Genomic DNA, 72,089 nt, shown 5'->3' with positions numbered 1-72,089 from the left:
AAACTAAAAATATTTGACATTTACTTTACTTAAACTAAGACCTCTTTAGTTGTGGGGAAAAAAAAAAAAAAAAAAAGTGTTATAAAAGTGACCTGATAGTACCTAAAGGAACTTGTTATAAATGAAGCAGACATGTCATAGAAAATCTAACCTCGCAGTAATCTGAACTGGTAACACCAACTTATTTGGATAACTCAGAAAAGCTTCAGTTCAGAAGTTTGGGGGTTTTCCACAATCAGAAAGATTTCAGCTTTATCTCTGTGCAATCTATTTACTGTCCTGGGCTATATATCTCTCCTCTCTGCTGGGATGTCACTGTGATGCCTTCTGAAAGGAAAGAGGTTCACATTATATTTAAATGTTTGAGTCAGACTTTCTCAACCCTTTACTTCACTTTGATTCCTGCAGGGTGTCTTTAATGTGTCTCACAACAGAAATTAAGTCTATTTAGCCTTCAGTTAGGCTGTAACTTGAGATATTTTCTGTCATCTTTCATACATTGGTTTCAATAAGCTGGTTTAAAAAATCCAAATTAACATAAGAACTAGGTCCCAAAAGCCAGGACAGGAGCAGAAGCTGCATTTGTTTTTTCAAAATATGACCCAAAATAGGTTATAAATGAAATTTAGGACGCTAAACCCCAATCTGTAATCCCGACACTTAAAATCCTGACATAAACCTGGTTGCATTGTTCCCATATTGATTGAAATAAGTTACTTGGGCTTTATATCTAAGTACCATTGTCATCTAAAAATTATATGCCCATCCCATGTGCCTATGTGCCCATCTCGCTGTTCTATATGTTTCCTGAATCTCATGCTGAAGGACCATTTTTTTGCTGTGCAGTCATCAGACATCCCACTGCCTAATTGGAGATCATGGATCCCATGATGAGAGTAAAGGACTAAAAAATAATTGGCTGTTGCAATGTTCAACTTTGAAGTCTCTAAATCCAACTTTGCTCTCACACTTAAGAACTGCACTGGACTTTTTTACCCACAGCAGGAATTTTTCTTTTTAAAGACTTATTTATTCAAATTTAATGATTTTTAAGGAGATTTGGAGAGGCTCAGGTTTTGTTAGTAAATACATGTCAGTCACTTGGACTAGTCTGTTGAATAGATCAGACCTTACGTATCCCTAGATGGAGAATGTGTATAGTTATATATTTATAGACCTGATTATTCATGTTCTTGCATCTGGTAACCTATATTAAAGTACGAGATATCATTAAATAACAATGGTACTACTGTAAAAGGCAATACAAAGCAGTGATGAGCAGAGGATCAAGCACATATGCTTCACAATTATTCTCAGTTTTATTCCTGATAATAATTTGTTCCAAAGACTTGTAGCTGTTACCAGATGGAAGAAAGATTTTTTTAAAGAAAGTTTCCAAAAAGATTAACATGTTTAATTCGTGAAAGTATCAATTTATAATGAGGTTCAGTATTGTTTTGTGTATGCCACGATAAATTTCCCTAAATCTTTTAATTTTTTTTAGGGGGTTACAGAGGGGTAAGTAGGAAATAAAACACTTGCTGAACAAGCAAGTGGGTTTCTTCTTTTAAATGATGAGGTGCTAGCTCTGGCTTTTTTTTTTTTTTTCTTTTTTCTTTTCATAAAGCATTTAAATGATGCTGTATATATTTATTCCACTGCTGTTATGAAATAAAAAAAGAAGTGGAAAATTAAGAAATCTTGCTACATAAAAGAAGGAAACAAAATATAATCTTTTACTTTGAATTTGTTTGGCAGTAGCTTATAAAATCTCTGGGTTATGTGAAGCTTTTAATCCATCACCGAGAGCCAAAGCTTCTCATTGAAAACACATTTTATTGAATTGCATTTAAATTATTTAGCCATTTTTATAGGCATAAGGTGATCAAATACATAATGTATTTTGATGCTCCCCAATATGTCCCTGATGTGTACTGGCTTTTGCTAATTAAATTCAGACCACTCCCAAAGGGGGAAGGAAAAATATATATATATCTTGTTCCTTTTTTTTTTTATGCTTAATTTATGATGCTTCATCTCTCTTCCTTCTTCTTCCTTTCTCTCCTTCTTTCTTTCTTTGGAAAAATAAAGGTCAGCTGTTAATTAGTATTTTTCTGAAAGTATCCATTAATATTACATAAATTACTGCCTCAAAATCCAATTAGAATCTTGGGCCATACTGAAACTAAATAGATCATTTAATTTTCAGGGCATAATATGAAATGAGGTCTGGGGCAGAAATCAATAGTGGTTCAGTAAGGAAATACCAAAAAATTCCTGTGTGTGTGTGTGTTTGTGCATACTCACATAATCTAGTAATGGAGGCCACATGTGAACCTGGTTATATCAGACAGATGTTTTTTAAACATGCAACAAGATGACTTTAAAAAAAAATAGAAAAATACCTATCTCTTTACTTGCCAGTCTCTTTTTTCATTCCTTCGATTCTCTTTTTTTCCCTCCCTCTCCACGCTGTTTCCCCCCGCCCCCAACTGTATTAATATTTTATTGCACTTTCAATGAGACTTTTGGTTAAAAGAACATGACCAGAAAAACAGTTTTGAAGAGGTAAACTATGAATCCTTATTTTACATGTAGAAAATATTTCTGTTATGTTTAATCTTGCTGTTACTTATTTACTCTTAGTGGAGGTTACGTAATTTGACCATGAACAGCTAAATGAAACACTTAGTGAATAGACCTCTTTCTATTTAACTGAGGACTGTGATTCATCCGTCTTTGAGCACTGCCAATATGTTGTTTTGTGAATATCTGTGAAAAGATGGAATTGATTCGTGTGCCTTAATGACTCATAAGCTTTACAGGGTTTTTGAAGAGCTTCTGTGAGGACTTTCTTTTAGCAAGAAATGTCCCCCTGCATACCATAATGAATAATAATTGATCAATGTGACACGGAAATGATATAATGTTTTGGTTATTATTACATTCTCTGGTGAGAGGATAAAAGGATTGCAAGTACTTCTACAAAGACCAGTAGGTAAATGGGTGGAAGCAACAATTTTAGATTGAATAAGCAACTCCAGAGTAGTTTCTAAGCAACAAAATTGGGTGGTAGGTGGTGTCACCCCGCACTTAAACAGCAAAAAGAAACTGGAAAGTAAAGTGTTTGTAAGGACTAGAATAACCAAACTGCATTAACAAGATCCACAGCTAGTGACAGCTGAGCAGGGAGGTGGAGGAGGGGGGCATAAGGACCAAGGGAAAAAGGTGGTGAGAATATTTGAATATAGACATTTCCAGTATTCCTGGGATGTGGAGTCTGTAGAGGATACCTCCCAAGATTTATCTGGTCAGTGGAAAAGAAGAGGTTTAGAACATAGCTTTGGATGACTGCCCCAGGCTTAAACATATTCAAAAGAGCCATTAGAGTTGTTTTGAAATATAAACATTCATAGAAGACTTGTAAGGCTAAAATGTTAAAATTCATGGATTTGAACCATTTAGAAAGGACTTAGTTAGCAAAAGGGAGTAAGCAGTGGAAATCTCTGTAAAACTATCTGTTCCTCAGTAAATTATGATTCAGAGGAAAAGATTATCAGAAAAAAAAAGAAAATAGTGTGAATTTTTTGACATAAATTTACAGTTTGATAAAATGTGGACAACACAGTGATTAGTATGGCACTCTTTTAGAAATTTTGTTGGCTTTTTTCTGGTGGAGTGGGTCTGGAGGGGAAGGAAAATCTATGAAGCTTGGGTAGGTCCTGTCATGGTGAAGGTTAGCAAATTGTCAGGGAAGCTATCTAGGTTAGGCAGGAAGCAGTGTATTAATGCAAAAGGGGAATGTGAAGAGCAAAGCACCCAGAAATTCCCTTCCATTTACTACAAAATCAAAATAGCTGAAAAGCTGAAAGATTAAGTCCCATCATGTTGTAATAATATGCTCTCTGTTCCCCTCAAATGACTAAGGAACATAATAAATCACTGACAGTGAGTTAGATATTTTTAAGACGACATACCTGATAATTTACATCAAATATTTTTAGAACTGGCTGAGAGCATCCCTGGGTTCTCAGTGGTATTTTTCACAAAATTTTGGAACACTCAAACACTTCAGGGAACTGGAAGGAAAAGTGACAATGCTTTCATAAGTGTAAACAGGAAATCTGAACAGCTTCGTATATTTAGGAAGAATTCACTCTTAATGAATTATGGAAAATAGATCCTATCCAGCTAAAGTGATGTGTTTGCCTTAGAAGAATATACATTAAATTAATAAATACAACAATGCTGGTACAAAATTTCTCATGTCTGTGGGGCATTTGCTTCTGGGCTGTGTAATATTTGATTAAGGAATTAAAAACATAAAGAATCAATACGTTAAATAGATTTAAAGGCACCAACTGATGCATTTTATTATTTTGTGTAGTCAGATCCTGTGTGATTTGTTTATTATGATTGACGTAGTTGAAGTCTTAATTGAGACTGATGATAACACAAAGACAGGTCAGTGCTATAGATCAGCTAAGCCAAAATAAACATATATGATTTAATATATGGTCAAAGCTGACATCCAAGGATGCATAAGGTAGTCTTTGCTTCCCAGTCTTGGAAACAAATAACTCTGAAAAAATATGAGGGCCGTGGTTACTAGTCAGCCAAGAATAAATCTCAGTAGAGTTGTAGGGACCAAAAGTAACTGGAAGAACTAACATAGCACCTAGCCCATAAAAACAGGAGCTCTTGAAAAGAAGTAGAGAAGTTAGAGGATCTTCCCATTTAGTGATGAGTAGGGATAAGAGCTTGAAGAAGAATGAGGGAGCTGTATCACATAAAAAGTTTCCCCTTACAGATGGGATCTTTGTTCTGGATTATGTCGTGCCTCGTTCCTTTGTTCTGCAGCCTCATAGGATGGCATATGGCCCTACATGTTTTATACCAGACATAGTCTATTTAATCTTTTCAGTAACAATTAAGTTTCTATCTTAGCTGGTTCACAGATTATTATATCAGGACTATTAAACTGGTGGGTTGTTTTTCTTCCCCCTCAGTTTAGCTATTTTTTTGTTGTTGTTGTTTAAAACAAACACTTGTCTCTGTGGTGCAGCACATACCAATATAGAGCAGAATTACAATGTACTTCCAGCCAAAATCAGTTTATTGTCTATTTCAGTAGTTTTCTTATGGTAGCAATTATTCTCTGTAAGCCTGCAAGCAAGCAGCAGAAATCTGAAATCATCAAAGAGTTTTTATCTGCAGCAATTTCAAAAATGGCAGGTAGCTGATAGTTTAAACTTAGTTCTCTGCAGTAGAGCAGTGTGTGAACTGTAGAATGCCATCTGCCTTCTCCAACTAGTTTTTAACGTTTAGGAATCAGGCTGGTGTTGCTGTTGTTCATATGCGCTAGTTAAATCAAGCTGCCCTGGCACAACCACAAATGACTTCCCCATAGCAAATAGCAGCGGGCGAACCCAACGCTCGGAGGGCTATGACTAGAGAGGTACCAAGGAGCACATTTTCACCTATGCACAGGAGGCCTTTATGTTGTTCTCACCGGATTCTGTGTTAAATCAGCTGAGGACTTATGGGAACAATACTTAATAGTCCCCATCATTAATATAACGTTTTTAATACATTCCCATAAGAAATACAGATTTTGAATGGGTATGCTAGGGAAATCTAGTGGGTAAAATGTGGTCCACAAAAAAAAAAAAAAAAAAAAAAAAAAAATCTCCCCAAAGCGTCTTCTGCTAAATTCCCAGACAGGCACTTAGACTTTTGAATACACATCAGCTTGGTGAATTTGGAGGGGTAACATGAAACTTTCTGATTTCCCACTGCACTATTTCTCTCATTGATGACTGATGCACTTCCATGAACGTGAGAAGAAAATCAAGTCCCAGTTCTACCGAAATGAACTGCAAATCTTCTAAAAGGAGAATCTTTTGGGTATTTCCACCTCTGACGAGAGAGGAAATCAGTGCTGTCTTCCTTGCTTTATCTTTTTTTTTTCTTTTGATACAGATTTGAAATTTAATGTGATATAAAAGTCGTGAACCTGTGCTGTGCAGTGTTGAATAGACCCCTTTACAACAGGACTTGCTCACATCCTCATCTTTGTGCCTCAAGTTTTGATTCATACCCCAGATCAAAGGAAACCCTGGGATTTTTGTTTGTTTGTTTTTTCTCCTCATTATGGCTGGTAAGATGATCATGTGGTTATATTCCCATATGTTTAAAGGCTTTCAGATATTTGTCACGCTTTTGGATTCTCCCACTGTTTACTCATACCACACAATTCAATTTTAAACTGTGATCTAAGTTAAGTCCTCAAGGTATCTGAATTAAATATCTGAATTAAAATTCCTGTGACAATTAGAGATTTTTTTTAAAAAAAAATGAGTAGTTTCTTCTGTTTTTTTTTTTTTAATAGCCTAACAGAACCTGCTCAGTTCATAAAAGTGCTCAGAAAGAAAGACCATCAACTATAGAGGATACATAGAAATGGAATAGAAAATATTATCTGGAATGATGTGTTTCATTCTGGCTGTCAGATTAGGAAAAATATTGCATAAACAATGTTTTCAGACAAAGGACCTCTTCTGAAAAGTTTTAGATGTCTAAAGAAAACTTTTTTTCCAGAATAATTGCAAAATAATTGGTATTTTCAAGATTATATTTAAATGAATGATGTGGAGAAATGAGTAAAGTGCTCTTATTTTGATTTCTTATAATGGAAACATATGGAATATTCAGTGAAATTCAAAGGCGACTCGTTCAAAACTGATTAAAAAATATGGAACTCATTTCCTCCAGATATAGTTCAATGTAAACATTTTTATAGGGATAATCTAAATATTCACAGTTATGTCAAAGAGTATCATATATAAGTTATCCTGCTTTTGAGAAAAATCCAAGTTCTAGCTATCTGAAATAAGAAAAACCTTTCCCCACATTGGCAAAGTTTTAGTATTTAAAAAAATCCATTTTTTTAACTTAATTTTACTTCAGAAGCAGAAACAATAGAAAAACTAAGTTCATGTTTCACCTTAATTTTATATATAAATGTATGGAGAGATACAAAGATCCAGCAAGCAAAATATTCACAAATTGTTACTAGCAATATTTTTATATAACTTCTTTTAACTTTTATTTCTTCATTTTGCAAGAGCAAAAATGGATATTGAGCTTTCTCATATAATTCCAGAGTCAGAAAAAGAGCTACACTATTAACACTATCTCCTGTGAAATCCTCTTTCAGAAGCAAACTACAGTAGGAAGTTCGGAAGAGGCTACCAGCAAGCAGAATAAAATAAAATAAAATAAAATAAAATAAAATAAAATAAAATAAAATAAAATAAAATAAAATAAAATAAAATAAAATAAAATAAAATAAAATAAAATAAAACATCCTAAGTTTTCTTAACTATCCTAATGTTTGAGTTCACTATTTGGAAAATGTTTTTAGGTCAGTGACTGTTTCCCACTCTTATTCCCATAGCTTGAAAAAAATGTGATTCCACTCTCTTCCAAAAAATATCTGAAACCCAACTCACTTTATGACTCACCCCAAACTTCCTTCATTACAATTCTGTTTCCTTTCTTTTTACAATACCTTTTATCATATGCTGGAGGGTGATGGCTTAAAAGTCGGTGCCTAAGGGTTGAATTACTTAGACTCCCTTGAGCCACTGGTTCAAATTCTGGCAGAGTTGACTCAATTCTACCTCCTTTCAAGGGAAAGAAATTGAATTCTGTGCAGGTTGTGCTGGGACAGTCTTTCAGGGAAACGCGAAATTGCAACTAATACCCAGCCTGCTTTCTGGAAACATTAGGGCTTTCTATCAGAAGGAAGTTTACCCCAGCGTTTTCCACTAATATTTCCTCTTCTTTCACTTCAGTGCTGCAGGTTTCACCCTCGTGGTTCCCCGAGCAATCTCACTCTGCCATCAGTTGCACAGATCTGGTGAGGCTGCACGGAGCAGGGCAACTTGCTTCCCTGGATTCCTGCTACCTTGTTTGATTTGCTGAAGTTCTCCTAACAATCCTAAAATGTTTTTAATGTGTGTGGAATTTTTTTTACATGTTTTTCTCAAGGCTCCTAATGATGAGAATATTCGATTCAATGAAAATGCTGCCTTTCACTTGCAGAAAACAAAAGGTTTCTTCCATTCACACTTGCAAAAATAAAAAAAAATATAAAATAAAATCTTGAAACCTCTCAGTGCACACACCTCAAGGGGTCAGCAGCAGAATGATAAATAAGAGCAGCCTCATGTTAAAGCTGAGTGGCTTTCAGCAGCCTCTCATGCTTTGCAAATGCGCTGCCCTGGCAGCCCTGCGGAGTGATGACATGGATGCAGGTGGCAGCAGAAGGTGGCCCACAGGTTGTGAAAGGTGTTGGATCCCTGCAGGAGGAGCAGCACGACAGAGCCAGGGAGCTCAGGGAGCAAAGTCTGTGCTTCAGCTCGATGCCATTTCCCGTTTCTAAATTCTTTTCAGGAGATTACAGTTACTGCCAATCCCCTAAAGTTCACTCAGGAATTTGTCAGGCTGGTAGCCTGTGTCAGGCTGCACGGAAAATACCACAATAAGTGGTCACCATCTCTGACTGGTACTATAGGATAATACAAGATTTTTCTCATTTGTAAACAGTATTCGTCTAAAAGTATTTACTTGAACTGTTTTGTGGGCTTTGCTTGTTAGAAAGGTCTGAAATTTTGCAAGCGGTCTTAGCATTTCTGTGAAAATGTGCCTGATTTTGCTTGATCCGTTAAAATACTTTGTTTTCTCAGAAGCACAGTAAAAACTTGCTAGAGCTTGCTAGCCATATTACCTGATGATTGACCAAAGTGTGTTTATTCCATTACAGAACATCCATTTTAAGGCATGCAGCTGCCTAAGCCCCCAGGGACACCCAATATTTTCTGTCTCAGGGCAACCGAGCTAAAGATTGGTTTTCTCTGGAACAGCTCCAAAAGCGTCACCAGAAGGGACAATACAGGATCTGCCTCCTGTACTTTCAGCTCCTGGATCCTGGGATGTTGCACAAGGAATTTATAGACTAATGCAAAGCAGCGGCACTCAGGGAGAGCTGAGGAAAGAAATGAATACGGAGTCTAACTGAGCAACCAGAAATATGTCTTTAACTAACTCCTGTCATTTATGGTAGGCAAACAATGTCTACCGCTCTGCAGGAAGGATGGCAGCCCCTTATGTGGTTTTTATACAGTCTACACAGTTTAATAGAGTCTAGTCCAGACATACCTAAGAGACCAAGCAAACTGTTTTTGAAGGGATTGCCCTGGTGGTGCCTGGAGCTGACTCCCCACCACCAACCTTCCACAGTGTTGTGTGTATTTCCATACAGCTTTGTGCTTTCCTGTCTAAAACCAAGGTGAAACCACCACAGAGAGCATCTTTTGCACCTTGGCAATATAAGATTACATTTCCAAAACAGACATAGTATGACATGTTATTAGTAAATCTGTAACTATCAATATTTTCTGCTATGTGTGCACATGTGCATTTGTCAGATGCAACATATTGGGTGAACACAAGGACTTAAACATACAGGTCAACATATTAAAAAGTTTTTTATGATCTGTTGTGACAATAGTGCCCATACGTGAATGCTTTTGGTACTTATTCAAATGCTTTAAAACTAACAGATGTCCTTTTTTAAGGTGTGTGCATAGGAAACATAGAAAATAAATAGACTGCTTAATATGATCTGATTCTATTTTAGAATACGATTAAATCAGAGGAAAAAATCCAGAATAAACATTTAAAGGGTTTGGTAATGGTATTCAGTAGGTTTGTTTGTTTGTTTGTTTTCTCTCAGATCACTCAGTGGCTTGTCTCTAGTCTAAGCCAAGGGGAAGCTGCAAGCGAGTATAGTTTCATGATTTGCAACCAAAAAGTGTAGCTGCATTCCAGGCACAAGGGGTACACATGCCCACGCTACACTAAACAACTAAAAGCATGGACACCAGAGAGCAAAGACCAAAGAGTCTTCCAGTTCTGAGTGATGGTGCCTTAAAGTCAAGGTTCAGCATATTTGCAGGTCTCCAGGGAAAGATCTAATTGTTCCTGTTTGCGGGTAGAAGATTTCAGCTTATGCAGCTGTTAGAGTAGTTTCTCTATTAGTTTAGAATTCCCCTACCTCTTGGAGGCCATAAGAAGCAAGATACAATTTATAGCAAGTGACCAAACAGAAGGGACTTCCAAAAAATGTGAGAACTGTACAACTGGCTTCAGACTATTATTCTGAACTGAACTGAATCAGCAGTCTCATTAATGACACCCAGGTTATAACTGATTGCTTGTCATTTTTTGCCCTGAAAATTTTAAATATGGAGAACTCAGTGAGCTGAAGCTGAGAGAAAACATTTTGGGTGAGGGGAAAGTGTGAGGCACTGGGATACATCAGAAGACTGAAATCTTCTGCAAGCACAAAGCTTCATATAATAGCCTTTTTTTTATCATTGTTTTATCATTCTGTTTGATTTTCAGTTGCAATAGGAAGACAAAAATGACCACTATGCTGCCATTAGCTTTTGATTCCTTTCGTGTGTACCAACCTTCAGTGCACGAATTGTGGGATGAGAGGCCAGGAAGGAATTTGAAGAAGTTGTATATTTAAGCTACCGATGCTGATAAATCCTCTTCCCGTAGACTTTTCTCATAGCTCCTTGTGCCAAACTTTGAAAGTCACTTTATCCTCCCTTTTATCCAAAACCAATAATTCTTCAGGCTTCCTAGCACTGTGGCCAAAAATGGCTGTCACTGAAAAGGAAGAGTAACCATGATCCACTGTTAGGAAGTCCTCTTATGTCGTTTTATTGCTATTTTCTACAGGACCATCCCAGGACTGAAAAGAGAAATGTAACAGAATATTTTCTCCCTCTACAGTTAGCCTCTACAAGGTCCCTCCAGCAGTATAGGTAAAAAGACAGAGGCTATGTATATATATGTTTTTTTCATAGTATTCTAATGAGAACTAAGAATATCTGTTCCCTCAGCCAGATTTTTATAGAGCAGCTATTGCAATATACCTACGAGGAGAAACTCCAAAAGACAGAGTGGCAACTCAAAGAGGGAAAGATGCATAGAAAATATCATCATCCAATTTCAGGCAAACAATTTAAAGATAACTAGCATCTAAGTAATTGGGGTTGTATTGCTTTTAACTGCAGCCACCTGTTTCCAAAAAAAGGAAGAATGAGTTCTTGGCTAAAGCTTGGCTAAAATATGATCTAACTAAAGTTAGATGTCTTGGCTCTGTTCCTGGAACCGCTATAGGCTTCCTGAATGACCTCATAGCATTTCTTACACTTCTTGAGACTCATTTCCATCATCTCTATCCACTTATGATGTGCCAGCACTTCACAAATAATGAGAGATTCTCCGATATAAGACTAGCATAAAAGTATCTTTTGATAGGATGCAAAGTGGTGGCAGACTTAGCACATCATTGAAGGCATCAGAACCGATTAAGCGAGAGTTTTATTTTATTTAGTTTTTAATAATAAAAACCACAACCTCCTGGCCTGGTGTTTCTTCTAGGTTTTTAAGTATGTCATGGTACTGCAGCTGTTTTCTAGCAGTAAACTGAGGCATAAGTATGTATTTGCAATCTTTAGAGGATATTTATATATACATATGCATATATACATGCATACATACATATATATGTGTGTTACTGAACAGCAACTCATCCACTAGACAAAAAATGATCAAGCTGTGACTCAGTTCTTATTTCTAGCATCTCTGGGGGAAAGTCACCTCCTTTGTGCTTCTCTTTCCTGGCTCTGCCTTTCCTCTCTGACAACTGCAAGTTCTCTGAGCCAGAGTTGCTCTCTTACTGTGACCTTTCACATTTTCTTTAGATTTGGACTTATTTCTACCTTGAGATACCTGTCAATATGAAGACATTGTACTGAATAACAGCTGCAGAGATGTTAGGTTCTTCTATCCTTGAAAAGATTAAGAAAATCCTTACCGGTTCCATAGGGGAAGGATGATGGAATGAATCATGATTTTATACACTTATTTATTCATTCTTTCATTCACTCACAGATATTACTGTCTAGTTTCAGTCTATACCCTGGAGTTCTAACACATGTTCTTAACAGATGTGTTATTATCTGATCTTTTGTTATATTCATCCTAACTACCACAACAGTCACACCTTTTATCTCCTTCTACCCTAAACTACATAAGAATATAAAAACTCTTCATATAGAGATTGTTGAGTCACTTGGACTCAGACACTCCCTCTAAGGGCAGTTATAATTGACTTTTAGTTTTAACAAAATCTACATCATGAGCTTAGTGATTTGAAATGCTATGTATTTGCATTTCCAAAGCCACAAATTTTAAGGAACACTGGGATTTCTGTTTCAGATTGCAATTGTCTCTAGCTTATCTTTCTGTTCCTAAAAGAGGAATAATAGCAGTAGCTTAGAAATGTATTTAGAGTTTTTAAAGTAGATAGTTACTGGATAATTGGTCTTCTTCAAAGATCTTACACAGATAGTACTCCACAGTTTCTCACATACAACCCATGTGTTGTCCTTGAGGAAAGCAATCCCCATTGGGTGCAGGCTACAAACGCTGTTTGTCCCTTGATCTCCTTGTCCCTGATTCTGTGCTCTCTGCAACCAGCTCTGTGTTAGCTGTTACCTGATGTGAGTTACCTGTGAGCAGGTAACTGATGTGAGCATGCACAGCACTCGCAGTAGCTGGAAATACAGCTATTAGTAGCTGTTTGGCAGGACTCAAACCACAGGACTTCATGTCCCTTTCAAGATGAATGCGTATAAAGCAGGGTGGTGTAGAAATTCAGTACCCACCTTTTCTTTAACTCAGAATAGTCCTATAGAGGCATCTACTTTACAGTGAAGTACCTTCGTTTATTCACCTAACTTTGAAAATGTTTGCCTAAATGATTTTTGCTGTATTGACATAAAAAGATAATGACAGTGGAGAAGCACAGTCCTTTGCTTTATGCATCAAAGTACAATCCCTTTTTCCTGTCTCAAGCTGTCTTTGGCAAGAGCAGACTTATTGCTAGTAGTCATATTTATAATTCTGTAACATCACTGTCATATACATGGATATTACTTATTAGATTATTTATAAAAACCTAAAAATAATCCTAACTACAGGAATGAACAACCACAAGATGCTCACATCCAAATGAAATATTATCCTCTTTTCACTAGATTTTGGAAGCATCTCTGATCTTTCTTTAAGCTGTTTATACCTCTTTTTATAGAATTTACAATAGCATAGAAATTTTGCTTTAAGCTAAGAGAGAGAAAATAGTGCTGTTTGCATCCTTAAGTATGAAGTAGAATTCATGAGGACACCAAAACAACAAGGGGAAAAAATCAGCATATTTCAAGAAACTTTAGAACTTTGGAACAGGTCTAATACATAAGGATGTTTTTTGAAATTTTACTTTTCATTTTTTTTTTTTTTTTGCCACAAATTCTTGCTTTCCGTAGAGACTGTAGAAAATTTTTTGATTTAAAAAATAAAATACTGAAACAAATTCTAAATTTTTCACAAGTGTCTTTTGGGATTTTTGATGGATTTATAATGTGTCTCTAGTATTCATGACCCCAACAAATTGATTTCCCAGATCAATTTTATTTGCCATTTGGCATACCTTTTACTCAACCTTATTCTCAAAATTTCAGGACACCATCCATAGCATCTGAAGTCTCAGATATTCTACTCACCAGAAGAGAGAGACCACAATGACCTCTTCAGTGAAAAATGTTCCTGTATTTTTATGGGAAGGTGACGAAGTTGCAAGATAAAATCACTAATTTTGGGGTACTTATAGTTGTTCTGTTAGAGTCTTTGAATTTGGAGACCAATTTCTTAATACTTCCTCATTACTGTTCCTTGTTGTAGTAGAGTCAAAACATTCTGATATTATTCATTTTTACTGGGCTGTTACTACTCATAATTATTCAGAGGAGGATTCTCCAGATTGCTCAGAAGAGGGACCCCCAAGTGACTAGGCAGCTAGATGCCACTAGAGCATCTCTGTTTCAAGGTAAGGTCCCCACCCTAAAAAGTCCGATTTTTCTAGTCATAATGCCATAGGAAAGCAAAGCTGTATTAACCGTCATTTCACATTTAGTCTTGTATACGCCTTCCTACCCTTAGCAGTTCCTACGCTGTGATGTACTGTCATCTTTTCACAATTGCAGATTGTTCTGTATCATGTTACATTATAATAGTGTTTTCCAGAGGCATTAATTCCTACCTGGACTGAAGTGGTAATGCACAGATGACAAAAGCTTCTGTCATTATGCGCTCAGGAACATCTCCACTACAAGCCTGAGCAATTGTGCTGCTCTGCAAATTCTTAGAAGGTGCTTGTATTTTGGAGAATGCTTATTACACAGGACACCTAAGACAGCTCCTCTTTTAAGTCTGTATTTTCCTAAACAGTTCCAGTCACCTACATAATCAAAATTTTTCATGTCTTAAGATATGTCCCAGCAGGACAGCACCTCATTCCCCTTCCCCACACTGGGCATTTGTAATGATACAGATTCCTGATATAGAGATAAGGACACAGCATATTTCACCACATGCTACTAGGTGATAAGAGCTGGGTTCTAATCTCGTTGGCTATGGTTCAAGACAGGAGTAAGTTTGTTCAGAACAAAAGACTTTTCTGACTTAACCACCATATAATAGAAAGTGACACTATAAGCTTTGACCCTGCCTAGGACCTCAGTTTCTGTTATTTGCTAGAAGACTCCAGTACCTGAACATGATGTTCTCAAAGGAAAATAGCAAATAAAAGCCTTAGAAATATGAAAATAAATAAATTCTGATTGTATCTGCTGGTTCTTCCTGCAAAGAAAACACTGATATAGCATGACATGATAAAAAAAGAAAAAGAAAAAAACACCTCCCTTAACATCTCAAGCAAATAGATGCACTTAGCAAAATGCCCTTAAGTTGAATGGATTCTGGCTATCTTGAATCATGACTGGCAGGAAATATGCTCTCCAGGCTGTGGCAGATGGCATCAGTTTTGTTTGTTTGCCCAAGTTTGCTCTATGTTGCCATATGTTCTGTTGTGTTCTGTTCTGCTGGAAGACAGAGTAGCAGAGGGATGGGCATTGCTTCTTGGCTCTCTGGTGGCTCCTGCTATCTGGGGCTGGTGGAATTCTCTGGATAGACGAAAATCTCAGACCTTCTGTGAGCACCACTGCAGTGTTGTTTTGAATGGCCGTTTGGGAAAGAAAAAAAAATTCAGAGCGAAGGACTCGGCTATCAGGAATCTTGCAGCACAAACAGGTATAGAAGATTCCTTAGAGGAAAAGAAAGTAACAATGTCTCAGAAGTAGAGGAAAGAAAGATTTTTCCTAAGGACACACAGGGTCTGTGCAGAGTGGATTGTGTTCCAGGGAGTAGTAAAAGTAGTTAAGTTGAAAACTGAACTGAAGAAAAGGATATGTCATAGAAGGACATGCACTTTTAAACTGGATTGCTGAAAGGATTTAAGATTATCTATCTATCTGTCTATCTATCTGTCTATTTATCTATCTATCCATCCACCCATCCAGATATCTATTTGTAATTACAAAGAGATATTGTTGTAGTTAGGCAATTTTAAAACTGTAAAATTCTTTAACACCTTGACCTGGAAGCCCAAGTTTTAAGGGATGAGATGAAATCACACCAGATGAATCGACTTAGAGGTGTATCACTGTGTAGTTTTCCTTTGGTTTTGATGTGAATGGTATCCCATGATAATCAGGTTTTGTTTTGCTTAATCAAAATTAAAATAAAAGCTAAGCTGTAGAACAGAACAGTGAGGCCTCATCAGTGTTTCACAGTTCTTTGAGTACCCTTTGATTCAGTTCCAAGTGTCTTTTGGAGCCTAAGCTGGCTCTGCTTTTAAGGTTGCTGGATGTCACAGTTTGTACTTACTGCCTTATTGTATGTTCTGTGGTCTGTGCTTGGCTTGGGGTACAGCACACCTTTTCTCAGGTTGCAGACCTGTGTTTGAAAAAGCATCCATGGCAGTCACTGTTTTCCAGGCACAGATCAGTGTCAGCTCTGTTACGGTGGTTGCTGTGAAGTGATTCGGACCATGAAGTGAGAACTTCTAAAATTTTTGGCTAAAAAAAAAAAAAAAAAGGAAAAAAAAAAGAAAAAATATTACCAGAATGTTTGATTTTCTCCAGGTTTTCAAATGATTATTTAATAAAGATGGCAGACTGGTAAAAATGTGGAGATGTCAGTTTCTATGTAGTTTGTGGAGCATTATAGAAAGTTTTTCCATCTTACTCCGATAACTTTGGTACTGTAGAACCATTTTCTAACAGATAAAACAACTTTTTTTTTTTTTTTTAGGTTTCTTTTTAATTTTCTTAATTTGTTTTCAGGAAGAGGACTATGGTTTTGTATTCAGCTCAGTGACCCAGAATTCTGTAGAACACCTAAACTGGATGACTTTGCTGAGAACTGTTTGTTGATACTGCTTATGACAGTTGATATGATCATCTTTTGCCATAATTTTGCATCAGTAAGACAGTAATATTCCTTTCTTGTGTCACAGAGAATTATAAATATAGAGTGAATAGCCCTTGTAAGATGCTGCATGTTACAATCATGCTCATCATGATAACAAATTTTGTTATTACAGCAGGAGTGTTAGAGCCAGTTATTGACCAAAAGATGAGAAGTTTCACATCCTCAGAGACATTGCTTAGTGACAAATCCTTAAAAAGTTTTTTTTTTCCAGCTTTCTCTGGACAGTTTTCTTATTTTGTGTATAGCAACAGTCGATCCTTTCATTTATCAGTTCATTTTATTTTTTCTTCTGTTATCCCTATTAAATGCTTCTTTTGTTCTTCAGGCAAAAGCCTTTCCTTCTTCCGCCACTCCTGCCTTTTAATTACTGCAGCCTTGATTGACAGAAAAATAGGACCGAAGTTGCTTTTTTTCTTTTTTTTTCTTTCTTTCTTAAAGTAAATGAAGCTTCTTTTCCTTCATCCTCAGTGATACAACGTAGCCCAGCTGTTAACAGGCTTTGTGTGTGTAAGCAGGAGTGAAAGGAGAGACAGAGCGCGAGAGGGAGAGCTTCAACATTTGAGGATAAAAAGTAGAGCTTGAGAGAATAATCACAAAAAAAAAAAAAAAGAAGAAAAAGAATTATATGAAAGGAGAAAGTTAATTGGTCTAGGAAACTAAATTCAATATTCGTTGGTGGACAGGCTTAATGGTTTAATAACTGCCAATTTTGTACACAGGCTCTGTGCAGTTGTAATAAGAATTCATCCCCAGCTCTTACAGGGAAGATAAGCAAGCAAATATACTGTGGCCACTGAATGCCCTAGCACTGTGTTTTATTATGTTTACTTTATAATCCCATCATCCCCATGCCACCAGCATGCTTGAGGGGTAGTGGAGGCAGCAGTCGGCACTCCCTGTTGGCTCCCTGTCTTTCACTGCTACCCTAAGGTACTTAAGAATGACAGTATAAAGAATTTCTGTGCAGATGAGCCTGTAGATTTGGGGAATTGGCTGCTTATAGACAAGGATTCTTTTGGTAGACTTAATTCCTTTAGCAAGGGTGAAGAACCATCTGTGGGGATTCTTGTCATGTATAAGGAAGTTAGTCATGCTCTCTGTGGAGTTGAGTTTCTTGAATTTTAATGAAACCCGTGTCAATCTGTCTCGTCTATACCCCTGTGTTAAAATCAGTGGTCAGCTAGTCAACAATCAGAACAGTAAATCACAGCAGATAAGCCATGCAGGACAGCAATAGGGAATTTACAGTTTTGTCTTGTCTGTCCTCCTCTCCTCTCTCTCCTCTCCTCTCCTCTCCTCTCCTCTCCTCTCCTCTCCTCTCCTCTCCTCTCCTCTCCTCTCCTCTCCTCTCCTCTCCTCTCCTCTCCTCTCCTCTCCTCTCCTCTCCTCTCCTCTCCTCTCCTCTCCCCTCTCCCTTCCTTCCTTCCTTCCTTCCTTCCTTCCTTCCTTCCTTCCTTCCTTCCTTCCTTCCTTCCTTCCTTCCTTCCTTCCTTCCTTCCTTCCTTCCTTCCTTCCTTCCTTCCTTCCTTCCTTCCTTCCTCTTTCTTTCCTTTCTCTCTCTTTCTTCTTTCTTTCTTTCTTTTTCTTTCTTTCTTCTTTCTTTCTTTCTTTTCTTTCTCTTCTTTCTTTCTTTCTTTCTTTCTTTCTTTCTTTCTTTCCTTCTTTCTTTCTTTCTTTCTTTTCTTTCTTTCTTTCTTTCTTTCTTTCTTTCTTCTTCTTTCTTTCTTTCTTTCTTTCTTTCTTCTTCCTTCCTTCCTTCCTCCTTCCTTCCTTCCTTCCTTCCTTTCTTTCTTCTCCTTTCTTTCTTTCTTTCTTTCTTCTTTCTTTATTTCTTTCTTTCTTTCTTTCTTTCTTTCTTTCTTTCTTTCTTTCTTTCTTTCTTTCTTTCTTTCTTCTCTTTCTCTCTTTCTCTCTTTTCTTTTTCTTTTCTTTCTTTCTTTCTTTCCTTTCTCTCTGTCTCTCTTTCTCTTTCTTTCTTTCTTTCTTTCTTTCTTTCTTTTCTTTCTTTCTTCTTTCTTTCTTTCTTTCTTTCTTTCTTTCTTTCTTTCTTTCTTTCTTTCTTTCTTTCTTTCTTTCTTTCTTTCTTTCTTCTTCTTTCTCTCTCTCTCTCTCTCTCTCTTTTTTCTTTTCCTTCCTTCCTCCCTTCCTCCCTCCTTCCTTTGTCTATCCTTTAACATAATTAATTACCAGGGAGTTGATTTATTGTCACTGAATGAGTGGTGGTGGGGCGGGGGGAGTGACGCAATGCGCTTCACTCATGTGAAGAAATAGCGATAGGGTTTTATTGATAAGACAATGGTTTTGTGAGGTTCTATGGCAGGTCATTTATTATTTAAAGCATGAGGTACAAGATACACACAGAATTATCAGGAGACTCTCCCATGAGTCATGGGTTCACACTGAACCCCCTTGCTTTCTGAACTCCTTTTGAGAGGAGTCTGAGTGCAGTTGGATCGCGTCCTAGTCCCAGACCTAGTCATAGTTTATGACTAAGGAATTTTGTGCACAGTTACATCAGTAAAGTTGAAAGTCAAAAGAGCGCACTATAGTCACTTACCACGAATCTGTAGTGGGAAGGATCTCTCAATCCCGAGGAGTATCCCTTAGGAGGCACCCATACTCAAGGGAGATCCTGGCGTGCAGCCCACTGCCATACAAGAAGAGTTCAGTAGGCTCTCAGGCTGTCCCCATATTTATGGGATAAGATGATTGACTTATAGTCCATCTTTAATTTCAGACAATTTTTGTCTGATTTATGCTCAGTTAGCCTCTATCTCCTACCAAAATGCAGCCATCAGGAGATTATTGATTGCTAATGCTTGAGTGGGGGAAGAAATTGGGGAGGCAACCACCAGATCAGGTAATGTCACTGGGTGGTTAACACCTGAACAGGACTACCTGTAAAAAGTCAGGTTGGGCTCAGGAAGGAGCATATCCATCGCAGTTAAGTCCAGATCATCAGTGGATAAGTCCATGTAGCTACAAAATACCAAAAAGTTCTGAACTTTCATCTTCAAATTTTCTGCGATTCTCGTTAGCTGTGCATCTCTACATTCTTCGTACATTCTAACCACGAGTCACCATGAGTATCTAAAAAATACAGACTGAGGTTCTAATATACCAAGAAAATAACAAATTTAAATTTTCTAGGAAGCAGTGAAGCAATGTCAAAAGACATGACAAGGTTTTTTATTTCTGCAAGGTACTTCACTTTGTTTTGTCAGCTCTTAAACTACATCCTTTTCTTCTCAATATTCAGATATGCTCCATATTTCATGGCCTTGAACATGCCTGCATATGTAGCTTTTGCTGGTTGTACCCTGCCTTAGACGTACGTTTTTTAAGCTTAGTTTATCATTTTATGATCCGTAGTTATCCACTGCAAAAACTTATCAGCATAAGTTTGTCCACAATTCCTCAGAGTAATTAATAAGAAAATTTTTCTTGTCTACCTTTCTATTTCCTTTTTTTTTTTTTTTTTTTTTTTTTTTGAGGGGAGTGGCAGGGAGAGTGGGAGTATGTGCTTGTAAGAGTTAGTAGAGCATGAAGCTCAAATATATGCTTCCTGAGAAGGACTCCAGCATGAAGGAAAAAAAAATTCATAGATAGTCCTTACTGAAATGAATTACTAAAATTGTCATGCATTTGTATTGTTTATTTTAAGATCCATAGAATTAAGAATAGTACTTACAGTGTTGCATGTAAAATACATTACACTTCCAGTCTGAACATCTGCAAATTTCTACAAGTAAACTTGCATCCAGGGTGGAGCATTTGAATTTCAGTACAGGAGGACAGAGAAAAAAAAAAAACACTAAAAGAGCAAATTCTGAATCTCCACTGTGCAGCGGAACTATTGCTGAATGACTTTGCATAGGTTATGGTACTTCAGCAGGAAAGCTAAGTCAAATTTACATGTTTAAACAAAAACGAACACAGACTGAAAATAAATAATTTTCATTTGAACCTGTAGGAGAGAGAAATCTTTAACTTCTTTACATCATAAGCCTTTGTTGTTCAGTTTTTTGTTCCCATTATCAAAAACGATCTCTTTTTTGTAATTGTCACCTTACTGGAGTCATCTGGATGAAGTGGCTGAAGAACTCCATAAGGGTATGGCTTGACCTAAGTGTAAGAAAGATTTTTTTCCTCTTGTCTTCTCAGATCATATCCAGACTTACTTGTCTTAGGCCCAAGTTGTAGCAGTGCATGGAGGGAAGGATATCTGGCTTTTCATGATAACAACTGAAGAGTCAGTGATTGCATCTCAGAAATATTTTCTGAAATTGAAGTTGAGATAGAGCTAATTTCTGTTCTTGCTGAGCCATTATGTGGAAGGAGTCATAATATTCTCTGGTGCAGTGAGAACGGACAAAATGCAACATATTAATGTATCCTAATGATGAAAACTTTCCCAGAGATAGAAAGGAAGCTGGATGTCAACTCCAGAGTGGGGCCAGCAGACATACAATAAGGGTCCTTCCTCTGGAAATATTTGTGAGAGAAGAAAATTAAATGATAATAGAATAAAGAACATGTAGTATCTGCTTTAAAGAGGAGCAGGCATAGAAAATTCCCTAAAGCACTACTATTCATCCACATAGGAGAAACCAAATCTGAACAAGGATTTCAATGTTGACCGTGTCTGCTGACTACTGTCTGTGCTGACTAGTAGTCTCACCATTTCCATGCATTCCTTCATCTACTGAACTCCATCATTTATAACCTGTTTTATAGTTAGCACTGTACATTTTTTAGAGTAGGAGAGAGTTTTATTTTACTTCATGAAGCACATAGGTCCATGGCTAGTTGCCTTGTATTAGAATAATACCAATAAATTGTATTGTCTGTAAGAACAGCTATATTATATCCATCAGAGGGAAAAATTCTTATTTCCCTTTGCATGTTTTGTTTTCTTTAACAAAAATGGATTTTTATTTGATACAGCAATAGTAGTAATAGCAGTTATAATCTTTTTTGTTGATTTTAAGGAATCTTTCTGTCTCTATTAGACTGTGCTTTGGCAGCACTCAGTCAATCTTATGAAAAGAAACAAAAGGTTAGACTGATTGTTTTTTTTTTACTCACATTAGATAGTATTTCTTGAATAATTTCACTGGACTCCTGACGTCCACAGCTTCCAGCTGAAGAGTGAGCAGTTCTAGCATACCTGAATTAGTTCAAAATAGGTAGCAGAAGGTGGATAGAATGGAAGGTAAATTTTCATCCTCTAGAATTGACTTTCTGAGAAAATTGACTTCCTTCCTTCCTATATTCTTTTCTCTTCTAAAGATTCAACTATCTTGTATTAGATGACAGAGGAAAATAAGAGAGACCAGAAGTCACCAGGACGTTATAGCACAGAACAAAAGAGCAATCCCAAATACACATTTCTGATTGCAAAAGGAATATTCACATAAAAGATACTGCTATTCAGTGTAAATGTGTGTATAAAATACACTTTACTTTAAAAATGCATAAAATTAATTTTTCACGGAATAAAACCAGAGATATAGTTGGGATAAGTAGGTCTAAGGATAATGTTTTGAGAAGAAATGATGAACCATGGATTTCCTGACAGGCCATATTGTATGTTTATATTCGTGCAGGAGTGCATCCATGTGTTCTTTCTGCCCCCCTTGAAAAGCATGATGTTTCTGTTTAGATAACTAACTATAAATTTGGATATGTCATTGAGCCTATCAGTATAAGAATATTGTCCTTGATTATTTTGATGGAAGTGCTATTGGGAAACACATGATAGAGAGAAATTTGCTAATTACAGCAAGGAGTGACAGTGAGCAGCTTGAATCAGTCAGTGTTCAAGACAATTTTTCTAATAGAATATGAAACATATTTTTTAATATTTATTAATTTTGTTTTGGGGTCACTGACACTGCAGTGCTCTCATACAGGTGTCATGGGAAGTTGATGGATGTACATCAGTTAGCATTGATGAAGGAAACTGAATCCTCTGATGGAGAGGGAAAATAAAACACTGTAAAGCTCCAAAGAGCAGTGTTTATAAGTTTTCAAATAGAAACTGAGAAATACCAATAAAGTTTGGATTTAGCTCAAGCGCACCATCAACCTCAGGCAGCTTCCAAGTATTATTTATTTATTTATTTATTTATCATCCATTTGTCTAGTTCTGCTGAAAGATTTATAGTGAAGATTACTGGGGCAGAATGTAGATCCAATCACCCATTGTGCAATAGGAGCGAACGATTCCTGTTCTCATCATTCGGATCAATAATTTTCTAAAGCAGCATTAACAAAAGCAACAACTTTACCAGGTTAAGGGGGTTTTGTACTGAGTAATGACTGCCTGGAGAAGGGAAGAGCAGAGGGAGTAAATCCTGGCAGCCTTTTACTATTGAGGTAGCACATGCAAGTGAATCAATAGCAGCACTGGTAAGACGGCACTATAAACATGCTTTATGGGTTTGACTGAGTAGGTTGGCAGGGAAGCTGCTGAAAGGATCAGTACAAACCACCAAATCTGTTCCAACAGGGAGCTGAAAACCAAGGGCCTTCACTTTTTGGAAGCACTAAAAAGCATCTTGGTCACAAGATCCTATGCCATCTGCCTGGCCTCACATTAAGGTTCAGAACTATCTAGCCAGTTTGAACATCTCCTTGCCTCAGTCTTTTGCAAGGAGGTTTCTCAGAGGGGGCTGTGATGGCCTGTGTCCCTCCTTGAGTCTCTTGCAAAGGCTCATGAAGGAGTGCTCAGGAGTATAGCTTTGCTGTGCAGCAGTGCGGATCTCTTCCTGCCCAGTGCTGAACCTGAACCCAAGATGGCTAAAGAAAATAGTGCCTCCCAAGTCCTTCAGATAGGGACCTAGATTCAGAAAGACTGCATCTAAGCGCATACCCAGCGAGGTACTGCTTTCCAGCAGAGAGGCTACAACTTATTAAAGGAGGCTACCTTGACTACTTGGGCCTATTTTGATCAAATTTCAATGGAAGTTTTGCCCAAGAGGAGGAGTTCAGTGACAAGAACTAGTTTTATCTTTGTTTTGAATAGGGTAAATTACAATCTGCTAATAAACTTTCAACACTTATCTTTGTTCACTCCAAGGGCAAAAGAAGTCATAAAAGTGCTTTAATTAACACTTTCTTAAGCACATATTTTATTTGCAGTGGTATTCCTACTACTCTTAATAATATTAAATAAATAATATTATACAGACTAAAGATTGTGTTAAATAAGCCATTTTAAGTTTGCTTGTTTATTACTATTACTATGTGTATTTGTAGTGCAATAGTGCTTAAGAGCTGCTGTCACAGATCAGGATTTCATTGAATTATGTGCAAACATAGGACCAACTTCAAATAATTGACAAGCCAAGTACGAAAAAGAGCTAGCTAATATACACAGATACACACATACATGCATATATATATTTGTATGTGTGTATGTGTTTGTGTGTGTGTGTGTGTATAAGCATACTTTTATATGTAAGACTACAACAAAACAACATGATGTTCATAGTGCAACAATCACTTAAGCAGAATGAATAACCCTAGAATCTTAGAATTTCTTTGAATATAAAATTTGGAGCAAACAAGGATGTGAGACTGAGAAAATTCCCTTAAATCATATGAACTGAACCAAATGCGATTTGCATAAGTCTCCTCCAAACTGCATGAGGTTTATTTCCACCCATAATCAAAACTAGAAAAGATCTGACCTTCTTTAAGGCAAATGTAGGATGGAATCTCATTGTAAAAGCTTTCTCAGGAAAATAGGATCAGAGACTGCTCTTCACCAGCTCTTCTGCTTAGCAACATTGTTGATGCTCAGTCAAACATAAAATGTTTTAGAGAATTCAGTTCTTCTATTCATAGTTCTCTAATGGCAGTCAAAAGACCTTCTCTAGCTATGTAGTGGTGGACTGATAGCTAGACACTTAATTATCATTAAGTGTCATTAAGACACTTAATGACAATTTTGGGGAGCGTAAAGTTATAGATCTAGGCAGACTTTTAATCAATGGTCCTATTAGGAAGCAGAGAAATGTACTCCTGCAAGTTTCCTCACAGCTAGCATTGACCACTAGGTATGTCATTGCAAAGGAGATATATACATTAAGAGCAAAACTATTCTAGAATTTTTCTAACACCAAGAAACAAAAGGCTCATTCAGAGACTACAGGCAGTCTGGAGGTATCTCTCGCCGGTGGCTGCAGAGAGTGTCTTGGAGCCTACCACAAGCTCCTGTGTCAAGTACCAAAAGAAGAGGACTTCAGCTCTCTGTGATCATTGCCCTGGTGCAGGCCCTTTGAGGCTGAAGATTATCTAGCAGCGGACTCTCAGTTATATACATAAAATACAATGCTGAGAATGGATTAGAAAGGGGCTGCCAAGTGCAGCATTCAAACACCTGGAAATATTGATTTTACACTTTTCCTGTGATTCTACATCATGTACCTTTAGTTTCTGGCAATCTCTATAACTTTTATACTGACATAAATTGTGATAAAAAAAATCAAAAAATCTTCCTTTTCCCTAGAGAAATAGATAGGAAAGCTCTATCACACCATTAATATTTTTGTTAATGTAGGTGATCTCAGGAAGGGCAAAAGTATAGGGAAAGTTAAATATAAACTTTGTGGGTTTTTTTTCTTTGTTTATTTTGTTACTGTTTAGGTTTTAGATTTTCTCTCCTTAGTAAGAAACATAGGAAATATGAACCTTTATGCATCCAGAAAAAATATTATGTTATTGCTAACAATGTTTTTTAAAGTGCATACAACAAAAGATAATCTGAATGCCTCGGATGAATCAGAGGTATTGAGGTCATTTTTCAGAGGATGAGACAATAGGAAGAGTCGTTCTACTAACAGCACCCCTACGCCTGATGAACATCTGATACTTTTTGTAGTAAAATAACATTAAGAAGAAAGTGAAGCCTTCTCATCTCCTCAGTGTTCTACACTGTGGGATATGGAATGGTAAGTGTCCATTATGTCCAGCTAGGCCCCTCTATGTTCAAAATTCAAAAATTCATAAAGCTTTCCTGTTTCTTGCAGTAGTACAGAACATTTTTGTTTGTTTGTTTTTTGATTTTGAGTCCTGTAAAGATACATGTATTCTTGTAGTTTGCTTATTGATCAACTGGCGAAAGTTCTGTGGTATAACTAATAGTCCTGCCTTAAATTCGAAACAGTAGTGCCAAGACAAAGATGTAGCGGAAGATTCAGGCTTCTGCCAAAAAATAAAAAAGATTCTGAGTTTTGCTGTCTGCTTGAATACCTAGCTTAAGAAGAACAAGGTCTTTATTGCACCATGTCTGTATCATCAAGGGTGAGATTTGGAGCACTACGCAAAGTACTACATCACCTTTCATGAAATGAGGTGAGGAACACCTTGCAGAGAACATGAATAATATATGTTTTCTCTTATCATGCAGGATCTTCCAGGAGTAGACTAATAAGTGGCTGCAAGGATTTCTATCAGTATTTTCACACTAAAATAAAAGATACGATCTGAAAGGATCCAGCATCAGCAGGTATCCTACTGTCTATGAGTAGTATTTCTAAATATGAATTAAGATAGAAATTTACGGTAGAAGAAAGAAACATTTTCTGCATTTGGGGTGCATCCAGTTTACAAAGACACTTCACAAACAGGAAAAGTTATATCACTTAGTAGCCTGGATCTTTTATTTTTCCTCTTCCTTCTCAGCAATGATATTTGTTTCTAAGGCCCTTATATGTGCTTGTAAATCACACCATGTTTTTTGCGGTGAAGGTTGGTTTTCCTCTTACCCCAGAATTTTCTAGAGGAATATGCTCAAACCCCACAACTATGTGGATCATGCTGAACAGGAGAGTGATGACACAAAATGTTACCAGATGGTAAGTGCTGTGCCACAATTTCTTTTCTGATTCTAGGCTCAAATTTACAAACTGATCAATGCAAAATGATATCAAATGCTTAGCTGCTGATGCCAATTTACAAATAAATATTAGTGGCGTATACCAAATTGTCGAGTTGCAGAATGAAGAGGTGGGTGGAAAATTGTCTGGACCTTCATGTTCAAAACACAGCAATTTGATCCCAGTCTAAAGGATACGTTGAACTGAATATGGACCATCAAGTTGTCCAGTTCTTCTCATAAGACCATTTCTGCTGAAATGCAGAATAGAAGATTCCAGTGTTTCCCACATCCAGAGTTTTATAAACTCATGAGCCGACTAGGACAATTTTTGATTCAGAGGGCAATATGAGTTGTGTTTATGCCTCTTTCAGAATTTAGCAGCTGATGACAGTGAGTCATCCCTTGTGACTAGTTTAATCTCCACAGTCTGTATTGAGTACTGCTGTGTTGAACTGTCAAGGGTTCTTTCAGAAGTAATGGACAAACAGACAGAGCTATCCATAAACAGAGTGCCCAAAGGAGTCTTTAGAAAGGAAAAATAAGTGCTATAGGTGAGCTGCATCCTAACCCGGATGTCTCTGAATTACTTGGGAAAAATTTTCCTTTCACTTGCTGTTTTTCAGGGGTGTGAAGAAGTGAGATGACAAATGTGCTATCCCTGCACATCAAGCCTTCTACTATGTCAGGAACCCTCAGCCAAATGGGCTTCCTATTATCTCTCCTTACCTCTCCTACATGCCTACCCACACGTATCTAGGTAATCTGCCTTGAGCTGACTTGACTTTAGATTCGCAGTTTACAGATGGGCTGCTAGGTTGTATTCAGCCCTCTGGATTACTTGTTGAACCTTAGTTCATCACCCTTGGCTTGTTGACATTCCCAGTTCAGTCTTCCAGCTGTCCTACTGCCCACATCAAGCCTGAACTTAGGCTGTCCTAATCCTGGAGCTCTTATAATGCTTTCATTCTCTTTATATCTATGTAGACACAGTGCTATGATAATAAATGAATATGGCATTAATTGATGAAGTTTTTTTTTCCCTTAAATTTGGTTTTGAAATGTGACAGGAAAGTAGAATTAAGAAGAATCAAGTAGATCAAGAGGAATATTTCATATAAGAGCTATTTAGACTAGAGTCCAGTAACAAAACTGATAATAAAGAAACTAAAAAGAGAATAATAATTAAAAAAAAAAGAAAAAAGAAAAAAGTATGTGTCACATAGAGATTGAAAAACTTCACAGGATCGGATCAGGAATTATCAGTCTGTCTGTTACAGAAATTATTTAATTAGAAAGTTAAAGGCATCACCAAGAGCTACAAGTGAATGTCTAGGCTTTCTGAGTAGTCTTTCAGTCTGCCTACATTGCTAGAATCATAGGCTTCTTCAGGACAAATTAGCATTGCTTATTTGAGCAAATTATTTGGCTGCTCTCATGGGGATCTCTGCAACTTCAACTTCAGCATCCAAGAATCAGACAGATCATCATACATCAACTCCAGTGGCTGAGGGGAATTTTAATACCAGTAACGTTTTGTTTCAGTTCTTCAACACAGGTGAATTTCATGGTTGCAAATCATAGCAAATGAGAGACAGTACAGGTAGCTCTGAAGTTAAAAGGGCAGAGGAGCCAAGGAAGATGGCTTTATTTTTAAACTAGTCTTGTAATAATTTGGATAAAGTAAGCTTTCCAGGGTAAGGCATCTTGATATTAAATCTGGGAAGTGTTCCAGTGAATAAATAAATGAAAAGGTAGCTATTGTGAAATATTTTCACAGAATCACAAAGTCACAAAATGGTTACGGTTGGAAGGGAACTCTAGAGATCATCTAGTCCAACCCTCCTGCTCCAGCAGGGGCACCTAGAGCACAGGGTGGCATCCAAGCAGGTTTTGAAGATCTCCAGAGAAGGAGATTCCACAACCTCTCTGGGCAGCCTGTGCCAGGGCTCTGTCACCCTCCCAGGAAAGAAGTTCTTCCTCACATGGAGGTGGAACTTCCTGTTTTTCAGCTTGCACCCATTACCCCTCCTCTGGTCACTGGCCACCACGGAGAAGAGCCTGGCCCCATCCTCCCTACAATCACCCCTCAGGTACTTGAACATGTTAATAAAATCTCCTCTCAGCCTTCTTTTCTCCAGACTAAACAGGCCCAGCTGGCTCAGTCTTTCCTCATACAAGAGATGCTCCAGTCCCTTACTCATCTTTGTGGCTCTCCACTGGACCTTCTCTAGAAGCTCAATGTCCTTCTTGTCCTGGGGAGCCCAGAACTGCACCCAATACTCCAGGTGCGGTTGCATCAGAGCTGAACAGAGGGGCAGGATCCCCTCCCTGGCCCTGCTGGCAACACTCCTTCTGACGCAGGCCAGGATCCCATCAGCTTTCTTGGCCATGAGGGCACATTGTTGACTCATAGTTAACTTGTCAGCCAGGACTCCCAGATCGCTCTCTACGAAGCTGCTTTCCCCTGAAGCAGGTCAACCCCTAATCTGTACTGGTGCCTGGGGTTATTCCTTCCCACGTGCTGGACCCTGCACTTGTTCTTGTTGAACGTCATGAAGTTCCTCTCTGCCCAACTCTCCATCCTTTCTAGGTCTCTCTGAATGGCAGCACAGCCCTCAGGAGTTTTGGCCACTCCTCCCAGTTTGGTATCATCTGCAAACTTGTTGAGGGTGCACTGTGTGCGCTCGACCAAGTCACTGACAAACAAGCTGAATGGCATTTTCTTAAAACTCAGTGAATTTCCTCTGCCTCTAATACTAACCACATCAAAGTAAGAACAAAATAGACTTTTAGGAAGAGATATGGTATATCCTTCCTTCAATGGCCCTGGAAATTGGTCAGAGATGGGATAGATGCTTGAGCATTAAACTATTATCATTAGAAAAGATCTTTGGGAAGAAATTCTATTTTTGTTTGAATTATTTGGAGGATGGAGAGTGAAAAGTGAATGGGAAGAGAGCCCTCAATATTTTTAAGTAGTGGAGGAATGTGACATATGAAGTCAAACTACTCAACAAAAGCAAGTTGATGAAGAACACCAGTTAGTAATATATATTTTTGTCAAGATTAAATTATTGCCTGTTGCTAGACACTGAATAATCCCAATCATATTTAGTTTTTGAGGTTTCCTTGAGTGAGATTACCTTGAAAGCTAAGGTCAATAAGTATTGATAAGAAAGTCATGATACATAATAGATATCATAAAAGAAATGAATTGAAAATCCTAATTTCATTCCCCTTGTAGAAGATGAGAGACTTCTCTCTCATCATATCCAGAATCATCTGGATATGTTGTGAGGTTTTCTATTTAAAATAATGTTTCTGCTTTTTAACTGAACTTTAATTAAACTAACCTGCACTCCTGATAGCTTGTGTTTGACGGTATCCCTTGCAGGTTTGAAGTAAAGTACATTTTTAATTTTGCAATTGCTGTACTTGCTTTTCACTCTCAGTTGACCTCATCCTTTATTAGATGCTTACATGTTTTTAATAGTTGAAACACTTGAAGTCAATCTTTTTGAGAATAGGGGTGTAATTGTCATTTCTAGACGAAAAAAAAAAGGTTTTTTTAGGCACAAATACTCATATTTAGGAGATTAGAGGAGCTGGTTACTGCTTCTCCAACATCATTAAATATTTGGATTGTAGCAGCATGGAAGATCAGGCTCAGGGGGACTCAAGACTTCATCCATCCATACACCTCTCCTCTAAGGCAGTATTAACTGCCCCATTGCAGATAGATGTTCATCTAACACATTCTTAAAAGCTTTCATTGATAGAGATTCAGCAGCTTCCCTAGGCTATCTTTTCCACTGCGATGAGAACAGTAGATAAAAGCAAAGTGAATGTATTAACTTTCATTGAACATATACAGGATATGTTTTTGCTAGCTCTTTGTAGTTTAACAAGAAGTAGTGCTGGACTGATTCTAATTAGATCCATAGCCCCCTTGTGGGTTCATTTTGAAATGCCTGTTACCCAACTTCAGTTTCCTGATTAAGCTCCAAATGAAAAGGAATGCCAGAAGTCTGCCAAGTAGGGTGCCAAGCCACCATCAAGACCTTAAGCACTAAGACTGCTGCATTGTGGGAGCTTGCAGAGTCATGTCTGCACTGCTGAAATGAGATAACATAAGAAATCTGCACTGAGGCCACAGTCCTGCAATCTCATTTCCAAAAATGACTTTCTCATGAGGACCATTACTGCTGGAGCTGAAAAGGTGGCACTGGGTTGAAAGAGTGATGCGGGCTCATAGTGAGCACAGCTGGCTTTTCTGTCTTTGCCTTTTTTACCACTATGCTATACTTTATGTTATTAACACTGCTGTTTTTTAATTTGTGGATCTGTATTCTTAATTTAGCCACAGAGTAAGTAGAGATTTAAGGAAGAAAAATGTCTATTTCTTCAGAGAGTATCCAGACTCATGTTTGGAGGTTGAAAGTATTTTTGTTCCTTAAGAACTCTTTCTTTTTTGTTTATTTAATGAGACGAAGAGAAGGGAATGGAAGGGAGGGGAAATGGACACCACTAGTGGATATAAAAGGTTTTGTATGGCGAATGAAGTTGTGTTTTTGTACTGATTTGTAACTATTTCTAATTAAATGTGGTTGACCTAAACCTCTTTTACATGGTTCACTTTTATAACAATTTAAATCACTGTAAATATGACCAGATTTCTAAATTAATATAGACTTTAATTCCATATCCTATACTTGAGATAAGATCAGACTAGCTTTATGAAGTCCCAAAGTGCAGCTCAAGGGCCTCAAAGGGACTGTTTAATTACAGCCATCTTATTAAGCATGAAAGTATCACATATACCTTAGATGAAGTTTGTTATGTAGCCTCTAGCTTGATGTTCCAGCAGTTCAGTGGCACTCCATGAAGAAAACTTAGGCAATCTAATTAATGATATCTCCAAGCCTTAATATCAATTGATAAAGGAAATATGTTTCTATGTCCTTTTTTTTTTTTTTTTTTTTTTTTTTTTCTGCCACTGGAAAAGCTAGTTCTTGAAAAAATTCCATGATGATTTCATAGAATCATAGAAGGCTTAAGGTTGGAAGGAACCTCTAGAGATCATCTAATGCAACCCCCCTGCACACGCAGGGTCACCTAAAGCACGTGGCACAGGACTGCAGCCAAGCAGGTTTGGAAGATCTCCAGAGAAGGAGACTCCACAACCTCTCTCGGCAGCCTGTTCCAGTGCTCTGTCACCTTCACTGTCAAGAATTTTTTCGTTAAGTTCCTGTGGAACTTTTGATGCTTCAGTTTCCTGCCATTTCCTCTAGTTCTGTCGGTGGCCATCAGTGAAAAGAGACCAGCACCATCCTCCTCACTGCCTCCCTTGAGGTACTTATAGACACTGATTAGATCCCCTCTCAGCCTTCTCTTCTCCAGGCAGAACAGGCCCACCCCCCTCAGCCTCTCTTCATAGGGCAGATGTTCCAGGCACCTGATTTTTACAATTTAAAAAAGGTGATTGAGAATTATTTTTTTGATGATTTTAGCAGTGGAAGTGCTTGAAATTTCACTGAATCACAGAATCACAGAATGGTTAAGGTTGGAAGGGAGCTCTAGAGATCATCTAGTACAACCCTCCTGCTCCAGCAGGGACACCTAGCGCACATGGCACAGGGTGGCATCCAGGCGGCTTTGGAAGATCTCCAGAGAAGGAGTCTCCACAACCTCTTTGGGCAGCCTCTGCCAGGGCTTTGGCACCCTCACAGGAAAGAAGTTCTTCCTCATATGGAGGTGGAACTTCCTGTTTTTCAGCTTACACCCGTTACCCCTCCTCTGGTCACTGGCCACCACGGAGAAGAGCCTGGCCCCATCCTCCCTACAATCACCCCTCAAGTACTTGAACATGTTAATAAAATCTCCTCTCAGCCTTCTTTTCTCCAGACTAAACAGGCCCAGCTGGCTCAGTCTTTCCTCATATGATAGATGTTCCAGTCCCTTAATCATCTTCGTGGCTCTCCGCTGGACCTTCTCTAGAAGCTCAATGTCCTTCTTGTCCTGGGGAGCCCAGAACTGCACCCAATACTCCAGGTGCAGCCTCACCAGAGCTGAACAGAGGGGCAGGATCCCTTCCCTGGCCCTGCTGGCAATGCTGCTCCTGAAATTTTTTATCCATTTACCTGTATCATATTTCTGCATGTTGACAAAAAACAGTAGTTATTCATGATGGGGACAAATACGAAAGCTTGTGACATATCACCAGAAGTCTGCCACATGTTATATCTAGGCAAAAAAAGATTTTATTCAGCCTCTTCATCATATTCTTTCTTTTTTTTTTTTTTTTTTTTTTTTTTGGTGACTTTTTTGATTCAATTATGTATATTCATTGCCATTCTTGGTAAGGAAAGTTATATCAGTATGGGGTATAAAAGGAACATAAAGGAAGCATAAATAAGAGAAATGAAAAAGAAAGACATTTATTAGCAGATTTCAAAGGATGAGAAAGGCATTTGCACCTAGGTCAACACTGAAGCAATGGAAAGACATGGGAAAAGACGTCATCTAGACGGAAATGACCAAAGTACATGAAAATGTAATTTTTTATTAAAATAAAAGAGAAAATAAATCATGAATAAAATCAAATCATCAGAAACACAAAAACACAGAAGGAACTACCTTTCCCCTACATATAGGCAATTAGCTTATGCATAATATTCCTAGTGATTTTCAGGAAAATACAACTGTGTCAAATTTCAGCCATTCTTTTCTCCACTCAATTCCACTGACTCTGCCTAATCTAGTTAGCACTTATCCCTCATAGGTCTGGTGTCCAAATATCTCTCCTCCTCATAGCATGTTGCACATGGGACAAGACCTGGAGGAAACCTCTCTGTGATCATGGTTTGCTATAGGAAGAGAGAAGATGGGAATGAAATCACAAGGGAGCCAAGATGCTTACTACCTCAACTTTCTTTTTGCCCTCTTATGGATAATGTCAAAAAGACCAACATTCGAAGAAATAGCAACTCCATAATGTATTTATGGACATTTACAGTCTTTATGCTACAAGGATAGAACTTATCTTTATTAACATCGATTGCAATTGATTCTTTGTGTCCTATACACAAGGACACAAATATATAATTTTTTATATATAATTTTTTATATAAAAATGCATGACTAATTTCACTGAAGTCAATGTTGAGACAAAAGCTGCATGGTTTGACTGAGTGAACCTGTTAGTTTACATTAAGCAAGCAGTGTGTTTCTCTAGATAACTTTTGGTTAAGATTAGGGAGAATTACAAGACGAGAAAAACAAACATAACATTTCTGTAAGACACCATGGGAAGAAATAGTGACTCAGTCTGTAATGCTGTACATCTGCAGTGCAACACAAAGTAGCATTGATTCATCAGTTTCTCAGTAGTTTATAGAAAAATAAACACACAAACCAACAAATCCACTTCTTTTAAGTGGTAGAGTGTAAGAAATATGCAGTCTTCAAGTCACACTTTAGTTACTTGCATTAAGCATGTAAACTTTACATGATTATCTGTCATTACTACCTTTGGAATCCTTTCAGACAGAAAAAATATGGCAGAATTATCTTAGCAGACTATTTGTCCTGCTGAATCATCCCAAAAGTGTTTTCAATATTCATGTACCATCTTTTTCTAAAAGGCCTTTATTCATGTAGGAAATGGCACAAGTTGTATTCAGAATAGTCTCCATTTCTATTTGGAGAAAACAGTGCAAATAAAATTGAGATGAGTCTTCCTTGAGGACCCTTGATAAGGGGTTGAGGACCCTTCTCTGACTAAAATGACCTTGTTTCTAATTTGTCGTTTAGAAGAGGAGAAAAGGAAGATGTCAGAACTGATGAAGAACAAATGCTTGTACCTCAACTGTTTTCTGAATATTATCCTTTGAGAAGCATCAAGGTATGAGTTTTGTGTCATCTGTATTACCAGGGTCAGGGAAAGAAATCCCGAGCATCCTTATTCTGTTATTTTAAAGAGTTCTGAAGAGTACATTTGAAACAGATGCACAAGCGGCTAAAATGGAGACCTACTCCCAGAGAAGAGTTTGTGTCCAGAGACTGAGCTGTAAACTTTTGTAAACTATAAATTTATAGTGAGCAAAGTTATGGCTTTTCATGGGCTTTAACTGCCCATGAAACTTTACAGAAAGTAGTGGCTTGCAAAATAGATGTATTGAAAAAAAAGGTAAAAGTGTGAGATTCACTTACTGGCACTTTCAAAACTGTCTTCAGAAGATATTCCTTTAGGAAGAGCTTTGGCAGACCTATTGTAATGGTTTTGCCATGACAAAGAATAGCCTTTTATCAGAGAAATATTCATTCTGGTTCCTCCCTGCTGGCTGTTTTCCGTCAAACTTCAGTAGGCTAGAGAGTGAGAGAGAAGCTATTTGATTGTATGTGGTCTCCTTTAATTTCTTGCTTTACATACCAAAAACCAATTCACTGCATTTTTAGGCAAGCCTTCTGAGACTTTCTAGACCTTGATGCTTGATGTTCCAGGCTTGACTAACAAGCCGACAACCTGTAAAGCCACATGAGATAGGAGAGCAAAGGAAAAGACCTGCACCTGAGCAGTGGCTGCATCAGACTCTTATTAAGAAACTGGAGGACAGCTCCTGTCTTCAAGCTTCTGTAAGCTTCTGTAAGAATAAAAGCTCCAGTGATTTCCCTTAACTGTAGTGATGTAAATCTTGATCAGAATTTGCTCCTCTCCTTAGTGACTGTGGCTCTAAACTTAATAGAATTGTGAAGATTGAGAGGTTAAAGTAATGAGTTCCTCAACAGTTCACCTCTTATTGCCAAGTATTCATTAAGCGTGTACTGGATGTCTTAGACAGTCACCTCTAAACTCTCTGACTTTCTGGTGGGGATACAGTCAATCTTCTCTATAATGTCCTCAAAACTTACATCTCTGAAAAGTGCTTTCATTAGATTGCTCTACAAATCACCCCTTTAAGACCCATTCTAAATATGCTTTCTGAACTGTAGAGTGATTAGTGCTGAATGCAGTACTTTGGGTGAGGTCCTAACGAAATACACTGTATTTCCTTAACAATAATTGAGTTGAAGGCTTTAATATAAGGATTTTTTTATTATTAAAATAACTCTCATATCTCTCTCCAGGTCAATATGCACTAGTACCTTCCCATTAAGCAGATATTATGTCCTTTTATTACATTCTCCGAGACTCATTATTCTGCATTTATCTGCATTGAATTTGCTATCTATTAGCTCAAGTACTTAAATGATCTAAATCCTTCCCTACCTGACTGTATTGTTTCTCACGGATGACCTTTCCTCCCAATTTAGTATCATCTGCACACCAGAAATTTTTAGTTTAAGTAATATGCTCTGAGTCATTTAAGGTACTGAAAGAGCTGTGGTTCCAACATCGATCCCTGCAGTGCCCCTGACACAAGTAACTTTGCTTCAGCTTGAAAGCGTAACTCACAATGTGCAATCTCGCCAGCTGCCGTTTAACAATATGACATTCTCGCTTTGAACGGGAGGAAAAGCCTTGCTTAATGCATATCTAGCTTTTATGAAGTATATTCTGGCTTTGTCGAAAATAGATGGTCTAAAGTTCATGGCTGTGCTATAGCTAGAAAACCACCCGTGCTTGCTAAGCCCCAAGTTGCAGCTGCTCATGTCCTCTACAGGTCCAGGATAAGCCACGGCCATTTCAGCCACTCAATATTGTGGTTTGTTTTTTAGACAACCAAAATAAAGTGCCCTCTGTTAAGCAGGCAGAACATTCCTCTTTTTCCATGTTATTTAGGAAAGATATTTTAAATACCTGTGCAGCACATCCTTAGTGTTGCTTATGAAGATTTCAGCAAAAATGAGGTGCTGTGAAAGATGTCTGTAGCTGTGGGCTGCACACAAGTTCACTGAGCTGTGTTGATCTCCATGTCTTCATGCCTGGAGTTCTCTGGAACAAGAGCAAGGGTGTTGTAAGATACCTTGGGTCTCCCTCAAGAGACTTGAGTATCTCGAGTATGTTTTTACAGAAAGGTATTTTAAGAGTCTGCCTTTTGATTCAGGAAACGTAACTGGGAAGCACGAAGAGAAGAATTGCTAATAACCAGCTTTGTGCAAGGCAAATGGACATTTTGAAGGTGTTTTTTGGAGGACTAGGTTTAAAGGGTCATCCCAGAATTTTGGCAGAATACCCGTTCAATGCCCCAATCACACAACCAACCTGCCTCTCCACCAGCATGCCAGGATGACCTCCTGCTTCTGTGTGCCAGGACCTTCCTCTTCTACTGCAGCCTTCTCAAAGGTCACTCCTTTTGGTTACCTTTCTTCAGCTGTCCTCTGCCTAAGGTCTTTGACTCTGACTGTTATATTCAAAGGGCTAAGTTCTGCATAAGGGCTTTCCTCCTCCGGGAGGTTCAGGCTACATCTACCGCAACGTGCGTGTTCCCAGGGGCTACGGCCCTCTGTGAAGACAACCAGTTGCATAGCCTGACATTTTATTTAAAAAGGAGAGAAGGAGAGGTGCTGGTGGGGAAATCAACACAAATACTTCAAGAGCTGCGTTTTCCTTTAGTAATTGAAATGTGTCTCTGCTCCTAAACTTGTGCTGATATTTTCCACTTACTGTATTTTTTTTCCTTCTTGTAGAAAAATAGGTTGCTATGATTGAGTAGATTTTCTTTTTCTTAACAGCAGAAAAAGAACCAATTGTGTATGCACAATTTTAAGTTTTTAAATTCTTTAGCCCAAAAAGTGATTATTTTCTTTCCCTATGAGGCGTTCCAACAAATTTCATGCAGTCAAGACGGGCTTAGCTATGTCTTTCTTTGGCTTTTTCACTTTTCTCTGTTCCCCCAGGATGTTCTCTGATGATTATTTCTTTCTGGCTTTATTTTTTCTCTCCTACTTTCTTCCTATTTATTTATTTATTTATTTATTTATTTATTTATTTATTTATTTATTTATACAGCTAGTTCCCCTGAGGGAGTGTGCAGCAGTAATGCTGAAGCACTGCTAAATGCAGTAAGGGAAAATCATCACTTGTTGGATAATCTGTTATCTCACTTACATGACATGAACCAACAAAATAAATACTTGCCACAAATCTGTATGTATGTGTGTGATTTCACTAATTTAAAAACTGATTTCATCCATTTCCTACAAATACTATCAAGCTGTTTTAGATGGAAGGAAAGACAGGACCTAGTAGGTCTCTTGGGATAGATATTTAAAGCCTTTTGACAACTCAGTATTTCAAATATATAATATTTTGGTAATGTTTAGTCCTGAATTTATAAAGCTCTAGATAATGACGTTTTCCATTAATTCAAAGTATAGGTCATAGATATTGGTTTCTTCATACCAATACGCTAAAATATTTTCACTTGCCAAAGAGGTGTCCACTTCTGTGGTGGGTAAGATAAATATGATGAGATACTTTTTATTCTATGTCAACTTATATTCTCACTTTTCTTTTGAGATTGTATGGAGGTCTACATATTTCATGCATGGTTTTCTGATATGAGTTCTTTCCATTAGGAAACAAAGTAAAAGTAATAAACTTATTTCATTTAAAGAATTCTTTTTTTTTTTTACCTTTGCCTTTGCCTTTGTCCTAACACTAGATTAACTGAGGAAAAGGGTACTTTTTGTACATCCATTAGTAAATGCTTGGTCTGTACTATCACACTGCCCATGCCTACATGCCCATATTCTCACTGAATAAAAGCAAAGCAAGCCTATCATCTCAGTGGTTTAACTGATCTAACTTGAAAGCACAAGTAGCAGAAATATTTTAGTATCACATAATTCAGACAATAATTAGTGGAAAAATATATGTTTTTTCTGAATGAAATCTCTTTTGATTGTTTTTCCATCTCCATCATTATCTCAATTCTCATGAGCTAACATCGTGAATAAAAGATAGAGTTTTTCTAATGGTTCATTTTTTTGCTTTTTCAAGGCATTTGTCATTAAAAGGAAATCTTGTTCTACTGTGAATATATATATATATATACACATATATAAATTTTTTGAATTGCTCAGATTTCAGATTAAGGATTTGGATTTTCTTAGTAACTTTATTAACTGAATTATCTTCACACAGTTTATGCTGCAGTTACCAGTGAGTTCTGTGCCTTTCATTGACTTTTTAGTAAATCTTTGTGCCAGAAAAAAAAGGGGTTCGGCCTTTTAAGATATACAGATGAAGCTAAAAAGTATAAAAACTATTAAAAGTATACCAATATTTCATTTTGATTTTCATCTAAATTAAAGAAAAAAGCATTATCAAAATTATTTTTTTCCAAGCAGTATCTCTGATCCAGAGATTTGATGAATTCAATGAATTGCCAAATATCCAATTCCTCCTTCCTTCCCTGGGAGAAGATTAGTTTTCCTATGCAAGAATATAATGTAAGTTGTAGATGTTTGAGACCTAAAATAAAACTTCCTGAAGTCAGAGTAGGAGCTTTTCACATATATATACTTGGCGGTTAGTATATATACTGTTTTAAAGGAGTAAGTGAAAAGCTGTTCTTATTCAGAAGCTGTCTTTTGAATAGCAGCATTTCTTCTCCCTTGGGAGGAGCACCAGATAACAGGGCACACTTGAAAGCTAGAAGACATCTAGGAAGTTTCAGGACCTTCCCTACCTTATGGACAGTTGCTCTCCTGACTTTTCCACCTCAGACATTCACAGTGAATTCAAAGGGAGTATTTGCTTCTCAACTACATCGGTTGTGAGAACAAGGCTTGCAGGTCCAAAAGGGAATCAGAGCTTGCCATTAGGAAGCTCAGAAAAGAACAGAAGTCCTGCTTGCTTTAGGACTCACAGTGGCTGTTCAATCAATGCTAGATGAAAACAAGCACAAATTTAGGAAGCAGGAACCAGAGCTTAGACCCTTCTCTGCCTTTGGCACTACTCTGCTCTGGCAGATTTTTTTTTTTTTTAACTCTGAAGCTGACATCAGAATCCCTCTGGTTCCCAAATTCTGCAAGTCTTTCTCCTCCAACTGGACACTAGCCTCACTACAGATTCTTCAAAATACCTGCTATTACACCTCTGTTTTAGAGTGAGGAAATTGCCATTTCAGCCATATTCTCATAAACCCTTCTGTGTCTCTGGGCACAGCTCGGGTTAGTATTTTACAGGAATTGTATGATATAAGGTTATTATATACAACATAATGACATCACCATTGTAGCTGAGAAGAATTAGATGAATCCTGAACATGCTTAGCATACAATGATCCTGTGAAGGACTTAGGAATTTCATGGTAAATTTCTATAAAGAGGAGATAAATACCTACATTCTGACTTCTCTAAAGGCAGACAAGCTACCAGGGATGTTCCTAAAATAACCATAATTATCCACAGAAGATTTCCTAAAATCTTCAATAGATTGGGTGTCACAGGTGTCTAAGCTCAGGTTAAGTGTATTTTTTCTGGCTTGGTTTCCTGAATGTGAGAATTGAAATTCCACCAAAATGTCACTTTAAATGCCTAAGTGGTTAGTTGAATGTCTGTCGAAGTATCTCAGTAAGATATTTAGGTGCCTGGACACATTCATAGATGGATCTAGGCACTAAAATTCAGAAAAATACATCTTGCTGATAAGAAATAGCGAAAAGATATATGAAGAGGCTCAAATATCTTATATCTGACTTTGACACTGAGTCCCTTAAAATTATATTTTGATTTTTTTTCTCTATATGTGAAATAAACATCCTGCAGCCTATAAACAGATCTGATGAACATTATTCACTCAATGACTTTGTTTACTAGTGTACAAGGGCCTCATTCAGATATGGACTAATGACTTATTTTAATATACCCAATGTGATCATAATTTGTTGAGGTGTTGATTTTATTCTTTTGTGAAGTGTCTCACTGCAGAAAATAGGAGAATGAATATCTGCTTTCTTTCTTTCTTTCTTTCTTTCTTTCTTTCTTTCTTTCTTTCTTTCTTTCTTTCTTTCTTTCTTTCTTTCTTTCTTTCTTCTTTCTTTCTTTCTTTCTTTCTTTCTTTCTTTCTTTCTTTCTTTCTTTCTTTCTTTCTTTCTTTCTTTCTTTCTTTCTTTCTTTCTTTCTTTCTTTCTTTCTTTCTTTCTTTCTTTCTTTCTTTCTTTCTTTCTTTCTTTCTTTCTTTCTTTCTTTCTTTCTTTCTTTCTTTCTTTCTTTCTTTCTTTCTTTCTTTCTTCCTTCCTTCCTTCCTTCCTTCCTTCCTTCCTTCCTTCCTTCCTTCCTTCCTTCCTTCCTTCCTTCCTTCCTTCCTTCCTTCCTTCCTTCCTTCCTTCCTTCCTTCCTTCCTTCCTTCCTTCCTTCCTTCCTTCCTTCCTTCCTTCCTTCCTTCCTTCCTTCCTTCCTTCCTTCCTTCCTTCCTTCCTTCCTTCCTTCCTTCCTTCCTTCTCTCTCTCTCTTTCATTCTTTCATTCTTTTTTTTTTAATTTTACTTTGTCCTTTGATTGATCTACAGCTCATGGATGCAAAGAAGGGTTTTATTTTAGAAGGCGTTAACTCAGAGAGAAAAAAATTCTTGTGAATTTTTACTACTAAGATGCGCTGTTTATGCGTTCTCTTGGATTGTATGGACAGTATTTCAAACCCATCATGTTCTTTCATCTAGAGAGAATTTATACATTATTATCTGCTATAGCTGTGCTCTCCCTTCCTCCCACATCCGTACTCCCTAGAGTATAGGAAAGCATAGTAGTGCCGACAGGTTTGAGGACCATTTGCTGAGTGATGAACAAGAAACAACATGTAAAAAGAGAGAAGAAAAATAAAACAAACCTTCCTTTCAGCATAGCCTGGCACTGGTAAAACCTCTAAATTTAGAAGGATGACCATTATAGCGTATTTTTTGTTATGAGCATAAGGTTGTATTGCTGCATGTACTATGTGTTGTGATGATGGAGAAAATCAGTGGTCACCTGGGAAACAGGATTCAAGGGATATCTGGTATTGCTAGTGGAATTTTAAGTGAAGAGCATTATTGTACCCACAACATACACTTTTGTGGTTAAACAGAACTTTGTGGATGCCGTTCCTCCTTAACTTATTGAATTTGATATTGTTTCAGGAATCTATGACTTGCAGAACAGATGTAGAAAAAGGAACTCTCATAACATTAGGAGTGAGGGCAGTTTCATTATTTCTTATTTTATTTTACCACATACAGACTGGTCTTCCAAGAAAATATGAATGCTGTAAACTGTGCCTTCCTAGTGTTGTTAACCAGATCAGATGGGGTGCATTTACGCAATTATATTAGAATTCTGTCTGGGAGCTTTTTTGTTTGTTTGTTTTTTTCGGAAAAACACAGTACAGAGGTCAGTGCCTCATCTGTGGGAATATGAGTTTTCCTTGATGTTATTTCATAGTACAAAACCCATCCTTCACATCAGTTTCACAGCAGAGTATCTTCAGTGAAGTTAATCTGGTTTTCTAGGTGAGGAAGTAAGACCTTTGGTGTACAGACCAGACTTCCCCCTTGTTCTGTAGAGCAATAAGAACATGAGTCAGCTAGCTCTTATTTGATGCATATACCTTAATTTATCTCATCAGAGGCTTAAAAAAGCAACAACAGAAACAACAAAATCGAGGGATACATATAAAAATGAAAGAAGATGAGGATCTAATGACGATTACAACTTTTAGGACCCAGATTTATTGACACTTTATCCAATATAATTTTATAATTCAAAGCAGGAATAGGAAGAGCAACAACAAAACTAGATAAAGGTAAGGAGATGGCTATCTTACATCTGTCTTCAGGGAGGATTAATGATTCTTTGAAGAACCCAAGAGGGTTCATCTTGACTGACTTTTGATGGATATAGATAACCAGATATGTATCTTTTAGATGTCTAAAGTTGAGTAAAAAAACAATTCTGTCAAAAGTTTATTTGTATAGAGGGAGAGAAGGAAGTTTCAAGATATTCTGAAACAGTGTTTCTAGTTCCTGATACTCAGACAGTCCCTTGGCTAGGTGGTCACCTCCCAGTGACACCAAGGTGACCTTAGAGGAGTCAAAGATCCCAAGGAATGCTCTGATTCTTCTGGGCATAATCAATATATCAGCACCGAGGTTTTAAGGCAAGGACAGATGCAACCACAGAAAGAATGCTTTCTACCTCATAATCCTCCTCCCATAATGTTGCCATTATTTTTAGGCCACTTCATAGCTCTGGCATGAAAGCAGAGGACTATCAAAATCAGTCTCCTGTTTCCATCTTTCTTTTATTGGTTTCTTTGCTTCTGTCTGGGACACAAATCTTTCTCTCTCAAAACAACAGTTCGCTGGTAATCTCTGTAAAAAAAATCTGATAGACATGTACAGGTTTGGATCAGACTTTCAGATTTCTGGAGGAGCTCGTAAATGTTGCAATATTAAAGCATTCCTGGGTGCTAGCAGAATGTCAGCACATAAGCAGTTAAGTCAACCCAATGCAGCCGAATTACACACCAAGGTAAAATGTAAAATAAAACGCATTGAAACACATCTCATCAGCACTCAGTATTATTTATTGAGAGCACCCAGGCATTCCAGCGGGTAATACTTCTGTTGTTTATTTAAGTAAAATAACTAATTTGTCTCTTTAATAAGAACATTATAGATATCCTGTGAATTTGTATGTCAGCAGCACTTTGGAAAGATGGTGCTTGCATAGACACAGTGACTGAGAGTAAACTACTGAGAGCTGTACTCTGTAGCTAGAAAGATGAACCTAAGGGTAAAATATTTCAGAACTATTCTGACAACAATGCAAGTTTATGAAATGCTTGTATTGGGAGAAAAAAAGATTATAATAATACTCTGCACATGAGTTGCACTTTTCACCTGGGAAACCTAAAGTATTTTTCAGACATCAGCACTCCCAAGAGGAAGGTCTTGTGTTATTCTACAGATGGATGAACCAAAGTACAGGGGCATTTATCACCTTTCCAGCTCCCTCCGGACTAAAGAAGACTTTTCCACTGGGCAATAGATGATGCCATGAGTTCTAAACTGATTTTAAAATACAGGAAAGTGAAAGAAAGAGAAAAAGAGAGAGAGGGAAAAAATATACATTAAAGTTTCAATGAAATATCAGCACTTTTGCAAATTGGATGCAATTTACCAATACTAATTTTAATAGAAATAGTTGAACAGTTTTACAATGTTTAACTTGTTTGTATAATTTAATCTTGATTTTTTGAAAACAATTAAAACAATATGCTTTTTTTTTGCTCCAATCTTCTTCTTGTAGTTACTAGAGGAGCGATTTTTATAGCACATATGTGTTAGCAAAACCAAGAATAGAGGACCTAATATCTGAAAAAGTTTCTTTCCTCTGATATTATAAATAGAAGCTATAAATAGAATAAGTTTTTATGATACAGCTAATTGAACCTCTAGTAATTTCAAATCAGACAAGACCTTTACTTTGGAGAACAGAAAGCTTATCGACCAACCAAATATATTTCATTTCTGATGAGTCTTCAGATTTAATCTTTTCTTCTAATGGATTAGTGATATACTGCATTATACAAAGGAGTTGCACAGAGCCTGTGAGATAAGTTAAACCAGAAGATAGTTTGACTAAGCAAAAACCATATTTTTAAGGTAGTTCAGGAAGACCTATTAATGTAGACATTTAGTTGAGATTGGTCAAAATGTACATAATGTAATATATGTATAGTATAGTCCATTACTGCTAGCTCTTAGCCCTGATCGCCTTTTCTTTCCTGATGTGTGATGAGGTTTGATTTAGAGACAATAGTCCTGCTGTAGGAGTTTGAAAATGAAAGCTCTGTGTTTTTGATCATGTTCATTGTGGTTTGTTTAAGACCAGAACTGGAGCAATGAAGGATGCAACAAGATGTACATCTGAGTCTTGGATTGAAACTGCTTCAGGAGGAGCTGCTGAAGAAGGTGGAGCTTCCCCTTGAGGAAGATGGTACCAAGGGACTTTCATTTCTATAAACATGTAAACTTGTTGAACAAAGAAAGCTCAGCCCTGCCTAGTCAACCATGTCAAATATGTCAACCTTGAAATACGAGAAGATATTCCTTACCTTGGTCTTGCTTGACATGACCACATGCCGGGCTCACATCTTCCTGTCCCCCTCTGAGCATGCAATAAGGCACTGTAGAAGCTACAGCTACAGGAACTGAGAAAACACTTAGCAAATTTTCTCCTTCCCTATCACATGTTCCCTATCATATGAGTTCAGCAAACCCAGCAAAATGGAGTGAGGCAGTATTAAGTGACACGCACTTCACGGGCAGTTGGTGAATGCAAAGAAGACATCACTGGTGCAGCCCAAACAAGATCGTTTGCACTGTAGTTAGTGCGTGGCCTTTCACAGAAAATAAATATTCAAAAGAATGAGGGAATTGTTAAAAAAATGTATATGAGGATACTCTAACAGTTCTTTATAAACATCATGAAGAGGACGAGTCTCTAACACAAAGAATAGGAACAATAAGGTCTGATCTGTCCTGAAGAAGAATTAAGCAAAATGATGCATTTACATATAGTTCACTTCCCCCAGTTTTGTGTGGTAGCACCAACTGGGTTGCAGAAAACAGAAGGCTCTTATGTCATTACAAACCTTATGTGGCAGTTTTGTTGTCAAATAACCCACTCTGTTTAATTTTTGTGATGAAAATGGAAAAGCTGCAGTACAGCTATTTTATAGTTTTAATTGCAAACAGAGGTCTACTTCAAATATATGTGGGGGACAGAGTTGGCCGGGCGCTCCTCGGACCTATATTGTGGGAGGACTTCCACCCCTATTTCACCTTTATTTCACACCCGTAATGTGGCAGTGCTTACAATCAGTTAAGTTCTTGCCTGAGGTGGGAAGAGGGAAAGTTATACAGAGAAAAAAGTGAAAATGTTTCGGGAATCAGTGTATACCAATATATAACCGTAGTTAAACTGCTTCATTTTCATGAGGCTTTACTTTGATTCATTTATCCATTTTTGATGCCAGCTAGGGAGAGCAAGTACAGCTCCGAACTCTTCTTCCTCTGAAATTAAAAGGCAGTAAATTTTAAACCAATAAAAGCAAATGTTGTTTTGTTTTGTTTTCTTTTTTTTTTCCTTTCTTTTCTTAATGTAGCTGATAGTCGAGCTGAATAATTCACTGTCACACGGGGTCACCAAAGGCAACTGCAATATCAGGATTTGGGAAGAAGTCTGAGCAATTTTATGGTGGGTAATAACAGTTTTGCCATTACAGAAGCTAAAAAATGTTGGAAAGGTGACTGAACCCCACGTTTCCGGGGCCAGATGATAACCTGAAGGGTCAGGACAAAGCCCAGTATAAGGGTGTGCAGACCCGTACATACATACACATGCACACAGTATTTCCAGAACTTCTCAGAATTAGTTTCCAAGAGCAGCCAGCCCCTTGTCCCCTTGCCTACATGAAGGTATCCTGGTGCCTTGACCTGCATACAGCATCATGCAGGTGATAGAGTCATATGTAGTTGTATTTGGAAGCCACAAAATAAAATGTCAATCACACCTACAGACTAGTCAAAAGACAGGTCAAGGCTGATTAGAGAATGCATATTTGGTGGAACTTAAATTTGGTGGTTTTGACTTAAACTTACTACTCATACCTAACTTTGTTGTTTCCAGTGCAGGCTGGAGCAATATGATTACAAAACTGTCAGACTTGAGGAAGTTATGACTTCCTAGTAGAGTCAACTTTCTGAATAACACAAACTGATTTTATACTTTATTTTACCAGCATCTTCAAGAGTGAGATGCACAGTCTTACTGCTTGGGTGTTATTCACATGACAAGGTCATTATTAGCTCATGCTGTTTGACATGTTGTAAACTGATGAGAAAGAAGAAAGAACTTTTTGCCTACTTTCAAATATCAGGGCAAAACTAGGGCACAAATACAGCTGAAAAATGAAGGTAGGTGCATTATAATAGTAATCACCTTTTTACTCATTTATTTACTTATTCACTTATTTCATTTATTTCCTTTTTTTTTTTTTTTGGTTGAGGATATGATCAAAAAATGCCCCTGAAAAGTAGTGGTTTCTCAGCATCCAGACAGCTTCAGACAGGAAGTGTTTCTGACTGATTTACAGTACTGTAATTAATACAAAATTAACTCAGTTATATTTAAAAACTCATGATGGGCAAGAATCTGAAGTATACAACATAATCACCCTTTCTATCTTTATCTTATAGTTTAAGTAGGATTTCCATGTTCTGGGCAATGTTTTTAAATTCATCGTTCTTTCCATACACACAAAGATAACACAGTAAATATTCAATAGAAAGTGAATCGTTCACAATAGGTGAAGAAGAGAGATAAATAAGGAAAAAAACAATGCTGATAGTTCTTTCTCACATCATTTCACCTACTCAAGGAAAGTGCTCGGCAGAGAGAGCAGGGAGAGAAATGGAGCATAACATTCTGTGCAGGAAGGATTGGAATAAAAAGAAAATGTCTGTTAAAGAGCTGATGGAGACTTGGGACTCACAAAGGATGCCGAAATAACTGAGTAAGATGCTATTCTTCCTTGTTTTATTTTATTCAAAAGTAAGAGATATTTATTAGATTGATGAATCAGCAATACATTTCTTTTGACTCATGCAGTAGACTTGCATTTTGCTGTATGTAAAAAAAAAATAAACTCACTGAAAAATGACCTCCTGCCTGCTATATTTTCCTGTGATGTGTTTGGGAATACGATTAGGTGGAACATCATAGGCATAATATAATCTTAGAAAGTGAAGGTGGGTTTTTTCGCAATAAAAAGCAGAGGTATTGCTGGATGGGTTAGGTCAAGGAGACTGAAAGGATACTATCCATATGACTAAATGTAGCAGAGAATGAGTATTTGAATGAGATGTTTCTCTTTATACTCTGAGGAGAGAAACTGGTACAAGGAGATCATTCCTCCCCTCCTAAAATAAGTGTTGAACTTAGGTCAGACAAATTGCGCCCTAAAACTGCCCCTTTTTTTTTTTTCCTCAAATGACTTTTTGGGTGTTTTTTTGAAAGCAATCCATCTGTAGATATCAGCTATGTAGGTGCTTGCAGCTGGCAATTTGCTGAATAATCATGTTGGTTTTGTGTACCTGTATCAAATATATTCTCTCTCTCCTCATCTCTCTCTGTCCATCAGCAATATCTTTTTATACAATTGGTTGATCTCATCCAGATTTGACAGAAAAATAAAGCTTTCAAAGACATCCTGTCAAATATCAGGAAAACATACAGCTTGAAAAGACACTGTTGTCATACTCCCCTCAGTGAAACCTTAAGATGCTCATACTTTATTAAACATTGGAGAATCCACATGGGGCCCATGGTGAAAGCAAAGGAGAGAAAGAGAAGAACTGAAAGCAGGTATTTATTAGCTCTGGTACTCTCTGAGCTAATTGCTTAAACAATGTGATTGCCATCGACCTGGAGAAGCAGCTATATCTTCTTTATAAGAAACTGTCAAACTGATAACTCATGCAGAGGTTTCAAGCACCCATTTTCTAAAGAGAATGAACCATCTTTTAAATTTGGCTTCTTCTAATCAGGACACATTTCCATACACAGAAAACTTATTTCTCCAAAATTATCTGTCTATCTGGCATGCTTTCTTTGTGAAGCATGTTTTTTGAATGTAAAGGCATAACAAAGATCTTTTCACTAGTGGAAAAAAAATCCTCCAAATATGACATACATTTTTTTCCTGTGTTTTTTAAAAGGAAATGAAACATAAAAGAAACCCTGTTGTGGTGTGTCATAGGTCATAGTTCATCTAGTGAGGTACATTGCTGTGCAGCTTGGACCCCAGAGCTTGAAGACTACATCCTAAATGTTACCTGTCAAACTTGATTACACTAGAATGAGGCTTGAGCTCAAAAGCAAAACATTTTTAAGCCCATTCGAGGAAAATATTGTGGTCTAAGTTGCAATCAGATCTCTCACAGGGATTAGGTAGACACTATTTTAATTTATCCACTCCAGAATTCGGTGCCAAGAGCGCTACAAAGATGAAAATAAAGAAACCGCCGACTGTGCATTTTTGTTGTTGGAGCTGCTGCGGCAGCAGTCTCAGAGAAAGGAGGGAACTGCTGTGCTACCTCCATCCTGCACATACTGAAAGCCCCTAAGAAGCTGGATTCTCACATCCTTTTGCCAAATAACTGGATAGCAGCTGAAATCCACCTAGTGCAGCTTTGCATAAAGAAAAGAAGAAAAAAATAACAGATGTTGGGAACAGTGACTGTATTGCAGATTATCTAGAGGAGTAGGGAGAAGGGGGTCTGAAGAATGGAGCTGGCTATTTGTAGACTCCCTTCCAAGAAATAAGTAGTGATGTAGCTTTTGGCAAAGCACTCGGCGGTGATGATACGTTTACAAATGCTTCCTTCTTTGTAGATGCAGATTGAATTTTGCAAATGCAGTGTTAAAGAGTGAACTGCAAGGTGCTTTGGGGACCTAATACTAACCAGCATTGCAGCCTGTTAAAAGGACACTTATGCATCACACCCAGATGTGGTATGTTCATTTTGAGCTTGCATTATCGATGGAAACCTACAATAAATAGGCAGGCCCCTGGTCATCAGAGTGGCCAAGAGCACAGTGACATTTATTTGATGTGATGGTAAGGTGTTTGGAAGCTATGAAGATTGTAACCTGCAGGTTTCGGGTTTTTAACCTGCCTTTGGACAAACATTCATGTCTTAAATGGATGGTAAGCCTGTGGTTAAGACAATCCAAGACTGGTTATGCTGCTTATTCAGCACTTTATAGCAATGTCTTTCCACATGGGAAAACATACAATTACAACAAAAATGATCGTGATTAGCAACTTAAAGCAGGAAGCACCATCCGCATGCAAATATATTTGCCTCTGTCTGCCTAGTTTTGAAGGCCGCGTTTAACAGAAAACTTGCACATATCTGTAACCTCAAGTTCAGCAATAATCCTCTTGGCCTGAACTGTGTTCCTCACTTGTTCGAATGTTCCTTTGCAAACGAGAATTTCCATCTGATCCTGCAGAATTGAGGAATCTGGTTGTCTGAAAGTCATTTTTCTTTTAAACTAATCAGCTGAACTTTTGCCAAGGAAACCATAAGGTTTATAGCTACAATTCCATGATACTATAAATCTTTTGGTAATTAGGCAGGAATTAAGTAACTATGGTATATCAATATTTGCATGAGTTATCTATCATTTCCTTCCTACACTATTAGTTACTGCCCTAGAATATTAAATTCTAGCAGTCTTATTAAAATATGTTCTTTGAATTTTTTCAGTCTCTGTTATATGTTCATTTCCTGCATCTTATGTGAAAAGTGTGTGTGTGTGAATAAAATGTGTATGCATAAGTCCATGCATATATACACATATTTATTTATAGTTATGTACATCAATGCCGCAATCCTCTAAAATAAAGCAAAAACAACAAAAACAAAAAGCTCAATAACACAAAAAAAATGCTGAGAGATGAAAATGACTTAAATAAAATGAAACTTGGAAAAGTGCAAGCAGCTGCCATAAGTGCTCTGCTGTAATTCATATGTTTTATTGTTCTGTTTTGTTTTTCAGATAATTAGTTGGTGGCAGAGGAATAATCGTGTTGCATGGAACACCCTGAATTTAATTTCACAATGAAAGCTGTACACTGTATCTACTGTCAGTTAGAAGGAGAAATAAAATCTGTTAAAGGGCCATACTTAGAGAATGGATGTCCAGCCTCTTGGCTTATTTATTTTAGATATATATTGATGTAAATACTTTGTGGTTGCAGAAGCAGCAATGCATTTTTTTGTTTGTTTGTTTAATGTTAGTTTTAAAGCTCTGTCTAGCATTATTTCGATGAGTGAAATCCTTGCTCAGTGAGGGAATAAACTGTAATTTTCAAGGAAATGTATTTCGGGAGAACCCATGATTAGGCAATGAATACTCTTATTGTCTTCAGTGAGACAATTCCCCTGAGTAGTAAAGTTAAGTATTCGCGCACATTTCCTGGTTCACTCCCTAAGGACAGAATAGTATCCTGCTGATGAAAAAAAATTAGAAAAGAAAGAATGAAAATCCTTGTTATTTACAAGTAATAATGGAAAAACAAAACAAAAAGCACATTCACACACAAGAAAACCACAAGAGTCTTAAACGATAGCAGTTAAGCTGAATTTTTACATTCCTTTCTTTTTCCTTTTGTGGCTTCAGCAGTAACTATAGGTTTTCTATCTGAACATCACCAGCATTTTAAATAACACCTATCAGCAGATAGTTCATACTAAGCTCCACAAAGAAAGTACTTTTAAAGATGTACTAAAACCACTCCAGCTTCCAAAGCACATTTGTTTTGTTAAGTGATGATATATGCTCAGACGGCAAACAGGGGTGTATCTTCAACAGGCAGCTGCCATGGTGTTCCTTTGCACAGCTTGCTTGCTCGTGCTGAAATGTCACCTCTCTGCAGCTTTAACACAGGGCAGGGGGCATGTGTCTGAGAGAGCTGCTGTGCTGGGGTGGGTTTCCCATTTGCCCGAAACTAGAGATGCCTGCTGGTGGCTCTTCAGATGTCACTGCAGCCCCTCAGGGGCACAGGCTTCCCATGCTCCCTGGGCATGTCCTACTGTACAGCCATCTCTCAGCCATCTCACCACTTGCAAGGATTGGATTTTGTGGGTTTTTTTGGCATTTCCCATTCTGGTGACTAAAGAGTGTCTTAGAAGCTGGTCTGTTTTTCCCTTGGCTAAGGGTTCATATATTTATTTCATTCCCAAGCAAGAGCAACACTGAGAAGAATTTCACAGTTTTTTTTTCATCATGCTTGATTAATCTTGTACTCATACGAGCGCTTAGGAATCAGTTCAGATTTAAGCATAAACATAAACTCTGTTAAAGCCGAGCTACCACCAATATGTTCAATATTGTATGTCCAAAACCTGTAATATTAGGTCCCCAATACTCTGTCTCTCTTCAGAGATCTTTTGCTCAAACCAGTTCAGTTGACACATCCAAATAAAGTCCAAGGTGGTTTTCCTCTAGTGGAAATATCAGAGGAGCACAAATATAGATTTAAATCAATGGTTAGACATCTGGGAACTTTGGGAAGTCTCACCATAACCTGCTTGTTTGAGACACCTAAACACTTAGTATCTGCCCTGACACTCCAGAAATACCACACTGAAATACCATGTGGTTCTCAATTATTAAGTCATTCTGATTAATTCCTATCCAGAAAATGTTGCCCCTTTTACTTAGAGATTAGTATTTTGAACACAGCTCTCATTATAGCAAATCCCTATATACAAATGCTTGGCTATCACTTCTTTGAATATTATATAGCCCTTGCTATTAAAACAAATAATTGATACATCTAACTGGCTTCAGCAGGGAAGAAAGGAGTAGGTGGTCTCATTAAGAACCCTTGTTTTGCAAGAAAAGCATTTCTCATTGTCTCTACCCAGTGATATAAATGACCTTTGCCACAGAATTGATGAATGTATAAATCTTTCATAATATATTTTAATGTCCTGCTGGTAGTAATCTTTATTATAAAGCAAAGAAAAACAAAACAAGAAGATTTGCAAACAAAAAATCTATTATTAAAAACATATGATCCTTACACTTTTATGAACAAGAATTTGAAATGCTTTTTGGTTATCCATGCCTTATGCAGTAACAGAAGCTCATGTTTTCTTTATTTTTATTTTTTAATTATCCAAGCAGCAGGCTATCTCCTTGTCCCACACAGTGCTAGATCTCCAAATGAAGATGTTATACTGACTTTTTACCCAAATGTGTCTGCCAAGCAATCCGATTAACAACACAAAAAAAATATAAAGAATACAAAAGAAAACCACAGATAAATTGAAAGCCTTTTCAAATAGTTCTGTCTTGAAAAGTTACGGATGCCTTAGCAGTTTGTTTTTATGGAATTTGTCAGCCTGCATATCTATTTTGAACCAAACCCAAAGCACTGCTCTGGCTCAGGTTCATGGAGGACCTCTGTGCTCTGAACAAATCTAGCAGATTTGGGCCACAAGTGATGGTCCATCTCTTATCTCTTGCAGCATTCATGCAAGAGGTGAGAGATCTAATTTAAGTCCTTATTTTTTTTTCTTCTACCTGCCCTAATTCAAGACAATGCTTCGCAGCCTTGTAGAAAGTTGATTTTTCTTTCCCTTTTTCTTTTCGTGATGCTGTACAACAGTGCTGAAGAGAAAGCCAAATTTGCTGGATCAAAGAGAAAGACTGTTCAGGTTAACTAGTATTTAGGGCATTTGAGTGTAAAGTCCTAGGTTTTGATTATTCCTTAAAGGTCTATTGGTGCAAATATTAGTGGACTAATATTTCCTCACCTGCTATGTGATAGACTTTCTAACTCACTATATAGAATAGGAGAACAGCACCTCAGAACTGCATCAAAGACCCCCAGCATATGGAAAAGTGAGAAACCTAAATCTAGGTTCTGGCCTACACAGTACTGGACAAAAGGAAAGGCTGATGAGTCTTCAGTCTTTTTATTTGTCTATCACGATGAGCAATCTAGGAACACCTTTTTCACACTGCCTGCTAAATTAGGAGCACCTAAAAGGAGAAAATGTAGTTGTCTCCACTGCTTTCTATACAGCAACTGCTCAGGCAGAATCCAGGCATTCTGGTTTAAACACAGAGATGTGATATTAAAAATTGAATGTAACCCTACATGTTGATTGTGCTAAGACAGAAAAGGCAAACTCTATCTCACCTAAACTGGACAGTGGGGAGCTCCATCTCAGCATCACTGCTGTTCAAGTTCCTTTGTGACAGAAGGATTTGAAATTCCATCACCTCTCTGCAGCATCACAATACTCAGAGTAACACAAGCTATTTTCAACAGATGGGTGATATTTTCTCATACCTTTGAAGCTGTGTCATTGAGCAGCAAATAATTCAAGTCTTACAAAATAAGAGAAAGTGCCAATCTCTACTTAAAGTGATTATCTGGTTGGGGTGGTAGACACAGTTTACAAGAACTGTTACTTTTTATATTTTTCTTCTCCACAAAGTATTAGTTGCTTGTATATAAGTATATTATTTCCCTTTCTACAATTTCATTTCCATCATCTATTCTTCCATTATATTCAGTTACAAAGATCCTTTATCAGAAAATGAGCCAAAATGCTCACAACCAGACTTATACTACTTTGTCTCTACCCAGCCTTGCTGCATGCAGTACTGCTCCTGGTTTTGCTGCTCTCTTTTTTATTTATGTGACTGAAGAGCTTTTTTGTTATTTGTTTTAATATACTTTGAAAGGCCTAACTCAGCTTGGCTGTTGGCAATTCTTACATTATTTCTACACTTCATGACCTCTAAGGTGTACCTTTATTTGCTGATCAATCTTTTTTTTCTCTCGATTTCTCGTAGGCTTTATGCTTACTCTTAATGTCCTTTTCAGGGTGGCTATACATCCAAATACATTTGGAAACCTTTCCTGAAAGTTTTGTTCTCACTTGCTTGATGTGCAAGTTTTGGATAACTTTTCACTGCTGACTTAAAGACTTTGGAAGAATCTGTCACATTGTAAGCCCCTGACTTCTTGCTTCCATTGCCTTCACTAGCTTGCTCATGTAATTTGTCAAAGTTTTCCTTTTGAAATTGAGTAACCTAGCTGAAGACCTGCTTTTGCTTATTTTCCATGTAATTCATATTCAATCAATTTATAGCTGCTGACTTCAAGGATATTTCAATATTATTATTTTCAGCAAGTATCAAGATTTACAGAAATGCTTGGCAGGTTTTAGTTGGAGTAGGAGCAGCTGTCCTGGGCACCTGGAAGTCATTGAACGTGGAGATCAGCGTGATCAGTCCTGCTTCATATATGTGCTCAGCTGTTGTGTTTGCTGAAATCATGGAAAATATTGTGCAAATGTGCATTGGAACACACAGCACAGTTCCACATAATTATAGAGAGATAGAGAATGGTACTCTAAGGGTGGTTTTAAATTTCCATTTGTGCTTTCAAAGGTCCTCTGCATGCATGCATTCAATGCCATGAGCATAAATATTTTGTATGTAATGCAAATTATATACCCTAGTAAATAGGCAACACATTCAGAGGGGTCATGCTCCCGTATTCTGCAATGCAATACACATATATGTTAATGCATGTATATGTGTTTTTGTGTGCATTTGCATTGTTTTTTGTCCATTTCTACTTTACAAGTATGAGGAAAAGAGGAAAGGACTGCAATGTGATTTACTTTGTTCTGCTGTGGTCCTAGGACTGCACATCCACATTATATCTCTACTGTCAGCAAAAACTGTGCCAGTCGCCACTCGGAATGAAGCACACATAGCGCACAGATATAGAACTACCTCTCTGAGGACCTTGAAGGGACACTGCAAGTGGCAAACTCCAGATGTTATCCTGCTGTGTGACTTTGGCTTTGCTCACATTGAGAGGGAAGCGGCTTTGCCCACACCAGTGCCCACACAACCAAAGTGCCCAAATAGGCATGAAAGACAAAATCACATCAGCAAAAGACTCTGCTCTGCCTCGAATTAATGATAATCGCAGTGTTGTGCTTCTTTTTTTTTTTTTTTCTTTGTCCTTATAGCAGTAAGTCACATCAGTGACTTATACCTTGTGGATGCTTTTAAAGATGGGAAAAATTGCAAGAAATTAGTATGAAGAGATGCTCCAAATTCCACTTTTTCTCTCACTACAGATTGTTTCTCTTTGCATTTTGTTCAGGATCTTGTGAGGAGTGGAAAAAAAAGATTGTATTTCAATGAAATCTTATGCTAGTGGCTTTGTGTGTATATTGTCTCCAAATTCTTACTGCTTTGTTCTCTCAAGAGAAGGAAGCAAAACAATTTTAATTGATCCCAAAGTGATCAAGGGATCACTCAAACACTGACAAAAAGATGTGTTATAACACTGGAGGTTCAGCAGACCTCCCCTAAAGTGTCAGAAAAGGAACACTAGTTTAAACACTAGTTTGAAAAAAAAAGGTCCATTCTCATATCACAATGAATAGAGGGGAAGAGTGACAGAAAGTGCAGATGTGAAATAGGAAGATTAGAGCAAGTCTAATCAAAAAGACCATATAATACCAGTTTGTGTTGAGTTTAAGACAGGCTAGGAAGCGGGAAAAGCAGAATAAGAAATGATTATAGTAAATGAATGCATCAAGTAGTATGCTTAATTAGGTCAGCCCAATTCATCACAAACTTTGGGAAAATGAGCAAATCAAAGACATGTGTAAAGTTCCCTTGGGAGACCAAAAGGAATTTTCTGTTTTTCTCAGCTCACTCAGTCTTGTGCATCATCACATCGTCATAGGCACTGTGGTTTCAGTGTGCTGGTATGGATATTTACCAAAGAATCAGCAAAGAGATGGGCTTTCTATTTCCTCCCCTTTTGATGTCTTCCCATTCACTTTGCTCCCGTGCGTTTACTCACTTTGTGCACACGTGTGTGTTTTGGATTTCTTTGCTGTTCACCTGACCCTGAGACCTGCTGTACCACGCAATTATCAGCACAATGAGACAGCCTGTCTAGCTCTGCCCAGAGCTGGTAAGACTGGTAAGGAAAAGAAACCTGAGTGAGCCAGCCAGATGACATCCCAGACCTGGGAAGGGAGCCAGGGTCCAGAGCAGCAGCTGCTGTGGCCAGCCTGCCAGCCCAAAGCATTCGTCCGTGACTGACCAGTTGCCTTGAATCCCGAGAACAGTAACACATTCGAGCAGCAACACTCTCTTTATTGCCACTACCTTTACTTTCTCTCTCTTTTTTTTTTCTTCTTTCTTTTTTCCTTCTGCTGTCTGATATTTTGACAAAGGCATGAGAAATGACTGTAGTTTATAACTCAACACTAAACGAAAAGACCAGTGTTTTCCCCCTCCCCAGGAAAGAGCACTTGACAAAATAAGAGACTGTAATCCCATGCTTTATTGTAAATAAAGGAATCTGGCATATTTTGATTATGTACATTTTTCATATCCACTCAGTCTGAGTATAAGGTTTGTTTTCATTCTTTGTGTGTTTGTGGTTAATTTATCTTATTCAGGGACAGATGCAGCATGTATTGAAATAAGGAGGTTGTCTCAATGCGGGTTTGAAAACAGTGTCGCATGATAGGAGTACCATCTGCTATACTAAGCAGAACCAGTATAGGAGATCTAAAGCCCCATTCTCCAACTGGTAAATAAACATTCGCTACCCAGAATGTATCTAGATGTTGGGATGAATTTTTTAACATATTTTCCATCAACTGAAATCCATAAGTCATGCTTGACTGTTCCTGTGACAGAAGCATCTTAAGATGCTTCTGCCTTGAGATAATTTATTCCATCTAAACTAGTCAAATATATGAACCCACTACAAGCTTTCCTGCTCTGTCATTTGTCCTCATGTATTACCATAAAATGGCTTTTATCCCTGAGGGAATGTATGCAGAGAATAGGTGGTAGAAGGAGGAAGAGTGCATGTGAGTAGAGATGGAAAAGCTTTCTTGTAACTTTGGTTATTTAGGATTAGCCTATAAAAAGGAGATTTGCTCCAGAATCATGCTCTTTGTATGTAAGTTTTATTTACATTTTGATCCTTGTTTGTGTTCCCATCCCTGCTCTCTATGTGAACAACCAGGAGATCACGACTGTGGAACACACCACCGAGAGTGCTTGTACCATCACGTGGCTTCAGCCTTACTGTTCAGTCTATGGAGGCCAGAACAAGGTTCAGGTCTAGGGAGTCCAGTTAAGATCCGTTCTTGAAAGTACTTGAAGGTTTGATCCAAGATGCCTGGAAGGCAGGAAAAAATAAATAAATAGTTTGCAATCAGTGCTTGCTACAGTAGGAACTCACCACACCACTGAAGTAAATGGGAATTGAAGCACTTGCAGAAACGTGATGGGGTTAGAGGAGAGAATCCTTAAGGCTGGAGAAGTATTAAGATTAATCAAAAGGGAGGGGAGAGAAGGCCAGGAGACCGCCAGAGTTGGGTGTCAGATGTTTGCTTGCTTTGAAGAATAAAAGTAGCAATCACAAAAATCGATAGTGAGCCTTATTAAAGGTGAGCCAGGTGCTTTCACTCTGAGGTTTTGTTTGGTTGTCTCAGGTTTGAATACCTCGCAGGTCAGGTATTTCAGACCTAGCATCTCCTCTTGTATTGCAATGCATTCCCTCCAGAAAACCACCTGTGTCTCAAATGTGCTTTTTATTTAGTTCTGTAAGGGATGAGAAAGAGAGGATGAGAAAGGAAAACTAAAAGAAGGGAAAGAGAGAAAGATGAGAAACAGAGAGGAAAAAGAGAAAGGAGGGAGGGAGGGAGCGAGCGAGGGAAGAAAGGAAGGAAAAGAAGGAAGGAAGGAAAGGAAGGAAAAGAAGGAAAGGAAGGAGAAGGAAGGGAAGGAGGGCAGGAAGGCAGGCAGGCAGGCAGGCAGGAAGGAAGTAATTAAGGAAGGAAGGAAGGAAGGAAGGAAGGAAGGAAAGAAGGGAAGAAAAAGGGAGTGAAGAGTTTCCTTGTTCCATGGCATTGTATTTGCATTTATTTTTCATTTTAGGACTCAGGTAATTTTCATTTTCCTGTTCAGCTTGTACAGTTTCCCTCAGGTGAATAACTTCTCTTAGAGAACTGCAGTGAACATTATCCCAGAGTCTCAAAAAATGTCAATAAGAGAACGAATAATATTTGTTCATAATACTGCTCAGTGTAAACCATGACTGATTAGTGCTATGTGTGACATCAGCAGAGACAGTAATCAAGGTTACTTTAGCATTGATTTTTTACAGAGGTGAAGCCTCTTTGATGTATTGCTCCATCAACACCTTCAGAGCCTAACTTTGCACATGAAATTAATCCCAATTAATTAGACTATTTGTAGATAGTGCTGGGCTCTTTTATGTTGCAAAATAAATATTAATTCAGTTGCTTTTTTTTCACCTTGTGCAGCTTGTGTGGCTAGCAAGGGAAAAGAGTCCTATTGATCAGTGTGCTGAAATATGTTAGAAAGTTTAGGCACTTGAGGTGGTCTGAGAGGCTACTTGCATGGAATCTGCTCAACTTACAGGGCTTAATAGAGAAATGTAATTAGTTGAACCTGAATTCTATTAGCTTTACCGCTGCACATAGATATGGAAACGATGTATTTCGGAAATGAAAAAGCAGGTAAAGTTACTGTTGAGCCTCTCAAAAAACATACATAAGACAGTGCACTGTGACACTTCCCTGCAGGGAAGATGTGCCCTGGAGGCAATGATTCAGAGATATCTTTACAATACGGAGACTTATTTGTTCGGGAACTTCTACTATGAGAGATTTTTCACTAGTCAATGTGATGAATAAATTCCTGGGTCTCATCTTAGACTCTTTTCAGATGTTTTGGACTGGAATGGGAAGAAGTTATGTGGATCGCCGTTACTCCTTCACAAAAAGAACCCCAAAGTCCTCCACAAGTCTACTTGCTTGTGGAGTGCAATTTATTCTGAATCCCAGAGTTTGGGACTTTAATTCTGATTCCCCAAATTTAAAATGTAATATGTGAGTAGGAGGAAAAAGGGACAAGACACAGAGGATTCACAATATTTGCTGCTATGGACTTAAAGTCTAAAGCCTAATGTTTCAATCCATACTTCTTTCCATTGCATACAGAACTTCGGCGGTCAACTTTTGCATGAGTTTTGCTGAGATTCTTGAATTTGTCCTTCCCACTACACTTAGTATGAATCCCAGTCTTATTAGCAGATCTAAATTCCTACCTCTATCAGTTATATGATAATGGGGTGCCAGGGAATTGCATTACTGTTTCTGCAAGTATTGCAGATCAGAATCATGTGGCTATAATCAGTCTCATTTTTCACTGGATCAAAAAAGTAAAAATAAAAATAATAGTTTTTAAAAATATCCTGCTTTAAGTGTCTAATGAGTTCTCAAAATCCCTCACAGGAAAAGTAACAATAAGGAATCTCTAAACTGATTAGGCTCTTTGGAACCTCATCAAAGCATAAATAAATGAGTGCTTGCATTATTATAGTAATGCTTGGATGGTCATTTCCTCTCCAAATTTAGTCATCACATAGCATTATCTCAGGAACAATAAACCCTTTTCTACAGTCCATTATTCTCCAAAAAGAAGAATACAGGACCATTCTATGCTGCTGTCCTGACCTGTGCTATCTGAAAGAAACTAGGGAGGCAAGTCAGGGAAACATTTCTTTCTTTCCAGGGAAGGAAAAGCAGAAATGCAAAGTGGTACAGGTTGAATGAGTTGATGCTTCTTCCTAAATCAACAGAGGAAAGTCAGCTCCGGAGTGAATGAATTCATTTCCCGGTGAGATGAGGAGCCCAGCGGCTGTCGCTGCTGTGCAGTCACAGCTGTGCAGAGCTCTGCAGGAGCGTGTGCTGCCCCAGGCGAAGAGTCAGCAGTATTAGCATTAGCCTGAAGCAGCACTAACTCCTGTTGGGATATCTGTCCACATATCCCAAGGATCAAGCGTGGATGATGACAGCAGTACTGGCTGCTCCAAACTCCAATTTGAAACCTCAATGCTTTCCTTTTCTGGGTCCTAGATGCAAGTGTAGCGTAGAGCAGCTCCAGCATGATCTTGCCCTCTGACCTTTGCAGAAGAAATCCCTTACAGGGATTTTGAATTCAGGTTCCTGGCCTTTGCCACTGAGTAGCCCAGGAATGCATCATTCCTAACAGGAATGAAGAAGAATGAGAGTTTTACCCCAATGCATATGAACTTGATCACCTTACTTTCCAAACTGTAGGAAACTACATTGGAGTCACACTGAAGTGGAATTAAGGTTGACATTAATCTGGGTAGCCGGGTCAATAGATTATCTGTCTGTCCGCTCACCTGTGTGTAGGCATGTGCTTGTGTCTAAACTCTGCTAAAGGACTCTGAATTTGGTTATGTGTTTACATAACATTCTTTACAATGAGGATCTGTGCTCTGCTTAAATTTCTCAGTATTACGGCAATGTGTAGCAAATAAGTTACTATTGACAAAGGGGATGATGAAAAACAGAGGGAGTGAGATAATGTGAATTTCTTTAGTCTTACAATGCTTCTATACTGTAGACCTCTGTCAATGTGCCTCTGATACCTTGTTTACACAGCGGTGTAAACAAGAGGAGAAACAAGCTAGCTATGCATATATATAGCATTAGTATTTTGAGTGTATCTATGTCTTCACATTTGCATATGAATATGAAATAATTCTGTGCAAGTATGGGATGGGATTTAATTGTTTCTTCAAACAATGTATCCTTATCTTTCTGGAAGCAGTTCAGACCATCAAAGAGTTGTTGCTGATGAACTCACTAATTAGTTTCCAATACTTAACCTTGTATTTCACTTCATTACTGGTGCTCTGTTCCCTCTAGTTTTACATTTGGTATCAGAAAGTTCATTTAGAATACAGTCAATCTTCCAATGTCAGCTCTGCACTCTAAATTTTTCATTCAGTAAGGACACAATGGGAATAATGTTTGTATCTGTCAAGGAGATGCATGAAAACTTTTGAGTTGCATTGTCTAGAGCAAAAAAAAGGGGGAAAAAAGAAACAGGAAGAATGGTACTCAATAAAGAATAAGCTAGAATTAAGTCACCAAGGACTGACTGACTGTTACAGTGAATAAGCTATAGGCAGCCAACAGGTTCATAAAAGTAAGCAGCTAAAATTCTTAGATTAATATTTTATTTAAAAGGACACAATCAAGTAATTGTTTTTATTAGATTAGAGAGTAAATACCAGGCTGCAGAACCAGACACCATGAATCAGTTATTTCAGTGGAACCTATAATGTACAGAGCATGATGATCTCACCATCTCGATGTTTGCAAGACATCTGGGTCTCCTTCTCCACTGAGAAATGCTTGGAGTCTTCTCCTCTGTAAGGAGGAACAGTACTGAGGAAGTGAAAGTATTTTTATGCTGCTCAATCTTCTGCTGTCTAATTTATGCATCTTTACCTTCTGAAAGCAATTCACATAAGAAACAGGTTTCAAAAATACAAAATGAGGCTAACTAATCAACAGAGCAACTTATGCAAGCTCATGGTGGATTCTCATTCACTGAAGATCTCTATGTGAAGATTAGATGACTTTTTGTTTTGTTTACAGAAAGATACATTTTAAGACAGGATTTAAATCAGGAAGTCCACTAGTCAGCATTATTAGATTAGGGTGTGAAAGATTAGGGCATTCCCCTCTGGCTCTGCATTTTATGAATTCCTATTTTTACAGACTGCAACAGCACATCATAGCTCTTCACATACACAGTTTGCAGGTATTATTGTTTTCAACAATGCTAAGCCTTCTTAAATAGATAGCACATTTGGTACAAACAGCCTTTTTCTCAACAAGGTGGCCTGGGAACACTTTTGGACTTCAGGTAAGGATGTACATCTTGACTATGCTTTGCCTCTTTGTTGGAATGAGGCTTTGAATTTCTACTAGTTCTTTCACTTTCTTCCTTCCCTTCTGTGCAATGATTATCACAAATGGGAAACGGGCATGCCAGCAGCCTGAAAGCTGTGCCTGGCCAGCTTCCCAACCAGAGTGATTTCGGTAACCAGGACGCTGAGATATAATGCTGGTTATATCACAGGTCAAATAGGACCAGGCTAATTTCAAGTAGAAGATTTTTTTTTTTTTTTTTTTTTTTGGTATGTGTCTTGAATATATACCTACATTCTTGTTTAGCCTTTTCTAGCCTCTTCCATTATTTTCTAGCAAGAAGAGAGACCCCAGGCTTTTCAGGTCTGAATGTGTTGACATTATCTTGGTCTGCCCCAAAGCATTTCTAGCAAAGAGGTGAGATGACTAGTGAGTTGGGAAGAACAGAGCAGGGGGAGAAGCAAGAAGACAGAGTAATGAGTGCAGTACAGTACAGTGAATTTAACAGAGACTTCTACAGACGTCAAACGGTATCAAATGAAATGATTTATGTACAGTCAGAGGTTTCCAGTATTTTTTAATATAGAGTGATTGTCATAATATTAAGAATTCCTGTTTGGGATCATTCTCCTGTGTGAGAAAACTATACCATTGCCATGCTAAAAAATCCCTATGGGAAAAAATATCTCTGGGGATTTTTCACGGTTTGGTAGAGCCACTTATTGGATGTGAGTTCCTTTGGGACTTTATTAACTATTGATAATACTCTGTTTTCAGGAAATCTTGCAGTGAAATTTATTCTGTCTTTCAAACCATATGTATCTCAATAGCTGGAATTCTTGGTCTCAATATTTGTATGTTCCCAGGAAAGCATTATCTTGAATTCATAACATATTCACTCACATTTCTGATAGGTTACAAGCTGCATCCTCACTGGCTGCCAGGAATGCTGAAGGATTCCACAAGAGCCAGATATCGTAGAATCTTGCTAGAGGTAGTGAAGAAGAGAAAGGAGGTATTATTTAACTGGAATAAGAACGATATCCTACTGGGCCAGAAATTTTGCCTGGCTTCACTAATTCCACTTAGGACATCTCCATCAGATTTGAGAGCAAACGTCATTTTGACATTCAGAGTTTAGGATGGACTGTAAGGTCACATATTTTCAGTGAGGAAGGGAGAGATATGAATGAGGGAGGAATGTAGATGAAGTAATAATAATTTGTTTCATTTTCCTCTGAAATATTTACATTTTTAAAAAATGAGTCAAGATAGAAAATGTTTGATTCTATCTTCTAACATTTAGAACTCTAGAACTTGCCTTAACCAGTCTAGAAATACCACCTTTTCTGATCTTAAATTCATTTCACCAGTAGATATCCTCTCACTTTTATAAACCCTGGGACTAGTTCAGCACAGCTGTCCTTAAACACCAAAGTAAAAAGCAACTGTTAGATGAATGAATTGAAGAAATCTTTTTGTCTTCATTTTTTTAAGCATTTGGATTTGATCTTTATTGGCATGAATGCAAAGGCATATTACAAACTTGGATGCTGAAAATTACACAAAGTGAATTTGAAATTGCATATCCATTTAGAATAATCTGAATTTGCAAATCATGCTGTATTAGTAACTCCCCTAGTTTACAAAAGGGAATTATGTGGCAGGAGGGACGTAATTACCCAAAGCAAACAGCCAAATGAACAAGCTCATATTCAAAGGAAAAACAAATTACCACGGACTTTGCAAGATCCCCATACAGGAAAACAAGTTTCACAAAAATAAAGAAATAAAAAAATACAAAAGCTAACTGTTTGAAATAAAAAAGAGGAAGAGGCCAAACTCAGCAAATTAGTTTTCTGGAATTAGACAAATATAATTTTACTGCCTTATAGTTTCCCACCACATACTGACTACAGTCATCAGCAACAACTACTTATTGGTGCCTAATGGCACCAATACTGTTCGTCACGAATCACAGATCGACCAATATGGATATAAGTCAGCAATTCCTTTCCCAACCAAAGATTTTATATGCTATTTGTAGAAGATACTTGTTTAACTGCAAAACTGTCCGGGGGTAACAATTCAAGATGTCTTTTTCAATACTTATCTGTATTTGGAACAGATTGTCCAGGAAGGTTTTGTAACTGCTATCATAATGAAGTACCATCTTAGATTTTATGAATGCCTAAGCTAATAGGAAAAAAAAAATATATCAAGGCCAGGAGCTGTAATCATAATCTCTCATTGTTATATAGGCATGTCCTGTTTACCTTGTTGTGTAGTTTACACCACCTACTTAGCTCCAGATACTTACGAGTTCATCGTCACACTTGGAGAAAAAAAATGGAGAAAAACTAATAAATTTATCTTACCTTAATTCATATGTATGTTGTGAAAAAAAATTGGAAAAGAAAGGAAGAAAGGAAAGGAAGGAAGAAGGAAGGAAGGAAGGAAGGAAGGAAGGAAGGAAGGAAGGAAGGAAGGAAGGAAGGAAGGAAGGAAGGAAGGAAGGAAGGAAGGAAGGAAGGAGAAGGAAGGAAGGAAGGAAGGAAGGAAGGAAGAAGGAAGGAAGGAAGGAAGGAAGGGAAGGAAGGAAGGAAGAAGAGAGGGAGGGAGGGAGGGAGGGAGGGAGGAAGAGAGAGAGAAAGAGAGAAAGAGAGAGAGAGAGAGAAAGAGAAAGAAAGAAAGAAAGAAAGAAAGAAAGAAAGAAAGAAAGAAAGAAAGAAAGAAAGAAAGAAAGAAAGAAGAAAGAAAGAAAGAAAGAAAGAAAGAAAGAAAGAAAGAAAGAAAGAAAGAAAGAAAAGAAAGAAGAAAGAAAGGAAGAAAGAAAGGAAGAGAGAAAGAAAGAAAGAGAGAGAGAAAGAAAGAAAGAGAGAGAGAAAGAAAGAAAGAGAGAGAGAGAGAAAGAAAGAAAGAGAGAGAAAGAAAGAGAGAAAGAGAGAAAGAGAAAGAGAGAAAGAGAGAAAGAGAGAGAGAAAGAGAGAAAGAGAGAAAGAGAGAAAGAGAGAAAGAGAGAAAGAGAGAAAGAGAGAAAGAGAAAGAAAGAAAGAAAGAAAGAAAGAAAGAAAGAAAGAAAGAAAGAAAGAAAGAAAGAAAGAAAGAAAGAAAGAAAGAAAGAAAGAAAGAAAGAAAGAAAGAAAGAAAGAAAGAAAGAAAGAAAGAAAGAAAGAAAGAAAGAAAGAAAGAAAGAAAGAAAGAAAGAAAGAAAGAAAGAGAGAGAAAGAAAGAAATCCCAAAACAGGAGTGTCAAACCTGAGGTTGTCCCTGAGGAACTGTAGGAAGATCTCGGGCTAGGCAGCAGAAAGTCAAGGAAAATTCAGTAGTAATTAGTGCTCATGGGTAAGACCAGGCAGTCAGGGTCAGCTATGCACAAGCACATAGGCACCTCATTGCTATAGACTCCAAAGATTGGTGTATCACCAAATCCTTTGAGAATCTAGGCCAAAGTAAATTGCCCAAGGTCACACAGAAAGCCTGTGGCAAGGCTGGAGATTGAACTCAGTTTTGCTGAGACCTCTTGCAACAACTTAAGCATGAGATCATCTTACTTGTCCTTATAGTATGATTAGAATCAGGGCCATTTGCAAGTATTTGTAGTCAAATAAAATTCCACAACACACAGTATTGAAGAAAATCTATTTATTTTTATTCTCACTCCAAATAAAATAGAATATCTTCCACAGCGTTTTTTTTTTTCCAGGCAAGGTTCTCCCAAAGCACTTTCAGCTGCACATTTCAGCTTCAGTATTTAATACTACTCATGCAGCTGTATTTCCATAATTCAACTGTTCAATCAAGGTCCTCCACCTTTTAAATGTGTAGGTCGTAAATATGGGAAAAAAAAAAAAAAAAAACTGTGCAATCTCTGCTGACTGAATTAAACATCTTAAAGAAACTTTCCATGCTATGAGGACTGTGAAGGATTTGGCAGAAATGGTGCTAACAATTAAAGCAGCCAGAGACAGATTAAATTTGCTGATGACAGCTCATTTCTGAGATGGTTACAGGAAAAGTCTGATAAAAGCTTATCTGAAATTCACAGTTTTGATGAAGCTTGTGCTTGTACCGGGAGAAAATGAAACACTTTAAATAGCATGTGATCCTCAGGAAATATCAGCTTGGTATTGCAGTGGGAAGTGAGGCATTCCTGCTGTAGTTAAGATTGTGAAGTATTATAACCCTTTGTTTTCACAGCAGGGAAAACAAGTCTAAACTGTGCCTCTTAAGGGAATCTGAGGACAATTTCCATCTCCATAGAAAGTTTCCCATCTTAAATAAAAAGGTATATTTAAATCCAAAGCAAAATGAACCTTTTTACTCCTATATGTAATGAGGTAACAAATTCTTGGACTGCTCGGTATGTGTGAATTCATTGAAGCCAGAAATAGGCATGGAACTACTCTGATGTGATACACATCTGTATATGCTAAGCATTATAGGGACAATAAGCGAAAGCTGAGTTAACTCAGTCTGAGTTAACTTAAATAGGCCTACATGGTTTTTAACACCCCGGCCATGTATAGCACTCCATAACATTGAGGATTATAAGGATCTTAAGGTGATTTAGAAGAACCACAAAAACTCTGATTTTGGTCCCTTGAATGCAGGAAAAATAAGAGGCTTTAATCAACTCCAATTGTTTCTTACACTGCATTTTGTAAGGTGAAATTCTATTATTCTATACTATACTATACTATATAGTATAGTAAGAATTTCAAAAAAAATCTAGAAATAAGAAAACAGATGTCAACCCAAACACTGGTCAAGACCATGGTGACATTAAGTGAAATAGAACTAACTAAAACAATACTGATAAAGGGAAATAGAGACCAGGATTCATGGTAACAAGACCCGACCAAGAGTTTAAGTAGTTTTCTAAAAGGGGTTAGATATATAAATGGATAAAACAGAATGTCAGCAAAATATGAAATATCGATGACAAACATTAGAGAAGGGATATGAAAATGTGAAGAATTTATACAGAGAAAAAGCACTCAGCTTCTTCCACAAAATGCTTTCATTTTATTTTTCTCCTTTTATTTATTTATTTATTTTTTTTCATGGGAGTGCTTTGCATCTCTTTAGAATTAATCCTGGCTCTGGTCCTGATTAGGCAGGCAAAGATTGTGCTTTTGTTTTGATAACTTCTATCAAATCAACCTAGGCAAAAGGGGGAAGGAAACAGAGGCTATGTATATATATGTATGTATATGTACATATTTGTGTATTTACTGAAAGACAAAGCTAGTTAAAGGTCTAGTGTACAGACCCACCACTTTCTTGTGCTGCATTTTATATATTAGATCCCTCACATAGGGATTTAACTAGAAACATATCTTTTATTAAAATCATATAAATAAAAACATGTCCTTCTGCCCTCCAGCATGTTTACAGATGAATTTATTTATTTTACAATATCCTATTTAATTAAAGATTTGCTGTTAGAGAAATAGAACTTTCTGAGACGCTTATACTTCTAAGATGAAAGTGAGTTGGTTGGCAGAGGCACAACTGACAATCAACCCCACAATTTTCCTGTGGGGTTCCTCTGTGATTTGTAGAGAAGTTAACTATTACAAGCTTGTATTATCAACTAAAATAAAATTGAGTAAATCAGGAGATTTCAATATCAGTCATCTTTAGGCACATCAGTCATATTTAGGTTGATCAAGGTTCATGATCGCAGTGTAAGTCCTTTAAAATTCCTTCTGCCAAACAGAAATAGAGAGATTTTTATTTGCTGAGAAGTACCAGTTTTATTCAATTCTTTTTCATCCGGAAAGACAAAATGAAAATTCAAATGTGAATGTGTGTCACATTCAAATATATCAAATTCATACGAATTTTGATTTATTTAGTTCTCTGCAGAAAAAGGAGGAGGAAATTGTGAATGAGTGAAATTTGTCCTAGATCATGATTTTTGGCAGTGTGGCTTTGTTCTAAGACTGGCTTCAAGGTTTTGTTAGCCTATCCAGCCTTTAGTATTGCTTACCATTTTGATAGTTCTTCATCACTGTTTTATGGTGTATGTCTCTAGACAAGGAGTTGACACATTTCATATATATAAAATGTGCCACATTTTCTGATATTATTGTGAATGAATGACGAGTGCTTATGTTCTCATCTATGAAATCTGATTTTCCTTGAAAATAATATGGTTAGATTTTTGTTATAAACAGATTTTTCTTATAAATATATGTATGTTCCAGATTTCTACTTGAAATTAATACTTTTCAAATTTGCTTTGAAACCAAAGTTTTATTTATTTATTTATTTATTTGACTTTTCTTTGGATACAGAAGAGCACAGCAATACAGGAACTTTGTTTTTTCTATAATGGAGTAAAAAGTAATGTACATATTTTAATAAGGAACATTTTCAGTGTTGTTAAGTTTATGTACCCTTCTTCTATAAGTGGTAATGCAGCTCTCTTTTTGCCTATCTAACTACCTATATATGTTACAATAATAACAAGATTAAAATTCAAGCATCTGAAAGCTTGAAAACAGAATTAATGTTGGCTTTGTAACTCCAGTCAAATGCCTTGATTCATAAATGATATTATATAATATCATTTAAATTAATTATTAAAATAATTAATTTTATTATATAGTTGTTATTTTCATAGAATTTTATGGGAAGCATGGGAAAGGCTAGAACTTTTTTCAATCTTTTTTCCAGTTGTTACTGAAAATTTAATGAAAAAAATATAGGAAATGTGTTAGCCTAAGAAGAAAGTCAGCCCAAAAAGTCAGGTTAAAAGAAACAGCTTTTTTTCTAAAAACAACCAAAGAGTTTCATCTTTTAATATATAGTTGTAATTATAAGCTTACTATTTCAGAAAAAAATAAAAGAAAAAAAGAAAAAAAAAAGAAGGAAAAAGAAAGGTGGATAAATCATAAATTACTGTTCTTTCCATTTTGTACTGTTCATCAGAAAAACACCCCAAAATTTCTATTTATTTTAATAGTAGAAAGTTTTGCTGCTGTTACTGTTTTTTAGTAAGATTCAGATGGGTATTGATATCCTTGTTTATTTCATTTTTCTTCTCTTTCTCCATACTTTTGATAAGAAAGGGAAAGAGAAAAAGAAAAAAAAAACCCTGAAAATTCTGACAAGTTCATTGTACTACTTGAAAAAAAGAAAGTTGTTTAAAGATGACAAAGAACAGCATTAATATGTCTGCAAATGTGAAGTGATTTTTGGGTGATTTCATTGCTTGCATATGTCATACAGATGCACAAAAGTCGGGCTTGCAGCCTGGGAACACCATCCTCATGATGACATTCTGGGCATGCTCCCATTCCCGCTCTAATTCCTTTCTGCATAAGCAACAGTCTGTTCTTACAAGTAGGGTAATGAAGTAAATCCATATACCTGTGAAGAGGAGCTAAATGTTTTTAAAAATCAATTGACTTTGTTGCATCAAGACATTTTCAGAGTATCATTATTTGCTTGTATTTATGAAAGGATAGACAGCAGCTCAACAGCCAAGCGATCAAACAAATGCATATGGATGAAATAACAGAGTAATCAGCGTTAGCTGTCGAAATAAATATTTGCGGCAGGTTGCTGATGGGCAAGTGTTATAAAAAATAAACCACAACTAATATTTTATTTTCAACTGAGCTTTTCAACTTAAGCTTATTTCCAAACAGGTTCACCAGCCTTAATAATATCACAACATTTTAGGGTTAAATTTTACCCCTAGTGTATTGTGCCATGATTGGAAAAAATCTCTTATTAATGGTGATGAATTAGTATGATAGCAGTGGAAGTTTGCTGATACCAAGGTAAAATAGCATAGTGCCAAGGTAAATAGCCCTCCTGAAAAGCACTTTTCTATCTGGGGTGCTGTTTGAAATCCCAGCAAATTCATTAGAGGTTCATCCAAATCAGGAATAAGCAGAAAGATTTTCCTATGAAATTTTTATGGATTTTTTTTTCCCACTCTAAGAATCGTAAAAACATGACATGCCTGACATAAGCACAAACGTATAAGCACTTTTTTTTTTCTCAAACTGCAAAATAGTATTGCAAAAAAAAGGAGAGGAGAGGAGGGAACAGGAGAGCAAAATATGTCACTTTACAATATGTTATTCAATCTTGTTTCAAATCATTAGTAATTACCTTTTAGCTAAAGCAGTTGAGATGACATTTTTGTTTAAAACTGCCTACATTATATATTTGTTTCAAGACTTTATTTTCCCTCTTCATTTTCCCTCCTTGTTCTCCATTTCATTTTATCTGTCTTTTACATTTCTATATCCTATAGATTTTTCATTCTTCTCTGATTTTAAAAGGAGTTTTTTATTATTATTATTATTTTAAAAATAAACATAAGGGTTTTGATATCACATTACTTTCTGGTAAAAGAAGAGATTTAGGACGATTAAAGTCATCAGTATATATGTCAGATTGCCTTCTTTTTTTTTTTTTTTTTTTTTTCCCATTGCAACATTTTTCTAAAGCTGAAGAAATTAAAAAAGTTATTGAATAAAAATAAAAATGCATACAAAAATATATTAAATTTGAGCAAGCTGCAATGCTAGTCATTTTCATATATTCTGTGTTCCAAACAAAACCATTTAATGGGAAGCAAAAAATAAAATTATCATCTGAGTTTTTTTTTTCTGCAGTTAAACATAAAATGAAAATGAATATTTGTTTTATTTATGAAGACACTTAACTTCTAATCTGTGATTGTAACATAAAAAAAAAATCAAAGAAACAAACAAAAGTGTTTGTGAGGTAACAATTAGAGTTCTCTATTTGCTCTGCCCAAAAATATAAATCCTAAAAAAGACAGTCAGAGGGCTATGTTTATGTTTGTGTGCATATGTGGGTGTTTATAGCCTTTATTAACTTAGTATATGATACACCTGTGCGTCAATATCAAAACTGAACTTTCTTCATAACTTTATCTTGCGAATTTGTGTTTCATTTGCTACTTGTCACAAAAACTCTTTTAAAGCTTTTTATTGTTGAAGAGTATTGATTACAGACATCCTATGATATTGTTATAATAACAATATTGTTGTTGTTTTAAATTGCTTTTTTTGCCAGCCTAATAATTTAGCTTGTGAGTTTTCGTAACCTAAACATCATGTAATTTATATTTTTCTCATATATGTAAACTTTGTTTTTTCTGACCTAGTAATCTTCTGTAATTATTACCCACTGTAATTACCCACTGTAATCTTCTGAAATATCACTGAGAGTGTAAGATACAGATCTCCACCAACACTGCTCATTGCAGGTTGAAAATAGCTAGAGATGCAAAATAGTAATTTTCTTTTTTTTATTTTATTTGTTTATTTTACTGGGCGTATTTCTTCTACCTTTCAGAATGCTTGGATAACTTTTCTATACTGCTACAGAACACTTGCACTTGCTCTTTCATCTGCATTAGCAACACTTTTCTAGTATAATAATCTGACTTTTCTGGTATAATAATCTGTCTTTTCTGTGCTAATAGACTAGTTTTCAAAATCCATTACATTCATATATTTCTCTTCCACAATTGTGTATGTTTGTAACCCTTTTTCTGTATGACCAGCACATATAAATGTATGGAGAGTCAATAACATATCTATAATAATAAATAATGCCCAATGCTCTGAAGCTTTACGGGGCTTTGATCTGGTAGGGAGTTGTACCTCATTTGGGGGACTGACAGCAAATATTTCCCTTCTCTTGATTTTCACAGCTGATACAATGAAAGACTAGAGCTCATATAATACCTGATTTCCCAAGCTCCCGACCTGATGGATAATTGTTGCCCAGAGGGGAAATTTCTTCCCAGCCTACATCAGCAAATGGTAGGTTTATATCACAAAACATGAGGATTTATGCTCCAATCTATTCCACAGCACTAGCAGACTTGAAAAACTTCATTTGAGGAGCAGAGTTAATGTGCAGTTAGCAGTTTTACAGTATCTCACCTATTTGTTCAGAATTTAGTGAGATCTCCTAAAAATGTAAGCAGGATTCTGGCAAGCAGATACTCAACCTCTCTGAACTCAAAAAAAAAGGACCTACAGCAACAGTATAATAACTTATCAAGGTTCTTCTCATATCCTCAGAAGATCTATCTGTCATTTACTGGTCATCTTAACAGTGTGAATTAATAAATGTATTAAAAATAAATAATCAAAAAAACCCCACACAAACTTTAGTTCCCTTTTTTCCTGACAGGAAAACAGCAAAGGGACGACTTACGCTGATAAATGCTAGTACTAAATTATGACCGACGAGGATGAGGATATGGACAGACATTTCTGATGGCTGTTTAAG

General features: G+C 37.1%; 1 long non-coding RNA gene across 1 annotated transcript; it reads right to left on the bottom strand.

Moving 5' to 3' along the window:
- Positions 1–18,319: 18,319 nt before the first annotated feature.
- LOC148592081 (uncharacterized) lies at positions 18,320–37,372 on the bottom strand. The gene is made up of 2 exons (XR_015913966.1): positions 37,314–37,372; positions 18,320–18,430 (listed from the first exon to the last, which is right to left on the bottom strand). It is a non-coding gene; the product is annotated as an uncharacterized LOC148592081 (long non-coding RNA).
- Between the last annotated feature and the right edge of the window lie 34,717 nt (positions 37,373–72,089).

Source organism: Tinamus guttatus, unplaced genomic scaffold, assembly GCF_059628265.1.
Source record: "Tinamus guttatus ecotype Peru unplaced genomic scaffold, ASM5962826v1 Tinamus_guttatus_pri_ptg000645l, whole genome shotgun sequence".
Taxonomy (NCBI): domain Eukaryota; kingdom Metazoa; phylum Chordata; class Aves; order Tinamiformes; family Tinamidae; genus Tinamus; species Tinamus guttatus.
The sequence above is the reverse complement of the archived record's forward strand: the minus strand, read 5'-3'. Positions and strand labels throughout refer to the sequence as shown.